The following is a 72,089-nucleotide window of genomic DNA, read 5'->3' as shown; positions in this document are numbered from 1 at the left end:
GGCGTGCGCCTCCAAGTGGCGTCGCCTCCGTGTCCGGTGGCGCGCGCACTTCCAAGAGGACGTCGCATCCGTTTCCGGGGAGGAGGGAAGGGGGAAAAACCCAGAAAAGCGGTCGTAAAAGGTGAACAGGATCGTCAGTGTTGGTGTGGTTGTTCTAAACATAGAAAAGGCGGTGGTTGTGGTGAAGGGAGGGAGGGAGGGTTCTTTGTTTTGGTTTGAGGGTCGTCAAAGCAAAGGATGAAAGCGTTCTTTCGGGAGAGATGGGTGGTCCTGAAAAGGGCCGTTGGAAAACAAACTGGAAACTGGAAACGGCAGGAAACGGTAGGAAACGGTAGGAACACTGGAACACTGGAAAAACTGGAAACGATGGGACACTGGAAAAAACAGTGGAGCAGCATGCCCCCATGCGTTAGTCACTTTGTTCAGATGATCTATCTTCTTCTTCACCCTCTACTTCCATCTCATCCTCGGACTGAAGGTGTCGTCGGCGCTTTGAAGCGTGTTTTCTTGAGAGGCTTCTGTCCCGTTTTCTTTTCTCTAGACGAGGTGTGATGCCCACACGGAGTTGTGTGATGCATTCTTTTAGGTCGAGGACATCGACATGCTTGGCTTCGATGAGATGAAGCACTTGTGTCACGGGTGTCACGGGTGTCACTGATGTCGACGTGGACGGTGTTGCTAACGTTTTCTTTCGACGGGGTTCTGGGCAATCTGCAGTGAATTGACCCATGACTTGACAGTTGTAACAGGGGCCCAGGTTCTGCTTCTCTTGACTGTTCATCTTCGGACAGACATAGTGACGGTGACCTTGAGTGTGGCACTCGAGGCATGTCACTTCAGGGCAGTACAGGTAACTGTGACTGTCGGTCTGGCACTTCATACAACTGTATCGAGCTGGCATGGTTGGTTTCATAGAATACAGTGTGTGAGTGGCTTCGCTCTTGTTTTGTTTTTATAAGAGAGCCACTGACACCCTGCTTCCTGATTGGTTCCCGAGGCAGCGCCCACGATTGGTTCGTTCCGGTGCCTGACCTGCACCTCGGTTTTCCAAAACGGACCGACCCCTGTGTTTCTTTTCCATAGGAAATGGATTTTACCATGGGAGAGAAAGCACAACCCCGGTTCGGCCAATCAGAGCCCAGCATGGTCCGAGCGCGGTCTCTGATTGGTTGACAACCCAGGCTTCTGATTGGTCCGATTTCGTGCATTTCGATCCTGTTTTGTTTTTTCTTCATCCTACAGAAAACATAACAGTGCTATGGGTTCAACCTTTTTTTTTAATCCCCCCTGATCACATGAACCAACACAACAAAACAAAAGTCACAGGATGAGGAGGGGACATCCCTGTGATTTTTGTGAACACGAGGGTGACCACGGGGGTGACAACGATGGTGACCACGAGGGTATGAACGTCTGTACACTTTGAAAAAAAAAGATACTTTGTCAGTTGGGGTGAACAAGACACTCGACTCTTACCTTCCGTGCTTCTTGGGACACCAAACGTCTGTATTTTTCGTTCACTTCTCCATCAAGACAAAACACGCACAAGTATTCGCAGGGGACTTTGGCGTGCTTCAGATGTTCTTTCCAGGGTTTGTCTGTGACTTCCCATTGGCGGAGTGCCACACCACAGCAATAACAGGTAACACAGTCACCTCGTCCTGGATAGAAATAGCCAGCCATGGCCGTGTCATAAGGGGCCTGGGTCATCTGTTTAGGCCACGTTTTAAAAGACCTCAGACGTTCTTGAAATGAATCATAGTTGGGATGAGAAGGATGACACAAGGTGTAAGAAGGAAAAGGTCTCTCCAGAATGTCACTGAGTCTCCATGTGTCGTCCATCAAGAGTGTGTCGTCCATAAAGAGTGGGCGTTTTCTCGCTTCTTGTTCTCCCGCCTTTTCAGACACCCACTCGGAATCGGGGACAACATCTCGGGAGGATGACATGACATTCATAGAACGTCTTTGCTCCATGATGACTGTGACTTCACTGAAAGAAGGTCTGAGGGTTCGCCTGCTTTTATGAAACTCTCCTCCCTAACCCCCTTCAACGGAAGGTCATGACCTTAGCCTCCACCTCATCCACCTCATCCACCTCATCCACCTCATCCACCTCACCACGTGACGTCATCCTATGTTTGGGCTGACTGACACACGGCATGACACATGACATGACACATGACACACGGTGGGTGTGGTGGTGTGTACTGGAATGACTGACACCAGGTAGCTGATCTTTCAAGCATGACCTTTCTCTTTTATCTATTTTTATTTTAATTTTACACTTTGGTGTGCACTGACATGACAGACGCACAGACAGAGAGACAACGTAGACGACATCTCAACTCAGCCTCTACCCTCGGTTCGGCACTCTATTGGAGTTGAGATCAATCAAGACACAAAGAGTCAGTTCAATCAATCACTGTTTAATAATGAAAAAAACTAATCACAACCAGATACATTGGAAATACGAAAAGACAATGGAGGCGGGAGTGCTTTGCATGTCCCTACAACAACAATAACGCCACAACGTTTTCCTCTTTCATCTTCAAGCTCTTCTATCTTCAAGCTCTTCTATCTTCAAGCCCATAAGATGTGGTCCATCAAACATGTGAGAGGTCCATCAGTTAAACAAGTACAGTCCAGGGCCTCCCTGAAACAGACATGGCACATCACTTGACCACTGTTGCAGCTTATGTGTTGTAAAGCTCTTCGAGTGAAGATCGGGTCACCATAAGATGTGGTCCTCCATCAAACAGTCCTAAACAGGTCCCAACCATGTTTGGTCCTCAGTAGAACAGGTACAGTCTATGGCCTCCCTGAAACAGACATGGCACATTACTTGACCACTGTTGCAGCTTATGTATCTCAACATGTTGTTGTGTCGGCAGGTGCTACATTCGCGTTGTAGGGGAGTGGGTTGAGCTTCTCCATAAGGATCGTCGTCAACGTTGTCATCATCATCATCGTCGCAAACCATGGGCATACCTGAGGAGAAGACATCTTCCGGTGATGCTGGTGACCAAGATGCATCAAGCAGGGTGGCCGTGTCCAGATCCATGGAAGGGAGAGTGGCCAGCTTGAGCGCTTCATGATCATCACTGTCACCGGTCGTCATCGTCACAGGTGCATTCGGTGAATAGGTGGGCTCCCGAGGGGTTTGTTCCAACCACTGTTCTAGCACGGACTGGGCTGAACTGGCATCAGGGGTCCTGTCAATCATAGGACAGAGTCAATCCTATGAATAGTCATACTCACGATCAACATCGACATCATCATCATCATCATCACATCAAGAATGACTGAGACAAAGAAGAGCATGGTACTTACAGTCGTTCTTGATGAGAGATCTTCAGAGACAATTTCTTCCGTGGTCGTCTTTTTGCAGGCGTTGCAGGTGTTGCAGGTTTCAAAAAGGATGTCCCCATCGTTTCGGTGTCTGCTGCTGCTGCTGCTGCTGTGGTGGTGGTAGTGGCTGCTGCTGCTGCTGCTGCTGGTTTTTTTCTTCTGGGTCTTCTTTATCGTCTTCTTCGGTGGTACTTTCTTGGGGTCCTTCGATTGCCTTATCCTCGAACGTATCATGTCGCACATCACTTCGTCGGCCTTCGCACGTAACTTGGCGTATACGTTGTCGGTCTTTATCGTCGCACACATCACGTCGTACACTTCACCCCACAGTTCAGCAGTCATTTCACCGCTTCCATCTCCATTCGCTTGACCACTCATGTCGCTCCGTGTCTTGGCATTCATCGGTGTGGACATGATGTTGTCGATTGTCTGTTGTTGTTTTTTCTTTCCAAGTGTTCACGGATGTGTGTCAACACTTGATGGTACTCTCTCCAAACACGTGTTTCTTCCAGATAAAACGCCAACAACCAACACAACGTGAGGAACATCAATCAGAGGGACGATGTTGTTGCTTGGTCCGTTCAGTGAAAAGTGATGACCGGAGAGCGTTGGTCGTATTAAAAGGCACGGAGGTCCTGCGTTCTGATTGGTCCGTTCCGGTGCCTGGTCTGAGCTTCAATTTTTCCAAACTGGACCGACCCTTGTGTTTCTTTTCCATAGGGTTAGGCTTGTAGCGTGAGAGAGAAAGCACAACCTCGTTTCGGCTGTCATCACTTCTACAAAGGGATCCATGCCAACCGAGTTGATGGCGTTCTGTCGGAAGTCAGTGCATCACCGTCTCATCGCTCTGGCAGTAGGCTAAAATATCTCCTTGTAAGTCAAACAAGGGTCCTTCTTGCACTTTTTGGGTATGCCACTGGAGGAAGGCTGTGCGTTCCGCGGGAGACATGCCATCGGGATCGTACATGACGGATGGTGGATAGGGACCTCTTTAGGTCTGGTTGGCTTCGGTATTGAAAAAGTGCGGAAAGTACCCTTTCTTCAGTTCTTTCAGCCCAAAGCTCTTTGGAAAGGCTTTCAGGGGGTAAGGGATAAAATTTAAGCTGTCTTCAAAACACAACCGTCCCAGGGTCATCTGCAAAATTTGTTGAACAATTCGAATCTTGGTGGGGAGTTTCACCAGGAGGGGGGACAGACCCTTCAGGATCAAGTGTAAATCATACGATCGTGCATTGTGGGCCATCACATAAATGCGATCCTCCTTCTGGACTGTCGTGGTGGTGGTGTTCTTGTTCTTCTTGTTCTTCTTTGTTTTCTCCACTTCCATGACCTCCACCAACGCTTCCTCCTCCTCCTGGTGGGATGATGCATGTCGTTGACGTTTTGAAGAGTGGTTTCTTGAGGGGGTGCCATCCCGTTTTCTTTTTCCCCAGGTGGGCTGTTGTCCCCTTGCGTGTGCTGCCCTCCTCTTCCTCTTGGTTCTGCTTCTTCTTGGGTGTTTCAGCTGGCGTGGTCAACCACACACACACATCATGTCGCGTGGTGGGGCCTCGAAACACGATCTCACGCCTGGGACCATACCCTTCTTCTCTCCATGAACAGTGTTCGCACAAGTCCTTGCTCACTTCACTGATGCACCATCCACATCCCAACTGCACCACACACAAATTTGGAATGTGTTCCCCCGTGTCTTGCATGCATTCAAAATCATAGAACACGTATTGGACGTTGTCTCGTAGGTGATGTTGTTCCTCTTCCCCCTCTTCCTCCTCTTCCTCCTTTTCCTCCCCCTCCTCAGCTTCATCTTCTTCACGGAGAGGTGTCATGTAACAGCGATGGCCTGGGGTCATGGGTTCTCGGCACACCAAGCAGGGATATTCTTCATCTGAGCACTCGTGGTGAGCCATGGGAGTCTCCAAGACGCGTACCAACTGAAAACAGGTCGGACACCTGTGAATCGATTGACAGGCACTGGGTTTTCCCTCTGACGGTGACTGGAGATGTCGGGTGTAACACTGTTGATTTGGGAACCAACGTTGACATGTCAAGCAAGGGATCCCGTGCTCTTCCTTGGGTCCGCAATAGCAAGAGTGGAGGCAGCGGTGACAGCGGTATTGCTTGGTGCAGGGATGGTTTTCGGGATGGTCGTAACGTTGGTCTCAGTGTTCGCAGTAATGGTTAGACGCATAAAAAGCTGGCATGGAAGTGATGACATCGTAGTGCTGATCATGATGGTATAAATGTAGCACGGTGGCGTGGGGTGGAGCCTCATCACACTTGTACAACAATCTCTGGTCCACCTCTTGACTGTAGACTTTCAGTTGATAATTCAGGTGGGCCAAGGCGCGTCCCACACGTGCTAGGTCGTGCAGGCCCTGACAGGGACCTTCAGGCAGACCAAGGCGTCCAAACAAGTCCCGTGCCCGTATGCCTTGAACGTCGACCCGATCCGTTCTCGTCAGTCTCATTCGCTCGGTGGTCCATTCTTAGGTCAGAGGGTCGGGCTTCTGGGCATAATGCTGTGCCACCACCAGGGCCCGTGCAAAACAGGATTGATCTTCGTTCTTGATCCGTACAATGCCCTTTTTGCGTGTTAAAAAGGCTTCAAGTCCAATCAGATGGTATACCCAGATGGCAACAAGTACCGCTTCGACGGTCCTTGTCTTGTCATAAGCTTGGACATGATGATTCTTCTTGGACAGCAGCAGAAAAGTTTTTTTCTTCCCCCAAAAGGCCCTTTTCAGGGCCATCCATCTCACCCAAAAGACAACTTTCATCCTTTGCTTTGCCAACCCAACAATCCAAAACAAAGAACCCACACCCTCCCCTAGGTCTCTTGGAGGCATACGTCTACGCGTGACACCACTATGGTACGTCTCAAAATAAAATAAATATATATATATATATATATAAATATATAAATAGAGACACGTAGTACACCACACGGAGACACGAGTCAAACAACACGTGTGCATGAAAACACGTGTCACAGTACGTCTGTAGACCTACACGAGTGTCAACACCTCGGTATCATTAAATAATAATAATAATTATAATATGGATCAACATCTGTTTGAGACACACACACACACACACATGACACTACGTTGGCATGGCAACACATAAAGTACATGACGTTCACATCGCGACACGCAGTACATCACGTGTGCAAACGTCACGTATGTGTATCGATCTTTCTCTATCCATCTCAATACTAAATCAATGGTTGTAGTCACACACACACATACACAGGACACCACGTTTTGCCTGGCAACACGAATGACAGTACACCTGTCAACCTACACGAGTGCCAGAACCTCGGCATCATTCATAATAATAATCATCCTATGGATCAACGTCAACGTCTGTTTGAAGACATACACACTCACACACACACACACACACACACACACACACACACAGACACACACACACACACACACACACACACACACACACAGTGTGTTTCCGATTGGCATGGGAGTGACACAACGTACATCACATAGGCATTCCCACATCACGTTCATGCCTACCTATGAAGGTCCACTTAAGCATTCAGACGACCGTCTACCTAAAAAAAATACCAAGACTACCCAAGAAAAAAAACGGATCAAAATCGGACCAATCAGAAGCCTGGGTTGTCGACCAATCAGAGGCCGCGCTCGGACCATGCTGGGCTCTGAATGGCCGAACCGGGGTTGTACTTGCTCTCCCATGGTAAAATCCATTTCCTATGGAAAAGAAACACAGGGGTCGGTCGGTTTTGGAAAACCGAGGTGCAGGCCAGGCACCGGAACGAACCAATCGTGGGCGCTGCCTGGGGAACCAGCCAGGAAGCAGGGTGTCAGTGCCTCTCCTATAAAACAAGAGTGGATTCGAGTGGATCAGTGTCACTTGTAAAATTTATTTAAAAAGAAATCATCATCATCATGAGCAGCAGCAGCAGCAGCAACAACAACATGAAAGAAAACTGGGATTTAGAAATCGCCACAGTGACACAGCCTTTGCCCCTGTGGAAAGAAACATCACCACCATTGTCTCCACCATGGCAATGCGGCAGCTGCCAAGGGTGCCTGCCTGTGTACGCCCTTGGTACAAGGGTAGGGATGGGACTTTCCAATGCGTTTATTGCAAGACCATCTTGAAGGATACCTACATGCGTCGTTTAACGCACACCAGTAGGTGTCCTGTAAGACGCCAAATGACAATCCACCCGTGCCTTTGTACCGTTGCGTGCACCTGCATGTAATCATCAAAACGGCCCTTTTCAGGGCCACCCATCTCTCCCGAAAGAACGCTTTCATCCTTTGCTTTGACGACCCTCAAACCCAAACAAAGAACCCGCCTCCTCCTCCCTCCCTCCCTCCCTCCATCACCACCACCGCCTTTTCTATGTTTAGAACAACCACAACAACACCAACACTGACGATCCTGTTCACCTTTTACGACCGCTTCTCTTGGTTTTTCCCCCTTCCCTCCTCCCCAGAAACGGATGCGACGTCCTCTTGGAGTCGCGCGCGCCACCGGACACGGATGCGACGTCCTCTTGGAGGCGCGCGCCACCGGAAACGGAGGCGTAGCCCTCTTAGAGGTGCGCGCGCCACCGGAAAAGGATGTGACGCCATCTTGGATGCGCGCGCAGGTCCCAGCATGCCCTGCGCGCATGCGCAGTCACGTGACCAAATTGAAACCGGAAGTGACGTCACATATCTTCTCGATCAATCAGAAGCCAGGAGCGGTTCCAAGGCGCTGCTCTCAACTACTAATATTCACTGGTAAGATATGTTGTTGATGTTCGATACAGAGAAGATGCTATTACTATTCTGTTTGATAAGAGTACGTTTGGTTTCAGTAGAGGTGCATTTACATATATCCAACCGGACAATCGACCTGGTATAATAACAAAGATAGACACAATGGGGTAGAGATGTTGTTGTATTTTTTATTAAGTACCCCGGCTGTTTCTATCATTGTACCTGGATTTGTTTTTTAACACCGCACTCAGCAATATTCCAGCTATATGACGGCGATCTGTAAATAATCGAGTATGGAAAAGACAATCCAGTGATTGACATCATGAGCATCGATCCACAACCAAGTCAGCGAGCATGACCACCCGATCCCGTTAGTTGCCTCTTACGAAAAGCATAGTCGCCTTTTACGGCACGCAAGGGTTGCTGAAGACCTATTGTACCCCGGATCTTCCGATCCATTGTACTTTGAGACATGAACAGTACTAGAACCGGTGTGGCGCGGGACTATATGGATAACGATGTTATTCACCATGTTGAAAGTAATGATTACTTAGTAAATATTTTTACACAATTTGAGATGGAAAGATATTCGTGTGATAAATTACTAAATAACTTTGGAAAAACACTTTTGGATATGTGTTAAATTCTGAACATATATATTGTGAATGGAACTGACTATCAAATCAGGGACTGAACATTTATTGGGCATTGAGGGTGTGGTGTGACATGTTCTCCGATGATGATAAATGTCTCTGTACAAAAGATGATAGGTGCCATTAATTAGTTCAGAAAAACTAAGATAATGCATACCTTATTAAGTATAACAGAGTTTGCAATGTTTACAGATAACTGTGTACAATCAAGCAGGACCAGTTTACACAATGTAAAAGGAGTTAACTAGAAAATGCAGCAGCGGGAGACTCAAAACGTTTCTGGGAGGCCTGGGGAACCCGAGGCCTGTGATGGGTACTGGGGAACCCGAGGCCTGTGATGGGTACTGGAGAACCCGAGGCCTGTGTCGGGTACTGGGAAACCCTACCCCTGATGGGTACTGGGGACCTCGAGGCCTGTGATGGGTACTTGAGAACCCGAGGCCTGTAATGTTACTGGAGAACCCGAGGCCTGTGATGGGTACTGGGGAACCCGAGGCCTGTGATGGGTACTGGAGAACCCGAGGCCTGTGATGTTACTGGAGAACCCGAGGCCTGTGTCGGGTGCTGGGGAACCCGAGGCCTGTGTCGGGTACTGGAGAACCCGAGGCCTGTGTCGGGTGCTGGGGAACCCGAGGCCTGTGTCGGGTGCTGGGGAAGCCGAGGCCTGTGTCGGGTACTGGAGAACCCGAGGCCTGTGTCGGGTGCTGGGGAACCCGAGGCCTGTGTCGGGTACTGGGGACCTCGAGGTCTGTGATGGGTACTTGAGAACCCGAGGCCTGTGATGTTACTGGAGAACCCGAGGCCTGTGATGGGTACTGGAAAACCCGAGGCCTGTGTCGGGTACTGGGGAACCCGAGGCCTGTGTCGGGTGCTGGGGAACCCGAGGCCTGTGTCGGGTACTGGAGAACCCGAGGCCTGTGTCGGGTGCTGGGGAACCCGAGGCCTGTGTCGGGTACTGGGGACCTCGAGGTCTGTGATGGGTACTTGAGAACCCGAGGCCTGTGATGTTACTGGAGAACCCGAGGCCTGTGATGGGTGCTGGAGAACCCGAGGCCTGTGATGGGTACTGGAGACCCCGAGGCCTGTGTCGGGTACTGGGGAACCCGAGGCCTGTGTCGGGTACTGGGGAACCCGAGGCCTGTGTCGGGTACTGGAGAACCCGAGGCCTGTGTCGGGTACTGGGGAACCCGAGGCCTGTGTCGGGTACTGGGGAACCCGAGGCCTGTGTCGGGTACTGGGGAACCCGAGGCCTGTGTTGGGTACTGGGGAACCCGAGGCCTGTGATGGGTACTGGAGACCCCGAGGCCTGTGTCGGGTACTGGAGAACCCGAGGCCTGTGTCGGGTACTGGGGAACCCGAGGCCTGTGATGGGTACTAGAGGACCCGAGACCTGTGTCGGGTACAAGGGAACCCGAGGCCTGTGATGGGTACTGGAGAGCCCAAGGCCTGTGATGGGTACTGGGGAACCCGAGGCCTGTGTCGGGTACTGGGGAACCCGAGGCCTGTGTCGGGTACTGGAGAACCCGAGGCCTGTGTCGGGTACTGGGGAACCCGAGGCCTGTGTTGGGTACTGGGGAACCCGAGGCCTGTGATGGGTACTGGAGACCCCGAGGCCTGTGTCGGGTACTGGAGAACCCGAGGCCTGTGTCGGGTACTGGGGAACCCGAGGCCTGTGATGGGTACTAGAGAACCCGAGGCCTGTGTCGGGTACAAGGGAACCCGAGGCCTGTGATGGGTACTGGGGATCCCGAGGCCTGTCATGGGTACTGGAGACCCCGAAACCTGTGTCGGGTACAAGGGAACCCGAGGCCTGTGTCGGGTGCTGGAGAACCCGAGGCCTGTGATGGGTGCTGGAGAACCCGAGGCCTGTGATGGGTACTAGAGAACCCGAGGCCTGTGTCGGGTACAAGGGAACCCGAGGCCTGTGATGGGTACTGGGGATCCCGAGGCCTGTCATGGGTACTGGAGACCCCGAGACCTGTGTCGGGTGCTGGAGAACCCGAGGCCTGTGTCGGGTACAAGGGAACCCGAGGCCTGTGTCGGGTGCTGGAAAACCCGAGGCCTGTGATGGGTACTGGAGACCCCGAGGCCTGTGATGGGTACTGGAGACCCCGAGGCCTGTGATGGGTACTGGAGGACCCGAGACCTGTGATGGGTACTGGAGACCCCGAGGCCTGTGATGGGTACTGGAGACCCCGAGGCCTGTCATGGGTACTGGAGACCCCGAGGCCTGTGATGGGTACTGGAGACCCCGAGGCCTGTCATGGGTACTGGAGACCCCGAGGCCTGTCATGGGTACTGGAGACCCCGAGGCCTGTCATGGGTACTGGAGGACCCGAGGCCTGTGATGGGTACTGGGGAACCCGAGGCCTGTCATGGGTACTGGAGACCCCGAGGCCTGTGATGGGTACTGGAGACCCCGAGGCCTGTGATGGGTACTAGAGAACCCGAGGCCTGTGTCGGGTACAAGGGAACCCGAGGCCTGTGATGGGTACTGGGGATCCCGAGGCCTGTCATGGGTACTGGAGACCCCGAGACCTGTGTCGGGTGCTGGAGAACCCGAGGCCTGTGTCGGGTACAAGGGAACCCGAGGCCTGTGTCGGGTGCTGGAGAACCCGAGGTCTGTGATGGGTACTGGAGACCCCGAGGCCTGTCATGGGTACTGGAGACCCCGAGGCCTGTGTCGGGTACTGGAGACCCCGAGGCCTGTCATAGGTACTGGAGACCCCGAGGCCTGTGTCGGGTACTGGAGACCCCGAGGCCTGTCATGGGTACTTGAGACCCCGAGGCCTGTGATGGGTACTGGAGACCCCGAGGCCTGTGATGGGTGCTGGAGAACCCGAGGCCTGTCATGGGTACTGGGGAACCCGAGGCCTGTGATGGGTACTGGAGAACCCGAGGCCTGTGATGGGTACTGGGGAACCCGAGGCCTGTGATGGGTGCTGGAGAACCCGAGGCCTGTGATGGGTACTTGAGAACCCGAGGCCTGTGTCGGGTACAAGGGAACCCGAGGCCTGTGATGACCTTACAAGGTGTTGACCTATGGAGAGCCTACTTGTATGACTTAGTTCTCTCAGCAGGGCACTCGCCGTCGTATATCATAAGAAGATGGCTAAAGAGTGGTACTTCAAAGTGCAACACATCGTCATAAATATAGTCAATCTTACACGCACAATTGCCAAGTATATGTATATATTGACGTGAGGAGGTCGTTGCCTGTTTCAAGGAGCATGAAACATCAAGGGAATGACCCCTATTAAACGTTCAAGCTTTGAGAGTGGACGCGACTGGAGTCTCAAACATAGGTTATTGATATGTGTGTTGCGACCCCTTGCCCCATGGGGAGACAAGGTGGCCCAGTTGTCTAAGGTATCACAGTTTACTGTGCGTCCCTTAGGCTAGACGGATACATATGACCGGGGGTTCGAATCTCGGTTAGCCCTGATTATGTTTCTATGGTTTCTCAGCACCATACCCGTGGGTATAAGACGTGCACACGTTGGGCTTTCCTTCCATGCCAACCAGGCATGTCCTGGTGTAACCGAAATACCATTCAAAGCGACGTTAAACCAAACTCACTCACTCACTCACTGATAGTGAGTCCATTGATGATCAACACAGAAGGGTCTAAAGTGCAAAAAACATGGATGATTATCACAATAAAGTCGGGCGAATATTAACAGGCTACTGTCGTGTAGCTGGAGTGTTGCGTTAAACCAAACAATGAAAACCCACAATGCAACAGCTTCATCAGTTAACGGCTTCCTCGTCACACGTGTCCACACTGAATCATTGACGCATTTGTCAATGATTCACGAATGATATTCTCATTTTCCAAACCCCGCATTCAGCAATATTCCATCTGTATTCTTCGCGCGTGCTAAAATACGCACACGCACACGCACACGCACACGCACACGCACACGCACACGCGCACACACACCCTCCCCCTCCCTCCGTCCCTCCCTCCCTCTTGACCCTTTACCCCTCCGAGTCATGGAATCCTGAAAGGGACATATTGTGCGTTGTCGCTATTTGGTTATGTTGCAATGTTTTGCTTGGTTTTGTAAGGGCGACAACGCGACAATGTCACTCCTGGGATTCCATATCATTGTTGATATCCTTGGTCTGTCCTTGACAGTTTGAAAGTATTTAAAAAATATAGACCGCGACGAGTGCAGTTGTCCTGTAATCGATATTCACTGTTAGATAAGGTTTGCTGAAAGGATAGTGCTCTTCAAGCTGTGTTCCATAATCACTAAACTGTTATTTATGGTCATAACGTGTGCGCGGTACGTTAGTAAATCAGTGCACGCGTAGTAATACAAACACCAGAACGCCAAGTTTAACCCGAGAGTTTAAATTTACGACTCTAATAGCATGGAAAGGGAGTCAAGTCTTTGAAAGGCATTTAGAGGGAGTGTTAGCTTCTGAGAGGCCGTCACGCCAGACCCATTGTTAGTCTTAACTTAATTTATAGGGCAGAAACATACTGAGTCATCGGTATAGACTGATCAGCTGGTAAAAAACATGTTTACCTCAAGGGACAGAGAATGAGTGAATAAGTGAGTGAGTTGGGTTTAATGCCACTTTGAACATTTTTTTTAACTAAATGTGTGTGTGTGTGTGTGTGTGTGCGTGCGTGCGTGCGTGCGTGCGTGCGTGCGCGCGCGCGCGCGTGCGTTTGTGTGTCTTTGTGTATGTGGGTGTATCTTTCTGTGTGTGAGAGAGTGAGAGAGCGTGTTATGTGATTGTTTGATGTTTGTGTGTGTGTGTATGTGTGTGTGTTTGTGTGCGTGCGTGCGTGCGTGCGTGCGTGCGTGCGTGCGTGCGTGCTTGTGTGTGTGTGTGTGTGTGTGCGTATGTGTGTGTGTTTGTGTTCGTGAGAGTTTGTGTGTGTTTGAAGGTGTGGGTGTTTGTGTATGATCGCTTCTGGGTATGACTTCTTTTTAAATTATTCAAAGATGGATTCGCTCGTTTCTTTCTGATAAGTCTATTCAAGATAACATTGGTCAAGACGTTTCTGGTATGCATTTGATCGATAATGGTACTCCACAAGGTAGCGTTCTTAGCCCCGGGCTTTTCAATATTATCATAAATGCCTTCTTTTACAGATTTACCATTACATATAGATGCAGCACAGTTCGCTGATAATCGTTCATTTTGGAGACGGTTTGGAAATTGTAAGTTTGTTATTGAATCGATTCAGCAATGCTGGGACATCCCTAGTGTAGGGTTCTAAGTGGGGATTTAAGGTTTCCCAGTCCACATCTGATGACGAGACGTAAAATTCCTTCAATTATAGGGCTAGCCCTTGGTGACCACAAAATAGAAACTGTACGTGAGTTTTAATTGCCTGGTGTGTATTTGGACCCGAGACTAACATGGGGTTCTCATATGTCTCATGTTGTGGTTAATGAAATCAGGTAATAAATCTGCTGAAAAACATTGCCAAAAGGAAGTGGTCTGCTGATAAACCATCTATGTTATTGCTTTATAAAACATTAATACTATCAAGGCTGCCAGGTATGTATGTCTGCCTACAAAATGTCATATTTCCAGGCTTGACCGCATTCGGTCAAAGGCTTTGCGAATCTGCACGGGTGTCTTTGCAAACACCCCAGTTTCAGTTCTCCAGGTTGAATGCTTAGAAATACTTCATGGCCGTCGTCGTGAACCTATGTCTCTCAAATACTATCTCAAACTGAAATCTAAAACCAAGTATAATTCAGCTAATGATATTGTTGATGATTGTGTTGAGTATGTGATTTGCGATTGGTCAGCTGACCAGGTCCCTGTTGGTAAGAGTATTCAGAAACTCAGTCTTGCTGCATCATGGAGTTTTACAGTGCGACCCAGTTATCCCTGTGCACCTCCAGATACTGCTCCATGGCTGTTTCTGAATCCAGGCCTTTTTAAAATTCGAAGGCCTTAATTCAACCACTGACAAAAAAATGTCCACATGTTATAAAAGCTGTATCTCAGGACTTTATAAATGAACATTATGCCAACTTCACTCACACATTTACTGATGCCTCAAAGGATTCGACCTTGGTTCCCACTTTTTGGGCATATTGGATTTCAGATTTTACATGTCAAGTGTGTTCGGGCTAAACGACCATCTCCCAGTATTTGCTGCTGAACCTACACCTATTCTTCGAGCCCTAAGGTGGTCATGATCATGAAGCAGTTATATTCACTGACTCCATGACGGCTGTTAAGGCAATTGAATCTGGTATTAATGGTTCACGTGACATTGTTTATGAAATATAAAAGCTGGATACATTTTTTAACTCAAAGTATAATGCTTGTGGTATTGTGTGGATTCCAGCTCATGTGGGCTGCATGGAAATGAGATGGTAGACCAAATTCCGGATCTGGCAGATACGCCATCAAACCCCAAACAAACGATTTCGACTCCATTTTAGTAAAATCTTTCACCTCAACAGTTGTGAGATGCTGGGACACATGGACACAGTCTGTCCTTCTGTAAAATCAAACTGGACACTTCGTCGACGAAAGCGACCTGAGAAAGTCGTAATTACTATTCTTTCTTTTTTTGTCTTTCTTGTTTAACGCCGCACTCACCAATATTCCAGCTATATGACGCAGGTCTGTAAATAATCGAGTCTGGACCAGACAATCCAAGATTGACACAATGAGCATTGATGCACGCAAATGGGATACGATGACATGCATCAAACCAAGTCAGCGAGCCTGACCACCCGATTCCGATAGTCGCCTCTTACGACATGCATGGGTTGCCGAAGACCTATTCTACCCCGGATCATCACGGGTCTATAACTACCAGACTTCGTCTTGGACACTGTGTGCAGAGGTTGAGAAAGAAAACTCTTATTCTCTAATTACACTTTTAGGCCCAAACATATCTATGGCTCAATTCAGCAGGCAATACTAGTCTTCGTGACTGCATCAGGAAAATTTGATATATATGGGTTTATACCAATGGGACGGGAGTATTTCCATCACAGTGATGATTAACCAATATTCTTCGTGATAAAGTTTATATTATAAAACCGCAAGTAATCACTATATTTAAATTCTGAAAAGTAAGAACTCATTCTATAAAAAAGCCGATCAGACAAAAAAGGAAATCCCGTCAGAATCTAATATGTACATAGATTTGTATTTACTTTTAAACATTTTTACCCATTTTGCTCTTGTTTAAAGTCATTTGCTTATAGGGCGCAAATAGACCTTTAAAGGTCCAAGTCGCTATCAAACCCAAATACCATACCATACCATACCAGTTTCCACCTTGACGTACAAGGCTGGAATACTATACCATGCCATACCAGTTTCCACCTTGCCATACAAGGCTGGAATACCATACCATACCATACCATACCAGTTTCCACCTTGCCGTACAAGGCTGGAATACTATACAATGCCATACCAGTTTCCACCTTGCCGTACAAGTCTGGAATACCATACCATACCAGTTTCCACCTTGCCGTACAAGGCTGGAATACCATACCATACCATACCATACCAGTTTCCACCTTACCGTACAAGGCTGGAATACCATACCATACCATACCAGTTTCCACCTTGCCGTACAAGGCTGGAATACTATACCATACCATACCATACCATGCCATACCATACCATACCATACCGTACCATACCATACCATACCATACCATACCAGTTTCCAACTTGCCCTACAAGGCTGGAATACCATACCATACCATACCATACCATACCATACCGTACCATACCGTACCATACCATACCATACCAGTTTCCACCTTGCCGTACAAGGCTGGAATACCATACCATACCATACCAGTTTCCACCTTGCCGTACAAGGCTGGAATATTATACCATACCAGTTTCCACCTTGCCGTACAAAGCTGGAATACTATACAATGCCATACCATACCAGTTTCCACCTTGCCGTACAAGGCTGGAATACCATACCATACCAGTTTCCACCTCGCCGTACAAGGCTGGAATACCTTACCATACCATACCATACCATACTATGCCATACCATACCAGTTTCCACCTTGCCGCACAAGGCTGGAATACCATACCATACCATACCATACCATACTATGCCATACCATACCAGTTTCCACCTTGCCGTACAAGGCTGGAATACCATACCATACCATACCATACCAGTTTCCACTTTGCCGTACAGGGCTGGAATACCATACCATACCAGTTTCCACCTTGCCGTACAAGGCTGGAATACCATACCATACCATACCAGTTTCCACCTTGCCGTACAGGGCTGGAATACCATACCATACCAGTTTCCACCTTGCCGTACAAGGCTGGAATATTATACCATACCATACCAGTTTCCACCTTGCCGTACAAGGCTGGAATACCATACCATACCATACCATACAATACCATACTATGCCATACCATACCAGTTTCCACCTTGCCGTACAAGGCTGGAATACCATACCATACCATACCATACCATACTATGCCATACCATACCAGTTGCCACCTTGCCGTACAAGGCTGGAATACCATACCATACCATACCATACCATACTATGCCATACCATACCAGTTTCCACCTTGCCGTACAAGGCTGGAATACCATACCATACCATACCATACCAGTTTCCACCTTGCCGTACAAGGCTGGAATACCATACCATACCAGTTTCCACCTTGCCATACAAGGCTGGAATATTATACCATACCATACCAGTTTCCACCTTGCCGTACAAGGCTGGAATACCATACCATACCATACCAGTTTCCACCTTGCCGTACAAGCCTGGAATACCATACCATACCAGTTTCCACCTTGCCGTACAAGGCTGGAATACTATACAATGCCATACCATACCAGTTTCCACCTTGCCGTACAAAGCTGGAATACCTTACCATACCATACCATACCAGTCTCCACCTTGCCGTACAAGGCTGGAATACCTTACCATACCATACCATACCATACCAGTTTCCACCTTGACGTACAAGGCTGGAATACTATACCATACCAGTTTCCACCTTGCCGTACAAGGCTGGCATACTATACAATGCCATACCATACCAGTTTCCACCTTGCCGTACAAGGCTGGAATACCTTACCATACCATACCATACCATACCATACCATACCATACCATACCAGTTTCAACCTTGCCGTACAAGGCTGGAATACTATACAATACCATACCATACCAGTTTCCACCTTGCCGCACAAGGTTTGAATACCATACCATACCATACCAGTTTCCACCTTGACGTACAAGGCTGGAATACCATACCATACCATACCATACCAGTTTCCACCTTGCCGTACAAGGCTGGAATACCATACAATGCCATACCAGTTTCCACCTTGCCGCACAAGGCTGGAATACCATACTATGCCATACCATACCAGTTTCTACCTTGCCGTACAAGGCTGGAATACCATACCATACCATACCATACCAGTTTCCACCTTGCCGTACAAGGCTGGAATACCATACCTTACCATACCATACCATACCATACTATGCCATACCATACCAGTTTCCACCTTGCCGTACAAGGCTGGAATACCATACTATGCCATACCAGTTTCCACCTTGCCGCACAAGGCTGGAATACCATACTATGCCATACCAGTTTCCACCTTACCGTACAAGGCTGGAATACCATACCATACCATACCAGTTTCCACCTTGCCGCACAAGGCTGGAATACCTTACCATACCATACCATACCAGTTTCCACCTTGCCGTACAAGGCTGGAATACCATACTATGCCATACCAGTTTCCACCTTACCGTACAAGGCTGGAATACCATACCATACCTGTTCCACCTTGCCGCACAAGGCTGGAATACCATACCATACCATACCATACCAGTTTCCACCTTGCCGTACAAGGCTGGAATACCATACCATACCATACCATACAATACCAGTTTCCACCTTGCCGTACAAGGCTGGAATACTATACAATACCATACCATACCAGTTTCCACCTTGCCGTACAAGGCTGGAATACCATACCATGCCATACCATACCATACTATGCCATACCATACCAGTTTCCACCTTGCCGTACAAGGCTGGAATACCATACCATACCATACCATACCAGTTTCCACCTTGCCGTACAAGGCTGGAATACCATACTATGCCATACCAGTTTCCACCTTGCCGTACAAGGCTGGAATACCATACAATGCTATACCATACCATACTATGCCATACCATACCAGTTTCCACCTTGCCGTACAAGGCTGGAATACCATACCATACCATACCATACCATACCAGTTTCCACCTTGCCGTAAAAGGCTGGAATACCATACTATGCCATACCAGTTTCCACCTTGCCGTACAAGGCTGGAATACCATACCATACAATACCATACCAGTTTCCACCTTGCCGCACAAGGCTGGAATACCATACAATGCCATACCTTACCATACTATGCCATACCATACCAGTTTCCACCTTGCCGTACAAGGCTGGAATACCATACCATACCATACCATACCAGTTTCCACCTTGCCGTACAAGGCTGGAATACCATACCATACCATACCATACCAGTTTCCACCTTGCCGCACAAGGCTGGAATACCATACCATACCATACCAGTTTCCACCTTGCCGTACAAGGCTGGAATACCATACCATACCATACCATACCATACCATACCATACCAGTTTCCACCTTGCCGTACAAGGCTGGAATACCATACCATACCATACCATACCAGTTTCCACCTTGCCGTACAAGGCTGGAATACCATACCATACCAGTTTCCACCTTGCCGTACAAGGCTGGAATACCTTACCATACCATACCATACCATACCATACTATGCCATACCATACCATACCAGTTTCCACCTTGCCGTACAAGGCTGGAATACCATACCATACCAGTTTCCACCTTGCCGCACAAGGCTGGAATACCTTACCATACCATACCATACCATACTATGCCATACCATACCATACCAGTTTCCACCTTGCCGTACAAGGCTGGAATACCATACCATACCAGTTTCCACCTTGCCGCACAAGGCTGGAATACCTTACCATACCATACCATACCATATGGTATGCCATACCATACCATACCAGTTTCCACCTTGCCGTACAAGGCTGGAATACCATACCATACCATACCAGTTTCCACCTTGCCGTACAAGGCTGGAATACCATACCATACCAGTTTCCACCTTGCCGTACAAGGCTGGAATACCATACCATACCAGTTTCCACCTTGCCGTACAAGGCTGGAATACCATACCATACCATACCATACCATACTATGCCATACCATACCATACCAGTTTCCACCTTGCCGTACAAGGCTGGAATACCATACCATACCATACCATACCATACTATGCCATACCATACCATACCAGTTTCCACCTTGCCGTACAAGGCTGGAATACTATACCATACCATACCATACCATACCATACTATGCCATACCATACCATACCAGTTTCCACCTTGCCGCACAAGGCTGGAATACCTTACCATACCATACCATACCATACTATGCCATACCATACCATACCAGTTTCCACCTTGCCGTACAAGGCTGGAATACCATACCATACCATACCATACCAGTTTCCACCTTGCCGTACAAGGCTGGAATACCATACCATACCAGTTTCCACCTTGCCGTACAAGGCTGGAATACCATACCATACCAGTTTCCACCTTGCCGTACAAGGCTGGAATACCATACCATACCAGTTTCCACCTTGCAGTACAAGGCTGGAATACCATACCATACCAGTTTCCACCTTGCAGTACAAGGCTGGAATACCATACCATACCAGTTTCCACCTTGCCGCACAAGGCCGGAATACCTTACCATACCATACCATACCATACCATACCATACCAGTTTCCACCTTGCCTCGGGATGATGACTTTAACATAGACTTACGATAGTTGTACCGCTAACATCACTTTGTGCAAGTGCGCCCTGGTCTCAGACCCACGGATACGGTTATGGTGCTGACAAAACTAGAACTGTAATCGGGGCGAACTAAGAATCGAGCCTGCCTTCATAAGTTTCTAGCACGTCTAAGTGTGTGTGTGTGTGTGTGTGTGTGTGTGTGTGTGCGTGCGTGCGTGCGTGCGTGCGTGCGTGCGTGCGTGCGTGCGTGCGTGCGTGCGTGCGTGCGTGTGTGTGTGTGTGTGTGTGAGTGTGATGGTCGCGTTATTGAAATTTGAACACAGAAAATACGTGATTTAATGCGACGTCTAGATTACATAACTTGCGTTATGTTGATGGTAGTGTTGTTACTGTTGTTGGGTGTGTTTTAAGGCTGTGATCGTTTGACACGTAATACAACATTTCGCCTTGTCATGAAGAATGGAACTGACGTCACTCAATAAACACTATCCTCCATAACACATTCGGCAACTGACGCATGTCTCCTTGTTATTTAACGCTGCACTCAGAAATATCCCAGCAACATGACGGCGGGTTTTATCAATGTGGTTAGGCTCTGTGAAGATCCGGGTTAGATTTGGTCTTCAGCAACCCATACTTGTCCCCGTGAAGATCCGGGTTAGATTTGGTCTTCAGCAACCCAAGCTTGTCCCCGTGAAGATACGGGTTAGATTTGGTCTTCAGCAACCCATACTTGTCCCCGTGAAGATCCGGGTTACATTTGGTCTTCAGCAACCCAAGCTTGTCTTTAGGGGCGACTATGCTTGACGTAAAAGACGACTAACGGGATCGGGTGGCCAAGCTCGCTGCGGTGGTTGATGCATGTCATCGAATCTCAGGATTGTCTGATCCAGCCGTGATTATTTACAGGCTGCTGTCAAATAGTTGGAATATTGTTCTGTGCAGCGTTAAACAACAAACAAACAAAAACCCAAAGGTGTTAATGTGAAAGACCTGCCACACTTTGGACATCAAGCTGACACTGTGATATAACTGGAACACTGTTCCGTGCGGCGTCACTCACTCACTCACTCACTCACTCACTCACTCACCTCATGTCATATCAATCAACTACACATATAAACTGACAAGACAATATGTATGTAGCATTTGGTTTATTTTATGAAACAAGGACGTCATAATCTCTTCTGACAGTGACGTAAGTAACAAACTAAAGTAACAACATAACGTCAATCATCAGCCAATACCGGTTTTCACAGGAAATGTACACATCTTGACAGTCTGCATATCTCCACTAGGAGATAAATAGCTCACATTAAGTCCATTTCTCAAAAAACAAACTTGGTGATATTGGATAAATATTATCTCCCCTCGTGTATTGAATACAAAATGTATACACGAACGAAGAACCTCTAAATGACGACATTTTGGATGACGTCATCGGATTGCGTCATCATGTGTCGTGTTATTCACGTCCTAACGACAGTATAATGTAACATGTGTATATATTAATATATATATATATATTATTTCATCAGTGGAGCAAGGACTGCACATCTGACACCAGATATGTTTCTCTTCGAAGTTAAGTTGACATAAATTGTTACAAGGAAGTACATAGGTGCTGTTTGCATTGGCATGAGTCACACGGGATGTAGTGCACGTGTTTCAATAGCCACACCTGTCAAGCACTCTCGAGAACGACAAAGGGTCAAAGTTCATCTCGTGTATCAGTGTCAGTTGGGCGTAACGGGTCTTCCTGTTTGGCTTCGCTGTACATATACGAGTTGTCATCTTCAATACCACACTTAATTGTCAATTAATGAGTGACTGGTTGGGTTTAACGCCGCTTTTAACAGTATTCCAGTTATATCACGGCGTGTCAGCTTAATGTGGGAGGAAAGCCGGGAGTGATGCAGGTCTCAGACGGTTACCACTTCGATGAAACCCACGAGCACGGGTATGGTTCGAACTCACAATCATAGGATTCTGGCGGGTCCAAGGGACGCAACTCTGCACAGCGCATCGCGGTGCTTTAGACGACTGGGCCACCCCGGCCCCCTAATTGTCATTTAAAGCAGTGTTGCGAACCCAAAATACTTCTCCGAGATTTATCTTTACTAATTTAAAAGTAACATATCGGTCTGGGTCTCAACAATATCAGTAAACGCGGTATCGTGTCACAAGATTGTCTGGTCCATCACTTGATTATCTGGGGGCGGTCGGGTATAATAGTGGTTAGAGCTTCGATTCCCGACATGGGCACAATGAGTGAAGCCCATTTCTGGTGTCCCCCGCGGTGATATTGCTGGAATACTGCTTAAAGCATACTTACCCACTCACTGGATTGTCTGGTCAAATCTCGATTGTGTACAGGCTGATTGTGTTGGTGGCGGGATTCATATCACTTTCACCGCTATTTTGCGGCAGATAATCGCGGCTGGTTATTGTTAGTGTTTGTTTGTTTGTTTGTTTGTTCGTTCGTTTGTTTGTTTGTTTGTTTAACCGCGCAATATTCCAGCTATATGACGGCCATCTGTAAATAATCGAGTCTGAACCAGACAATCCAGTGATGGATATCATGAGTATTGATCCACGCATTTGGCATACGATGACATGCATCAACCAAGTCAGCGAGCCTGACCACCCGATCCCGTTAGTCGCCTCTTACGACAAGCATAGTCGCCTTTTACAGCAAGCATGTGTTGCTGAAGACCTTTTCTACCCCGGATCTTAACGGGTGATCTGTGAGTTTGCATGGAGGGTTGTCTGGTTACAGTCCAAAGTATACATACAGTTGAGCAACTCTCATATCACAAACATAATATCAATTATATAACAGACATATACATACAGTTCAATAATATAATATTACACAGTGAGCTGTCCATATAAATAGTTATCTCCCTTTGGTATAGGTTGGGATTTCTCGGAAGGGTCCATATTTGACCATATTTGGTAGTCAAAATATTAAATGTTACTTTCAAGGACCAGCCCTGAATATGGATACGAGGTTGAAACACTCATAGGTTTCAAATGCACAAACAAAAGTGTCTAAGGATTTCCTTTTTTGTTCTTTTTCAATATTTTCAAAGCTTCTTTGTAAGTCGGAGGCGGGGCTTCGTCCAGGGAGGCCGCAGATGCTGACCGGAACAAAGCAAACACTGGCAAATGCATCCCTGGTATCCTTGGTGATCGGCCATTGTGTATCTCTACTTCCGGTTCATATGCGGGATTGTCATATACACTGACTTCCGGTGCTTGTTTGTGGCAAGGGCAGTCACACTGAGAGGGTTGAACTGGTTGAGTGCTGGAGGAATCGCCTGGCTCGAGGTCTGTGTTCGTTGTAGAGGCGCTACTTTCGGAAGAATTGCTTTCACTGAGAGAGTTCGATCTGGAAGATGACGGAGATCCCTCGGATAAAGACGTGGTTTCCATGGTTACCATGACATCCGCCTCGTGTTCAGATGAAGCAGAAAGAGAATCATTAGAGGTTTCAGTGTCAGGATTTGTCAAATGTCTGTCTCTAAAAATACCACATTGAGATGATTTGCACTTTCTACACAAGGAATAATGTCGGGATAACAAGAAAGGCCCTCCATTCAATCCAAATAGTTCTTGGTAGCTCGGCGGAGGTAGAAACACTTCTGGGTGAGCCGCCTCTTCGTCCGTAGCTGGGCGTCGCCGAGGACGAGTGGGGCGCCTGTTCCGGCGACGCCGTTTCTCGAATGTACATGACCAGCAAAGGCGGAACAGGAAGATGACGATCGGAATGGCTGCGAGGATGATGTAAATGCGCATGTCAAAGCGGGGGGCACTGCTTGTATCATTCCTTTCCTCTCCCTTATCCGGGGTCGTGTGTTCTTGCGCGTGGGCGCCCTTCCGTGCTGAAAGAGAGGAGAACATATACATTCTGAACACACCGTGCCAGTTAGAAAGTGGTCAAATGTAACAAATGGTATATTTGGGATAGTTCTTTTCTTAGTAAAGTATAGATTCTAGTACTTTTTGGGGGGGGTTGAGTTCCATCCGGAATGTCCACCCACACTTCCAGAGGGAGGCGCCTAATCGCCAGCATACAAAGTCAGAGATCTAACCCACTCAGCCACCGAGGCGTCCACAAAATGAAAGCCCGACAACTGTTAGTCTAGATCACGTACTTTGTGTACCCCTCTGACAAGTGTAAATTGGAACGGCTCCCATGGTCGAAAGTTATCAAAACACAATGTCATTTAGAAAGTGGTCAGATGTAACATATGTTACATAGTTTATAAAGTTACAAGTTATATAGATTTGTAAGTGGTTGTTGTTGCTATCTAAATAATCGAGACTGGACCAGACATTCCAGTGATTTGATATAATGACACTCATGCACACCGACAGGGTACGTTAACATGTTTTGTTTGTTTGTTTGTTTGTTATTTAACTCTGCACTCAGCAATATTCCAGCTATATGACGGCGGTCTATAAATAATCGAGTCTGGACCCGACAATCCAGTGATTGACATCATGAGCATCGATCCACGCATTTGGGATACGATCGTTAACATGTTGGTTGGTTTGTTTGTTGTTTAACCCCGCCCTCAGCAATATTCCAGCAATATGACGGCGGTCTGTAAATAATCGAGTCTGAACCAGACAATCCAGTGATTAATATCATGAGCATCGTTCCGCAATTTGGATCGATGACATGCACCAACCAAGTCAGCGAGCCTGACCACCCGATCCCGTTTGTCGCCTTTTACGACAAGCATAGTCGGCTTTTACGGCAGCCATGGGTTGCTGAAGACCTCTTCTACCCCTGATCTTCACGGGTCCGCTAACATGTAATCAACCAAGCCTGACCACCCTATGCAATAAGTCGCCTCTTACGACCAGCTTAGGTTGCTCGGGGCCAATTCTAACACGGACCTTTACGGGGCGAACACACAATAAATATTCCATTTAGAAACGTAGTGTTAACTCAACAAAATGCTACCTACGTTGGCAGAAGAATCGGACTCTATAGTTGTTGCATATTCCTGCAGCCTGGTCCTTATTCCGGCACGCTAGACCCGCAGTGGAGCAAGGCAATGCCAGATTATCTTCCCTTGGGGGGTCGTCGACGTCGTCGTTGTCGACAGCGCAGTCAGCTCTGGCGATGCTGTGAGTTGAAGGGCAGATGTTTCGGCTCAGAGCCTGAAAAACGTAAAATGTAAATGTAGTTAACATAGTTTTAGATAGATTTAATAAATATACACTGAATAATGCCCCGTTGCATCTACGGATACCAAGATGAGTTTTAAATATTCTTGGAAATATACAGTAAACTACGGTTATAACGAACTCAAAGGGACCACTAATTTTTGTTCGTTGTAGCCGTGGTTCGTTATATGCATATATACAGCATAACTACAGCAAATAGTCGGGACAAAAAAGTAAGTTCGTTATATCCGTCAGTTCGTTATAAGCGTGTTCGTTATAACCGGAGTTTACTGTATGCTTATATAAATGAGCAGGTCTAGCAGTTGTCTCTGAAACAAATATGCGAAAACATAAACAGTTACTATCTTAAATTGAAAACCCGGGTGAACATTTTGAATGTGTGTTTTATTATCATTGCGTCTCATGCATAAATGTTCATCGGTGTGTTGGAAACAGTTATCAGTCACAGCAGGAAGCCACACGCCAGAAGAGGTCTTCATCAATACACCTTGCCTTAAAAGGCGACTGTGCTTGTCATAAGAGGCGACTAACGGGATCGGGTGGTCAGGGTCGCTGACTTGGTTGATGCATGTCATCGTATGCCAAATGCGTGGATCAATACTCATGATATCCATCACTGGATTGTCTGGTTCAGACTCGCTAATTTACAGATCGCGGTCATATAGCTGGAATATTGCGCGGTTAAACAAACAAACAAACAAACAAACAAACAAACAATAACAATAACCAGCCGCGATTATCTGCCGCAAAATAGCGGTGAAAGTGATATGAATCCCGCCACCAACACAATCGGCCTGTACACAATCGAGATTTGACCAGACAATCCAGTGAGTGGGTGAGTATGCTTTAAGCAGTATTCCAGCAATATCACCGCGGGGGACACCAGAAATGGGCTTCACTCATTGTGCCCATGTCGGGAATCGAAGCTCTAACCACTATTATACCCGACCGCCCCCAGATAATCAAGTGATGGACCAGACAATCTTGTGACACGATACCGCGTTTACTGCCATCATATCACAATTGCGTGGATCGATGCTCGTGATATCAATCCTGGATTGTCTGGTCTAGACTCGATCATTTACAGACCGCCGTCATATAGCTGGAATATTGCTGAGTGAGGCGTTAAACAACAAACAATCAAGTAAACATCATATCACCAAGACAATGCCTACGGGTGACGACTCACGATATTCAGGCCTTAAGGGTCCCCAGGTTCTAAACACCTGAACATGTCACTCGACCAATGAAATTTGAGACCCGTGAAGATCCCGGGTAGAATAGGTCTTCAGCAACCAATGCCTGTAAGGGGTGACTAACGGGATCGGGTGGTCAGGCTCGCTGACTTGGTTGATGCATGTCATCGTATTCCAGTCGATGCTCATGGTGTCAGTCACTGAATTGTCTGGTTCAGATTTGATTGTTTACCGACTGCCGTCATATTGTTGGAATATTGCTGAGTGCGGCGTTAAACAACAAACAAACAAACAAACAAACAAACAAAACATCAATGTGGAGCCTTTTGGCAACTACATCAACCCTTACTAGGAAGCCAACAGACAAGCATTTTAACAAGGACCCACCCTCGTGATGGACTCAACCGTTTCGTAGTCGCCGTCGCCGCTCACTGGGTTGTCCACGTCGTACCACTCCGTCCAGTACTCGCGGTCGCTGCGCCTCAGTCGGGGGGCTACAACATACGCAAAATAATCACAATAATATAAATTAATAATAATAATAATAATAATAATAATGGCCCGGTCAGTGGATCAGTGTGCACTCGATTTTTCATTCTCAGCTCCCTGGGGAGTAAACAACCAAAGCTATCTCATCCTGCAGGGTACCCACTCACTGCTGGGTGAACGGGGATATTTCGAACTTGCCTCAGGAGACGCCTCATGTGCTACATGTGTTTCTGTTTGAGACAGAGCTGACACTCGCTAGATTTTAGACCTGTGCGATATTCACAGGACCACTTGCCACCAAGATAGTTTGAACCAACATTATCAGTCACAGGTGAAAAGCATAACCTGAAGCGCAATGAGTCATCAGCATTCACAATTGAGAATGAAAAATTAGGTCCAATGTTCACCAATGTTGGATTCTGCGGTTCTCAGTTTGACGCGTGTACCGGTCACGTGACAGCCCTGGTGGTTTACTGTGAGTGAGAGAGGGTCTCTTATCGCTGTGATGGGAAACGAAGGTATACTAGTAAAACCTATCGTATAAGGGACCGACCGCTTGATATTATTATATTATCAAAACGACCCAGAATATTTTGAAAAAATATGATTATTCTTCAGACAGTGAAAAGATTTGTCTGCCTTAAAAGTTACATTGTTATGACGAGATTCTCTTAAAAAATATTTCAAAGATTAATGGTTTGCAGCTGTAAATGAAAATAATATCGAATCTCAAGACATATATCCTAACCCTTTTCCCCTGGTTGGATTTGTCCGAAATATGTTTGAATTGTTACCTTGTTTGGTTTTGTCGCTGTGTGTACATCTGACTGCACTTCTTAACATTATGACAGGACAGACCGACTGTCAACAACGTCTGACCGTGGCCGTGACGTCTCATAGACAAGGGTTAGAGTAGCTTACCTTTGACAAAGGGCAGTTACTCTAGCAGACAGACCGATCGATTGCCGCGAAAGGCAATTAAAAACAATTGTTGTTTTGCGTATATGTTGCTTCGCCACTGTTTAAGAAAGAGATTTCAGTTGGAACTATATTGGCTACTGTCACTGTCCGACTGACACATCACTAACCCCGTGACGTAATAAATATTAATGCGCGCATTCCAGGAAAACTCGCAATGTTTCGGTAATGTTTTTGAGAGAGGGAAAGCGATTTTGAAGCACACAATTGAAGAATGACATTATATGATAAAGAGGTTATCACGCGAGTGTGTTTTGGGGGATGGTAAATATCCTGTATTAGGAATAAACACTAATAATGTTTATTCCTAATGCAGGATATTTACCATCCCAAAAAACACTCGCGTGATAACCTCTATGTATCTTTACACAGAGTATACCGAGAAAGATGAAAGTGGCCACGGAGTAACTGGTAGAGGGTTGAACTTCAAGGAGGCGATTCCCCATCCCCGACTATCCAGTGTATTAAATCTCCAGTCAATAATATGGATAATAGAGGACAACATTCGCCAGAGGAAAGCCTTTTTGCGCACATTCAAAGCAAAAGGTGCGGAAAGCGTTAGAATAAAGATACAACATGTATATTCAGTATTGTGAATAGACGAATATTTCACGACATAAGGGGGTACTAGATAGGACAACAGAAGATAAGCTCTGCTTCACATGTATTATAACCTCAAGTGGACACGCTCAGCTCTGAAACACGAATACCGGTTAAAACACATTGGAGAGCAAGATAGAGGGAAATATCAAGATAAACATAGAACGCCAGTCGCCTCCTATTCTATCAGGGATCATCACGGGTCTCGTGGCATTTAAGAAAGAGCCCATTAAAACATTTTACAAACTCAGACAAAACTTTAAGTGCTTCACGGAGTTCAAGACGATGGTAGGAAGGGATCCGTATAAAAAGACATGTATCCTCGAGTCGAGAACCGACGGTAACGTAAAAGAGTTATTTCCCCTAGATCCTCCCGGATGCGCAGGTTCCAGAAAATAATCCTTTGCCATGGAAGGCCTGGGGACTTATTTCCTCTGCTAATGTTTGACTGTTTGGTATGTTCCTTATGGCGGAGTCACGGGTGTCCCTTGCAGCAGCTTGTGCTCGGCTTAAGAGCCGACATGGCGTATTGTCATACGTTGTAAGACCCGTGAAGATCCGGGGTAGAATAGGTCTTCAGCAATCCATGCTTGTCGCCCCCCGTTAAGATCCGGGGTAGAATAGATCTTCAGCAATCCATGCTTGTCGCCCCCCGTTAAGATCCGGGGTAGAATAGATCTTCAGCAATCCATGCTTGTCGCCCCCCGTTAAGATCCGGGGTAGAATATCTCTTCAGCAACCCATGCATCGCTGTAAGAGGCGACTTACGGGATCGGGTTGTCAGGCGCATGTCATCGCATCCCAATTGCGTGGATGTTGCTCATGATGTCAATCACTGGATTGTCTGGTCCAGACTCGATTATTTAAAGATAGCGGGAATATTGCTGAGTGCGGCGTTAAACAAACAAACATACGTTGTGAATAACTCAAACAAGAGTAAAAGAACAACCACAAATGTGTGTGTGTTCCAATACTCACCAGCCATAACAGATTAACTATAGTCATATTAAAAAATCGGGAATTCATTTACTTCTTTTGAGTAATATACACTGTTATCCCGGGCGTGCATTGTGCATGTCATACTGCACGTGCCTCCCATGCTCCGTTATATAAGTAACATAGAGACCTATATCCGAACATAAACAAACATCTTCGAGCCGTGCCATTTGCATGAAGTTGCGTAAACACGTTATTTTCATACACTTGAATACATACCTGTTTACAGTATACTACATGTTGTGCATCTAGTGACATGTTTTGTTTACCTTGTGACACGTTTTGTTTACCTTGTGACATGCTATGTTGATAAAGATCGGAGATAAGACGGCGTTGTCAACGAGCCGCCCGGGCCGGCTGATATGCAGGGAATATTAGCCGAGTTTGTATCGATACCGTGAATATTATAAATTAGGAATATACATTGATACATATTTTTTATTCCTAACATATGATATTTACGATACGTAAACACCCGATGGTAACAATATCTTTATCAAGTTATCAAGTATTAATATTCGGGAGAGGTATTACTATTCATCCTACATGTATGTGATGAAATCAAATATGTTTGGACCATGTTTTGGCGAGACCTTGTGAGGCCCCTTAACATATTGAAAAACGTCTTTAAACAGTTTATATTTTAGAAAGAAGGCATTATAACATGTGGATACATTGTATATGACATGTCAGTGTACAGTGAACCAGGATATACTGTTTATAACATGACAGTGTACAGTGAACCAGGATATACTGTATATAACATGTCAGTGTACAGTGAACCAGGATATACTGTATATAACATGTCAGTGTACAATGAACCAGGATATACTGTATATAACATGTCAGTGTACAGTGAACCAGGATATACTGTATATAACATGTCAGTGTACAGTGAACCAGGATATACTGTATATAACATGTCAGTGTACAGTGAACCAGGATATACTGTATATAACATGTCAGTGTACAGTGAACCAGGATATACTGCATATAACATGTCAGTGTACAGTGGCACTGAACCAGGATATACTGTATATAACATGTCAGTGTACAGTGGCACTGAACCAGGATATACTGTATATAACATGTCAGTGTACAGTGGCACTGAACCAGGATATACTGTATATAACATGTCAGTGTACAGTGGCAATGAACCAGGATATACTGTATTAAACATGTCACTGTACAGTGGCACTGAACCAGGATATACTGTATTTAACATGTCAGTGTACAGTGGCAATGAACCAGGATATACTGTATATAACATTTCAGTGTACAGTGGCACTTAACCAGGATATACTGTATATAACATGTCAGTGTACAGTGGCACTGAACCAGGATATACTGTATATAACATGTCAGTGTACAGTGGCACTGAACCAGGATATACTGTATATAACATGTCAGTGTACAGTGGCACTGAACCAGGATATACTGTATTTAACATGTCAGTGTACAGTGGCAATGAACCAGGATATACTGTATATAACATGTCAGTGTACAGTGGCACTGAACCAGGATATACTGTATATAACATGTCAGTGTACAGTGGCACTGAACCAGGATATACTGTATATAACATGTCAGTGTACAGTGGCACTGAACCAGGATATACTGTATATAACATGTCAGTGTACAGTGGCACTGAACCAGGATATACTGTATATAACATGACACTGTACAGTGACACTGAACCAGGATATACTGTATATAACATGTCAGTGTACAGTGGCACTGAACCAGGATATACTGTATATAACATGTCAGTGTACAGTGGCACTGAACCAGGATATACTGTATTTAACATGTCAGTGTACAGTGGCACTGAACCAGGATATACTGTATTAAACATGTCACTGTACAGTGGCACTGAACCAGGATATACTGTATTTAACATGTCAGTGTACAGTGGCACTGAACCAGGATATACTCCTTAAAAACAATGTATAGTGTCAACACTAGCGCGAAGTCACCGATGTGTTTAACATAGACGTATGCTCGTGTTTTGTGGACTAATTCTTCACATTCGTGTGCAGCAGTCCCGCGCGTTGTATGAAGTGCCATTCTGACACTGTACTTAGACACTGTACTTGGACACTGTACTTAGACACTGTACTTAGACACTGTATGGCTGAAGACACACTGGGTAGACACCGATATAATTGTTATTTAATGTTGACGAAAACGGTCAAGAGATATCCTGACTTGTCAACACTTGTCAAGGCTGGCGGTTTTTGGTTTTGGAGCGGTGTGGATATCTCAGGGGCACCATAAATGTTTATCGATATATTTAAGAATATAAATCCTGTCAAGATTGACGTTCAATGGCTATTCTCTGAGGTTTAATGCGTCGTTAAAATCTTTATAAGATTGTAAATGTTACTTGGCACATGCCTTACACACTATTAAAAGCCTCTTGTTAAATCGCGTTTATCTCATTTGGCAGAGTTTCAATTCGGTTTATTGTCTGGGACATTGATTGTCATTCAAAACAGTCTATTTTTGTGTGTAAACATTTCCTCATGTCAGCCGACTCGCTAAATATTACTGTTTTGTTTAGTATTCAGAAAATCAACGAAGGTTTACGCACTGGTTAAGATATTTTTAAGAGGGTAGTTTGTCTAGAAATATGACCATACGGAATAGCTTGGCAGTGGTGAAAAAATGGATAGCGCTAATAGTGTTGTCATAGTGAAAGTGATAGATTGTTTCACGGTGCTCAGTAAATAACTAGTTTGTTGGAATTGCGGGCGAAAAAATGATAGTTCCAAAAAAAGCCCCTATATTTTTTATAGTATACATAAAGCAGGGCCTGTTAACCTCAGATACAAATCAGTAATTGGACGTCCCCGAACTCTTTATCCTACACCGTATACAACAGCCAAGATCTAGCAAAACAGACATAATTATCACTAAAATCATATTAAGAACCGTCTGATGTCTGGACAATTACTACAAGTTAGTTAAAATGAATACGCACTCACTATAACGAATATGAATCCTCCGGTCAAGGGATGCTACCTTGACGCTCCTGGGTCTACTCAGCAACCGCTGTATCCTGATGCAGATGCTTTACTTTGACCGTTATCACTAACTGGTCTCAATGACCTCAGTATGAACATATGTCGTAACTCGGTTATCGCATAGGTGTGTCACGTGACCAGGAAACAATAGGATTTGATTGGTTGCTGTGTGGTATTCAATATATAGTCAAACGGGGTTTACCTCAAGTAATCCCATAATATGCAAAATTTGAAACGTATGTGTCCTTGATTGTCACCGCCAATATGATCTTATTGCAGTGACTGATTAAGACAAGAATACCGATTTGTCAATACATTATTCTATCCTGAAGACCCACCCTATGAAATTACTTCCCAACGGACAAAGATCAAGGCTACAATGACCGAACAAGCCGTTAATATAACGTCAACCATCTATTGAGAGTGACATACTGCAAATGACGACCTGGCTCCAGCGCGTACCCCCTCCCTCCAGCATATGGATTAATTATGCTTATATTGTCACAAAAATATTTTCCCGTTTCAATGTTAGCAAGACGGATTCGTACCTCGTTTGACGCGATAATAGATGGGTTGTGTAACACACACTGTGTGTGAAATAACCACTGTGTCTCCCACCTGCCCGGATCATATAGGTGATTATGAAGATGCATTGTTAGAGGAACAGCTAACGAGGGACTGTTTCAAAAGTTCTAACGTTAATATGAATGTATGATACATACTAAATCATATGAGTGTCTGATTACGTCAGTGAGTATTACCGCTGTTTAACGGGGACGGCAAGAAGTCGAGGCATTAGGATACACTAAGATACATTCGACAAGGTCACACATTGTGACCAAAAGATTCTCAGTTTGGTCGGTTCTAACGAAACGCGCGAGGTACACCGCTCAAGTCAGGCCGGTATTCCTAAAGGGAAAACAACAGAAACTATTTTAATCATCTATATTCTTTAAACGGCTGACTGACTGACTGAGTATGGTTTTACGCCGCTTTTAGCAATATTCCAGCAATATCACGGCAGGGGACACCAGAAATGGGCTTCACACATTGTACCCATGTCGGGAATCGAACCCGGGTCTTCGGCGTGACGAGCGAACGCTTTAACCACTAGGCTACCCACCCGCCCCAAATTAGTGCATATGCTTAAGGGACATTCATGGTAGACTGTTGATTGTGAACAAAATATGTATGGATTTCATCTTCCACATTTATTGAAGTGCCATTTCGATTTGATGCCAATACCATATCAAGCAAATATGAATCATATATAACACCTTTTTCAAGCATTTATGCTCCACACGCCTGAGGGAAGGTAAGAACATCAAGACCGACACGACGCTACACTAACAGGAAGGTGTACCTACCCATACCTTGTTCATAATATCTACACATCAATAATATATGTAAATGAGTTAACATGTAGGTCATGCAGACTTGCAAAGATTTGTTTGCTTTTTGTTGTTGTTTTTTTAACGCCCCGCACTCAGCAGTATTCCAGGTATATGACGGGGGTCTGTAAATAGTCGAGTCTGGACCAGACAATCCAGTGATAGATATCATGAGCACCGATCTTGTTTGTTTGTTTGTTGTTTAACGCCGCACTCAGCAGTATTCCAGGTATATGACGGGGGTCTGTAAATAGTCGAGTCTGGACCAGACAATCCAGTGATAGATGTCATGAGCACCGATCTTGTTTGTTTGTTTGTTGTTTAACGCCATACTCAGCAATATTGCAGCTATATGACGGCGGTCTGTAAATAATAGAGTCTGGGCCAGACAATCCAGTGATAGATGTCATGCAATCTACGCAATGGGGTCAATGACATACATCAACCAAGTCAGCGAGCCTGACCACCCGATCCCGTTCGTCGCCTCTTACGACAAGCATAGTCGCCTTTACGGCAAGCATGGTTTGCTGCAGATCCATTCTAACCCGGATCTTCACGGGACTTGTAAAGAAATACAGATGCTAGTTGGACAAGCTGCACAGGGTTCTATGCTGCGATCCTATCGGATTTGGTCACAGATTGCATGCGCGATGTATTCTGCACTTATATTTTATGAATTGCTGATCTAATGGATACAAAAATAATTGAATTTTTTTAATGGTTAATTGTTTTCTAGTTTTTTCTCATCGTCACGCAGGTCAATATTGGAATACCACTCAGTGTGATTATAAATCCAAACTGCAACTTGATAATTATTGCATAATTTGCTTTAGGTTTGTGACAGTATTGTCCTATATGACGTCATGTGTATTTAAGACCGTGGTGGCTTGACATGTAAACCATCATTTATTGCTATGACACTGACGTCACTCAGTGGCCCACAGTCTCACACATTAAGGGGCGGTCGGGTAGCCCAGTGGTTAAAGCGTTCGCCCGTCACGCCGAAGACCCGGGTTCGATTCCCGACATGGGTACAATGTGTGAAGCCCATTTCTGGTGTCCCCCGCCGTGATATTGCTGGAATATTGCTCAAAGCGGCGTATTCAGCAAAACTCCAGCTATGTGAAGGCGGCCTGTATAACAGTCTGGACCAGACAATCCGGTGATACTGTGAGCAATGACCCACGCTGTCGGGGTACGATGACATGCAATGAACCACGTCACTGAGCCTGCCCACGCCATCCTCTTAGTCGCCTCTTACGACTAGCAAAGGTTGCTAGGGATCTATCTAAACCCGGAATTCCCCCGGGTAGGAGCCGGAGTAACCAATATACGTTATCAGTATACTCGTACACTTCCCTCCCGTGGGGATTCCGGGGCAACATATTGGTTCGAAGTAACATACGCTTGTTGTAAGGTCGACTGAAACATTGTCTGATTGTGGGTCAACCTGCCCTAATGCCATTGTCCGTTGTCTGACTGCGAGTCATCGTGCCCTTATGCCATTGTCCGTTGTCTGAGTGCAAGTCATCGTGCCCTAATGCCATTGTCCGTTGTCTGACTGCGAGTCATCGTGCCCTAATGCCATTGTCCGTTGTCTGAGTGCGAGTCATCGTGCCCTAATGCCATTGTCCGTTGTCTGAGTGCGAGTCATCGTGCCCTAATGCCATCGTCCGTTGTCTGACTGCGAGTGTTCCTACCGCCATGTCATCATTCCTTGTTCACTGGGACACAGTTAGAGTAGTGCGGAATGCGGCGTGAAACAACATTATCGCCCACTTGGTGCAAAAAGAATAATTGCTTACATCAAAACCCAGAGTTTCAGATCTGTTCATTGTCTGAGGCATAGGCTGATTGTCATCAAAAATGTGCTTAAGATTCTTTTCGATTTGGTAATGATATCAAAATAAAAGTAGTAAATCACACTTTGCTAATATGAAAACGTCGAATTGATATTACTGAAATGATAACATATGAATTCATTACTATCAGAGAGAGGGGAAAATAGAACCATAGACGCATACTGCTTGTGGTTGCAAGTCAAAACACCCCTTTCTATATGCATCTATGTATCTAGCTATGATTTGTTTAAATTCCTGTAATATTTCAGGGGTAGAATAGGTCTTCAGCAACCCATAAAAGACGACTATGCTTGTCGTAAGAGGCGACTAACGGGATCGGGTGGTCAGGCTCGCTGACTTGGTTGATGCATGTCATCGTATCTCAATTGCGTGGATCGATGCTCATGATGTCAATCAGTGGATTGTCTGGTCAAGACTCGATTATTTACAGACCGCCGTCATAAAGCTGGAATATTGCTGAGTGCAGCTTTAAACAACAAACAAACAAACAAATATTATATATTAACACTGGGCTTGACCTCACTAGGGTTGTCTCCCCTTACTGGTGCTCGAATAATCTACAATCGACTGATAATAATTGACTTCGCATGGGGCATACGAGTGTAGAACCCAGTTCTTAAAATGGTATCGTTGATTTTCAATTACAACAGGACCTCAGTCGGTATGTATTGTGTTGTACGAGTTTTGAGATGGCCCCAGGCAGGTGAGCTGGCCACCTGTGATTGCTGCGTGGATGTCACGGAGTTGTGTAACATGTCAGCGGAAGCGACCACACGTTGCTGTAATCTCAGTAGGAAGTCGATGACTTGACGCGACCAGTGTCAAAGTAATTCTGATGCACAGTACCCCAAACGAGTGCATGTGTACTCCCTGTACGAGGTCTGTCACGTGATGAATAACCTATATTTGTGCACTGTATATCATAACCCGCATCGCCATATTTGGAGGTCGAATGCGCGCACGACGTTGACAGTCAGACTCATTTGAATTTGGATACTGTGGGCCTTGTTCAATTTATAAAGCGACCCCAGAGCTTCTACTATCGCAGGCCTATGTTAGAGTATCGTATGAAGATGAAGCGAGTCAGTCTTGCAGCCATTGCTTTCAAAATGGGTGAAAAACAAACTATTTTTAAATCATGTCTTGTGACCTTGACCTTTATTTACGACAATATATTATTTTTCAGGAACTTTAAAATTTGTTGGTAAACTTGAGGACAGATTAATTATTTATTTTTAAAAAAAACCTCTGTTAATCTTCACAATACTGAAAGTTTCGTCTATCTCGACTATTTAGTATTTACAGTTATGGATACCATAAGCTGGTACTAATGTTGGTTCGTCCCCAAACATAAGGTGTATACTAACACTAATACCCCGGTTAATGGATCAGTGTGTACGCGATATTAATTCTCAACTCCCTGGGGAGTATACAACCCGAGCTACCCGTTCTTGTTTGTTTGTTGTTTAACGTCGCACTCAGCAGTATTCCAGCTATATGACAGCGGTCTCAAAATAATCGAGTCTGGACTAGACAAGCCAGTGATTGATATCATGAGCATCGATCCACGCAATTGGGATACGATGACATGCATCAACCAAGTCAGCGAGCCTGACCGCCCGATCCCGTTAGTCGCCTCTCACGACAAGCATAGTCACCTTTTACGGCAAGCATGGGTTGCTGAAGATCTGTTCTACCCCGGATCTTCACGGGTTTCCATCATACCAAGATCGTGTGAATAGTATTAATTCTTTCAACCTGGTTGGCCTGTCAGTGAGCCTGACCACCTGATCCCGTTAGTCGCCTGTTACGACAAGCATGGTCACCTTTTAACACAAGCAGCGGTTGCTGAAGACCTATTCTACCCCAAGTCTTCACGCGATTGATACTTTCTATTCTCACATTGAAAGTGTATACTGTCATACGTTTATGCTACGAAATATTTACCTTTTCAGGTCGGTTTACTCGTTTAAAAATCAAGACTGCCCACGATATCGGGATTGGGGAGGAGAAAGGCCGAACCTAGGATTCGAACCCACGATAACAGGATTCTGGCACGTCTAAGGCAAGCACTCAGCGAAATGTGACCGGGCGCCCAAATATTCAGACATTGTAGCATGGTTGGTGGAGGCAAGTGTCACCTTCAGCAATGAACGTATTGTCTGGTGGCCTTGAACTTAAAAATATAGTTTGGGAACTCGAAACAAACACCAACCCTGGCCCTCGCGAGAATAACCTACTGTGAATGTCTTATTAACCGCGACAATCACTGACCCTCAACATGAGTCAGTGAATGCGTGTCTCTTCTCGAGAAGGATGATATTACATCCGGGTATGCGGTGATGACGTCAAGGAAGGTGCACATCTAGTACGAGAAAATAAATCTTGTCGGCTCAAACCAGCCTGGATCTTATCGCTGCTTTTGAAATGAAATCACTGAATCCTACACGAGCCCTTATTTTACCTCCCCTGCAATCGCGTGATCATACCTCTGGCGCCAATGGCTCTGCGTGACAGACATACAGACTGACATACATACATACATACAACCAGACAGACAGACAGACATTCGGACAGACATACGGACGGACGGCCAGCCAGCCAGACATACAGACATACATAATAGTCAGTCAGACAGCCAGCCAGCCAGGCATACATACATAGTCAGTCAGACAGCCAGCCAGCCAGGCAGCCATACATACAGGCAGATATACATACATACAGACTGACATACATACATACATACAACCAGACAGACAGACAGACATACGGACGGACGGCCAGCCAGACATACATAATAGTCAGTCAGACAGCCAGCCAGCCAGGCATACATACAGGCAGATATACATACATACAGACATACATACAGTCAGACAGACATACAGTCAGACAGACATACAGTCATACATACAGACAGACAGACATACAGGCAGATATACAGACAGACATACATACAGGCAGATATACATACAGGCAGATATACATACATACAGACAGACATACAGTCAGACAGACATACATACATACAGACATACATACAGGCAGATATACATACAGGCAGATATACAGTCAGACAGACATACATACATACATACAGACATACATACAGGCAGATATACATACAGGCAGATATACATACATACAGACATACATACATACAGACATACATACAGTCAGACAGACATACATACAGACATACATACAGTCAGACAGACATACATACAGACAGACATACATACAGGCAGATATACATACATACAGACATACATACAGGCAGACAGACATACTGTCAGACAGACATACAGTCATACATACAGACAGACAGACATACAGGCAGATATACAGACAGACATACATACAGGCAGATATACATACAGGCAGATATACATACAAACAGACATACATACAGGCAGATATACATACATACAGGCAGATATACATACAGGCAGATATACATACATACAGACATACATACAGGCAGATAGACATACAGGCAGATATACATACATACAGACATACATACAGTCAGACAGACATACATACATACATACAGACATACATACAGGCAGATATACATACAGGCAGATATACATACATACAGACATACATACAGGCAGATATACATACAGGCAGATATACATACATACAGACATATATACAGTCAGACAGACATACATACATACAGACATACATACAGGCAGATATACATACAGGCAGATATACATACATACAGACATACATACAGTCAGACAGACATACATACATACAGACAGGCAGATATACATACAGGCAGATATACATACATACAGACATACATACAGTCAGAAAGACATACATACATACAGACATACATACAGGCAGATATACATACATACAGACATACATACAGTCAGACAGACAGGCAGACATACATACAGACAGTCAGACAGACAGGCAGACATACATACATACAGACAGTCAGACAGACATACATACAGACAGTCAGACAGCCAGCCAACCAGTCATACATACAGACAGACATGCAGTCAGACAGACAGGCAGACATACATACAGACAGTCAGCCAGTCAGCCAGCCAGCCAGCCATACAGACAGACATACATACAGTCAGACAGCCATACATACAGAAAGACATACATACACAGTCAGACAGTCAGACATACAGACAGACATATATTTTTTGAAGTCTCACCTTATGTACAGCAATATCATGAACATGTTAAACCATGTACACAAGCCATTCTTGTAGAAATAGGTATATACATTTTAATGCAATACCTTTCGTCAAATGCAAGTAAAAATATAAATGTGTTTATAATATGCACGTGTTTCACCAAACATGAGGCTCTAGCTCTGGCTCTCCGCTCGAGACCACCCCACATGTGCTTTATTTGGGGGCATGTCAGGGGACTTAGCGGGCCAGTCCAAGAACCGGATGCTTCTCGTCCGGAGATTTATAATCGGTGACGACCTGGACACGATGCAGTCCGGCAGTCACCTTGAATGATTTGTACCCATGTGGAAATCGAACCCCATCGAACGCTTTAACCACAAGACTACCCCACCGCAGCCTTTTAATAGAAACATGAATGTAAACAGACCATATATATATATATACATATATATAAAGCACAGAAAAGTTCTAACTCTCAAGCACAATATAGTAATAATTAAATAAGTGGAGTAAGATTGAACACAGTTTTAAAAGGCTAGCGCTTTCAACTCGTATCACGTTATAACTGAATAACGGACATGTCTTCAATTAATGTCAATAACCGAAGTTACTTTATAGAAGCACTGTACATATACTGCTATACTACATCGTCATGCCAAGTCAGTGCTAAGTTTAGCCTCGTGTGGTTACCCAGTCTATTCTTACATCAACCAACACACCAGGAACAGTAAACAACTTCGTCACGGCCTTCAGTTTCATGTATGGGTAACCGAGTCTCAATTCTGCGCAGTTCGTAGATCACAAAAAACATGTTTGCGCCAATAGCACTCGATTCCTCCATGACGTGTAAGCAGACAAACAAGGTATCGGCTATACTGTCTGTGGGTTTGTCATCTGGCTCCCTTGTACCAACACCCGGTCTACCTGTCACAAACACGGCTAACTACAGGGTGCCTTTATACAGTTGAAATATTTCTGAGCGACCCAAATTAACATTTACACACCTTCCATTTGCCTACACTAACACAAAACGCTGAAATTGTATTAATTTCTTGAAACGGGTATATATCCTAAGCTGCTTTTTGATCGCGTGTTCTTCTCCTACCTGATGCCTAGCACACTGTCGTTTTAGACTTAATGCCTTCAGAAGATCCTTAAACAGGCAAAGATGTTCTTCTCAGCAGGCGAGATAAAGGTGCCTTCGTGACGTCACTGTGGGAGGATTTCTGTCGCAGAATTACAATTCGATCTTTTTTCATAACATAATTTGAAAAATGTCCATATATACTGCCTTGAATTAAATAAAGTATGCGATATAATTGACTTGCGTTCATCCACATCTCTTAATCATACTTTCAGGACCTTCAAAGTTTGTTGTTTAACGCCTCACAAAGCAATATTCCAGCTATATGACGGTCTTGTAAATAATCGGACCAGACATCATGAGCATCAATCCACGCAATTGGGATACGATGATATACACTAACCGAGTCAGCGAGCCTGACCACCCGATCCCTAGAGTCGCACTCTTACGACAAGTTTGAACTTTATCCGTTGTTTATCTGGTTGGATTGTTTGTTGTTTAACGCTGCACTCAGCAATATTCCAGCTATATGACGGCGGTCTGTAAATAATCGAGTCTGGACCAGACAATCCAGTAATTGATATCATGAGCATCGATCCACGCAATTGGGGTCGATGACATGCAACAACCAAGTCAGCGAGCCTGACCACCCGATCCCGTTAGTCGCCTTTTACGGCAAGCATGGGATGCTGAAGACCTATTCTACCCCGGAATCTTCACGGGTCTGGCAACCTGTCAAGACTCGGTGATGTGTTCTGTGGATTGAGTTCTGGTTGCGCCGTGTAACAAAGCGTTACAATAGTCTAGCCTAGACAGAACATAGCTTTGGACAAGTGTGGTTCCTGCATCAAGATATGGACGGAATTGTCCCATGCTCCCAAGGCGAATAGAGGTGGATCTGGCGACTGTGGGAGCCTGTTTATCTGACGCCATGTTCGAGGGACACAGGAATGGCCATCACCCGATATACTCATGTGAGGAATCGATCAACATAAATATGTAAGGAATCAAACCCGGATCATTGGCGTGACGAGCAAGCGCGTTACCCACTAGGCCTCCATACCACGACCTGTGACAACTGTCCAAAAAAATCCATACACATTCTGTTGTTTACAAAGAGCAGTGCTACTTGAACCAACCTACTAAACCCCACTGCCGTTGCCTGTCAGTGCATACGGGTACGTGATCACAACACATTGCTCCATGTTGATCGCACGTAAACAGTTGAAGCACATACACTACTTCTCAAGAAAACATCTTTAAAAAATTCATGAGTCATGGTTCTAAAATACATCCAAATACACACGAGAACTGAAGTTACGCTCTGCTGAACCGACAAGGCCAAATCAGACCTATTCCGTCAATTTCAGTGTTTCAATAAGAACAAGTAGGTCGTATGTTCCGGGTCACAGGTATAGCCGTGGTACGATGTAGCATTGTGTCAACACATCTACATTGCGGCCTCGTGTTGTAGCAGGGAATTACTTACCACGGGTTAAATCTCAATACGCCATAGAAACGTGGAGGTACACATATCGTAATGGAGCCTGTCGAAAGTCATATAACACTTTGGTCAATTGAAATCTTGTTTTTAATTCGGTCTAGTATAATCGTAAAACCGGGAAAAAATGGAAACAAACAACCGCAAAGATATGGAGTCTTTGATGAGCATTTAGAGTGAGTGAGTGTGGTTTTACGTCGCTTTTAGCAATATTCCAGCAATATCACGGCGGGGGACACAGAAATGGGCTTCACACATTGTACCCATGTCGGGAATCGAACCCGGGTCTTCGGCGTGACCAGCGAACGCTTTAACCACTGGGCTACCCGACCGCCCCAATGGGCATTTAGACGCTGGAAGAACATGAACACATGACATAATTCATGGAACATTATTTAGCAACTTCTTTTATTCTATGCTTGAACATGCACGAGATACTGAGTTCAGCGCCACCTTGTGGCCTTATGTGACATGACAATGAACTGTTTTCAATGCCTTTGTACAACGACAACATGTGACTATCGAGCTTCAAAATTTCATATTTGTATCTATGATATTAAATCAAATATATTGACTTTGTTAGGTACAATAATATTTCTAAAAAATCTACCTGTGCGTTTCTTTTTTTTGAAGAGTGTATTTTCAAATTTTCCGAAACCCATGTCAGTCTTGTGTTTGTTTGTTCGAGATCGCCTAGAGGTCATGGAAAGGTCACGACATAACGGGAGGTATTAAGTTTGTACCACGCATGACTTAGATTCACTTACCTTCAACAAAGTTGTTGTCCACCTAGAGGAACCTACTGCTGACAGATTACACTGATAAGCGAGCAGGTCCAGCATTGGAGGTCGGGCATGTTTACAGCGGTATTTGAACATGGCTATCAGACATATAACCAAGGGGGAAATACTTTGAACATTTTTTGAAAGCAACTATTATTTCCTAATGAAAAACGTGTCTCTTAAGCTACGGGTACTACGAATGTCTGAGTTAAAATGGTAACTTCTACCAAATTATCTTTTTTTGTAACAGCCGTCATCAGGGCAATCTCGCTACCATGGTTTGATAGTTAATGTCCATTCGTTGATTCGAATTCAATATACGTTGTTATTGTGGTCGGAAAGTTCAAAGAACTGAATAAATTATCAGTGAGTGAGTGAGTGAGTGAGTGAGTGAGTGAGCGGCAATATTTCAGCCATATCGTTACGAATAAATTATCAGGGAGAAGTCACAACTGCAGTAGCTATATTTGTTCAGTCAGGGAAAACAGGTTTGTCACCCATGCCCTGTTTTTATGAGTCATCATAAATACCTTGACAGTCCTCTCGGGATCATTCCCGACACGAATGTGAAATAGACAGCAAAACCCGGTGCTTGTCAAATTGATAACAATTTGAGACCCGGGCCCTGTTCCACGAAACTATCGTAGCGCTAACGTGATCGTAAGTCGCACACTTTAACATAGACTTACGAGTGGCGTAGCGCTAACGCGATCGTAAGTCGCATTCTTTAACATAGACTTACGAGTGTCGTAGTGCTAACGTGATCGTAAGTCGCACACTTTAACATAGATTTACGAGTGTCGTAGTGCTAACGTGATCGTAAGTCGCACACTTTAACATAGACTTACCAGTGTCGTAGTGCTAACGGGATCGTAAGTCGCACACTTTAACATAGACTTACGAGTGTCGTAGTGCTAACGTGATCGTAAGTCGCACACTTTCACATAGATTTACGAGTGTCGTAGTGCTAACGTGATCGTAAGTCGCAGACTTCAACATAGACTTACGACTTTCGTAGCGCTTACGTGATCGTAATTCTCATATTTAAACATAGACTTACGAGTGTCGTTGTGCTAACGTGATCGTAAGTCGCACACTTTAACATAGACTTACGAGTGTCGTAGTGCTAACGTGATCGTAAGTCGCACACTTTAACATAGACTTACGAGTGGCGTAGTGCTAACATGATCGTAAGTCGCACACTTTAACATAGACTTACGAGTGGCGTAGTGCTAACGTGATCGTAAGTCGCACACTTTCACATAGATTTACGAGTGTCGTAGTGCTAACGTGATCGTAAGTCGCAGACTTCAACATAGACTTACGAGTGTCGTAGTGCTAACGTGACGTAACTCCCATACTTCAACATAGACTTACGACTTTCGTAGCGCTTACGTGATCGTAATTCTCATACTTCAACATAGACTTACGAGTGGCGTAGTGCTAACGTGATCGTAAGTCGCACACTTTAACATAGACTTACGAGTGGCGTAGTGCTAACGTGATCGTAAGTCGCACACTTTAACATAGACTTACGAGTGGCGTAGTGCTAACGTGATCGTAAGTCGCACACTTTAACATAGACTTACGAGTGGCGTAGTGCTAACGTGATCGTAAGTCGCTGACTTCAACATAGACTTACGAGTGGCGTAGTGCTAACGTGACGTAACTCCCATACTTCAACATAGACTTACGACTTTCGTAGCGCTTACGTGATCGTAATTCTCATACTTCAACATAGACTTACGAGTGTAGTAGTGCTAACGTGATCGTAAGTCGCACACTTTAACATAGACTTACGAGTGTCGTAGTGCTAACGGGATCGTAAGTCGCACACTTTAACATAGACTTACGAGTGTCGTAGTGCTAACGTGCTCGTAAGTCGCAGACGTCAACATAGACTTACGACTTTCGTAGCGCTAGGATCGCTTTGTGGAAAAGGGACCCTCGTTTACTGTTTCACCATACCCTTATTTGTCTGTCTGTTGTTTTACCCCGCACTGAGCAATATTCCAGCTATATGACGGTGGTCTGTAAATAATCGAGTCTGGACCAGACAGTCCAGAAATTGACATCATAAGCATCGTTCTATGCATTTTGGGATGCGATGACATGCATTAACCAAGCCAGCGAGCTGACCACCCGATCCCGTTAGTTGCCATGGTCGCCTTTTACTGCAAGCATGGGTTGCTGAAGACCTATTCTACCCCGGATCTTAACGGGTTTTCATCCTGTGTGAATCGAAGTGGCCAGGTGCTAACAATAACGGAAGGAAAGAGGTCAAATACCGTTGCCCTAAGCAATAGGGCAGCTTTTGTTCCATTTGAAAAGACGACTGTTACGCAAATTACTTTTATTTGACCAGTTAACTCACTGACGTCCCGTGAAGTAGGGTCACGTCTTGCCTGTGGGACCCTATCGCGGTCCTAGGCTATACGTTATATTACAGGGTAATACATTGCACACATACACGCACGCACATCACACACAGAATTTGTATTGACCGTGTATCCTTCGGGGCCTCGTAGGACATAAGGGTGAACAGAAAAGAGGTTTGTGTGTACAGCTGCGCTTTTATGTGGGTAGTCTTGCCCAGATATATGAGGCGGAATAAACATGTAAACATTCGTACCAGCGTTAGAAATTGAAACTAGTCCTGTCGCCCTTGCCAAACTGCCCAGACCCGTGAAGATCCGGGGTAGAATAGGTCTTCAGCAACCCATATGCTTGCCGTAAAAGGCGACTATATATGCTTGTCGTAGGAGGCAACTAACGGGATCGGGTGGTCAGGCTCGCTGACTTGGTTGAAGCATGTCTTCGATCCCAATTGCGTGGATCGATGCTTATGTTATTAATAACTGGGTTGTCTGGTCCAGACTCGATTATTTACAGGCCGACGTCATATAGATCTAGCTGGAATAATTGCTGAGTGCGGCGTAAAACAACAGACAAACCAAAGCCAAACTGCCCAATAGTTAAGGTATCATAAGGACAAGGAGCCATTTGTTACTTTTAAGGGTTTTGCTATATATGTAATCATCAGAAGGACTAGTGGACGGAAACTGATAGTTTCTACCGCTGCTTGGTTAATCAAAACCGTTCATGTCAAACTGTACTTAATGATTATGACACCGACAGTATATTCATTATTCACGGCCATGCAGTTACCGTGAATTACGTAACAATACGACAATACGATCACAGAATAGGCAAGAACTACTCACAGGATGGGCTGTCCGTTCCTTGTGTGGTGTTCACGGACGCAGTGTGAACACACGCGAACAGCAGCGAACACAGGACACAGATGATCACAGATCCGTTCGCCATTGTTCTTCACACTTCTACTCGTCTGTTCTTTGACCGTCTGTCGCCAATTCGAAGTGATCTCCACTCCTGATCAGTTAAAGAATCTTCTGGAAACTTTTTTGCTTGAATGAGTCAAGTTGTGGCTGACGCTGTCGTCTGCTTTTATAAACTTCACCAACAGACGTCTGTTAAAGTCAAACCACGCATTAACAGCCGCGTCATCAACATCCAAGTATCAAATTATCAAATAATTGTCAATAAGATATCACCACAGTCAACTTTTCAGTCAGAACGAATCTCTTTTCATTAAGCGTTGAGCAGAAACTTTAAAACCAGTTGTCACCCGGTCGTCGGTCGCTCTCGGAATGCTGTATTGTCGTCTGCCTGTTTCTATAAATAGCTACAACCCGGCCAGATCTACCCGACCTGCCATTGGCTCTGGCAAAGGATGCGTGACGTGCCTGGGGTATATTTTGACCGTGTTCACTCGGACAAACAAGAACTTGTTACAAAACACTACCTGACGTGTTCACGTGGTGGTCTATAAAGTATAGGCAAACGGGTCACGTGACTCGGCAGGGGTCTCCCGTGTCAGTGGGCTCGCGCTCCGGGCCTGCAGTTGTTTGACAGTTGGGAAAAGTATGTTGTCATAGATGTGATGAATACCGTAATTAACTCAAAATATGTGCATTAGAATGATCACCGTGCATGGCGTGTAAGGTATAGAAGCATGCTACCTTAGTGTTGCTTGTGAGTGACCAAGCAAATTGCCATTGTTTTATGAAATAAGTGAGAGGGTGATCGCTTTGGGTTTATTGTCGCTTTGAACAGTTTTCCAGTTATATCATAGCGTGTCAGCTTAATGTGGGAGAAAAGCCCGAAGTGAAAGCCACGAGCACGGGTATGGTGCTGACAAACCTAGAAACATAATCGGAGCGGACCGGGATTCGAACCCACGATTATAGGTTTCTGGCGTCCTTTGGGGATGCGACTGGGCCACCTGCGACCCCCCAGAGCCCCAGCAACCTATGTTGGTCGTAAGAGACGACTAAATGGATCGGGTAATGGTCACTTTGTTGTTTGTGTGAATCGACCCGTGAAGATCCGGGGTAGAAAAGGCCTTCAGCAACCCATACTTACCGCAAGAGGCGACTATGCCTGTCGTAAGAAGGGACTACAACGGGATTGGGTGGTCAGACTCGCTGACTTGGTTGATGCATGTCATCGTATCCCAATTGCGTAGATCCAGGCTTGTGATGTCAATCACTGGATTGTCTGGTCCAGACTCGATTATTTACAGATCGCAGTCATATAGCTGGAATATTGCTGTGTGCGGCGTTAAACAACAAACAAACAAACAAGCAAATTATTTGGTGTACCGGATAGTGGAACACACACGAATAGTACAGCGGTCGGTGCGTCCGCTCGCCCTGGTCCAGGTCTGGGTTCGACACACCCTTTGAACCTCTTCTTGGTATCTAGGGTGATGTGGCGGATGTTCCTTTCCTTACATGCAGGTGGTCATTTTCGGTGACATGGTTCATTTCGTGTCATCGTGATCCACACAGTGAGTAATGTTTTACGCCGCTTTTAGCAATATTCCAGCAATTTCACGGCGGGGGACACCAGAAATCGGCACATATTGTACCCACATGGGGAATCGAACCCGGGTCTTCGGCGTGACGAGCGAACGCTTTAACCACTAGGCCACCCCGGGATCCACATAAGTGGACCTAATGCCCACCAGTGGGGTGTCCGGGGTGTCCCTATGAGGTGAAGATGCATCCTAAAGGCCTTAGAAATATCTAACAAATTAAACATTCAAAATGGCGGCTACCGTCGCGATAACTTAGATGTTGTGTTTGTCTATTTTGGTGAAGAGGTACCGCCGACAGAAACAATAGAGATAGAAGGTAGTGGACTCGGTGACCGCTTAGTAGTTTTATCAGTACAAGTTGCGTACCTTGACAGAAACCGGTTCGAATCCCGGTTCACTCTGATTATATTTAAAGGTTTGTCAGCATCAGACCCGTTCTCATGGGTTTCCCCGGATTGATAAAAGTCTGAGAAATGGATCACTTCGGGGTTTCGTCCTACATAAAGCTGACGCCCTGTGACATAGGTCGAATGCTGTTAAAAGCGGCGTTAAACCCAACTCACTCACTCACTCACTCACTCACCCCGGTACTAATTTTTTGTGTCTAGTCATCGCCATTACATAAACGCGTTTTTTGAAAGTTGTGTACGCCAATGCTCAGTCTTATTCCGTCGCTGTAATCCGATCCGTATACATAACATACCATCGCCGACATTCAAACACATGAACACATCCTGTAAGTGAATCAACAGTTTGTTTGTTGTTTAACGCCGCAGTCAGCAATATTCGACAAGTATGGTCGCTTTTTACGGCAAGCATGGGTTGCTGAAGACCAGTTCTAACCCGGATCCTCACGGGTCGGTGGGTGAGAGTAAGGCGACGTTGACCTGTGGGTTGGTGAGCGTATGGCGACGTTGACCTGTGGGTTGGTGAGCGTACGGCGACGTTGACCTGTGGGTTGGTGAGCGTACGGCGACGTTGACCTGTTAGTTGGTGAGCGTACGGCGACGTTGACCTGTGGGTTGGTGAGCGTACGGCGACGTTGACCTGTGGGTTGGTGAGAGTACGGCGACGTTGACCTGTGGGTTAGTGAGAGTATAGCGACGTTGACCTGTGGGTTGGTGAGCGTACGGCGACGTTGACCTGTGGGTTGGTGAGAGTACGGCAACGTTGACCTGTCGGTTGGTGAGAGTACGGCAACGTTGACCTGTCGGTTGGTGAGAGTTCGGCGACGTTGACCTGTGGGTTGGTGAGCGTACGGCGACGTTGACCTGTGGGTTGGTGAGAATACGGCGACGTTGACCTGTGGGTTGGTGAGAGTACGGCGACGTTGACCTGTGGGTTGGTGAGAGTACGGCAACGTTGACCTGTCGGTTGGTGAGAGTACGGCAACGTTGACCTGTCGGTTGGTGAGAGTTCGGCGACGTTGACCTGTGGGTTGGTGAGCGTACGGCGACGTTGACCTGTGGGTTGGTGAGAATACGGCGACGTTGACCTGTGGGTTGGTGAGAGTACGGCGACGTTGACCTGTGGGTTGGTGAGCGTACGGCGACGTTGACCTGTGGGTTGGTGAGAATACGGCAACGTTGACAAGTCGGATATAACATGTGGTTGTTGTTTTACGCCGCACTCAGCAATATTCCAGCGGCCTGTAAATAACCCGGCTATAAGATTACGGCGATGTGTACCATTTTATTGGAGAGAGTACAGCGATTGATGGGAGCACGGCGACGTTGACCTCTCGATTGATGGGAGTACGGCGACGTTGACCTCTCGATTGATGGGAGTACGGCGACGTTGACCTCTCGATTGATGGGAACACGGCGACGTTGACCTCTCGATTAGTGGGAGCACGGCGACGTTGACCTCTCGATTGGTGGGAGTACGGCGCGGTACATGACAACGCCGGTCGTAGTTGTTTCATATGTGGGGTCCCCGCAAATGTACCGCTAAATCCAAAGATTAACCATTATCCTTAAAACAATCAAGGAAGGACTTCATTCACACTGTCGCCGACTCGGGAAATTGGATTCATGCATGAAAGATAAATTATTTTTAAAATATGGCATCATGGCGTCAAATGTGAGTCGTGGTGTTGTGACTATGAAACATTTAATTTTGAATACTTTTCTTACCGGTTTCTTTGTATTCTTGTTTGTTTTTTGTTTAATGCCGCACCTATATGACAGCGGTCTGTAAATAATCGAGTCTGGACCAGACAGTCCAGTGACTGACATCACAAGCATCGATCTACGCATTTGCTATACGATGATATGCATCCACCAAGTCCGCGAGTCTGACCACCCGATCCCGTTTGACGCCTTTTAGGACAAGCATGGGTTGCTGAAGATTTATTCTAACCCAGATCTTCACGGGTCACCAATATCAACGCCGCAGATGCTGATGGTCGACATTAGGAAATACTTCCTGTTTCTATGACAGTGTCTACTATTATCTACTTTCTATTCAGAGAGTGCGTGAGTAAGGTTTTCACAGTATTTCAGCCGTATAATGACTACAACATGCACGTCATACCCTTATAATACATTTGGACTGTACAAAACCTGTCGACAAACCTATTCAGAACTAAGCTTATTTTCTAGCCATCTCACGGCGGGAAACACCAAGAATGGGCTTCACACATTGAATGTGACCATGTGGAGAATCGAACCCGGGGTTCGGCTTGGCGAACGAACGCTTTAACCACTGGGCTACCCAATCGCCCTTAATTCACCTCGACTGAAGGTGTGTGTGAGTGAGTGAGTTGGTACGGCGGGGACGCCAGAAATGGGCTTCACGCATTGTACCTGGATCGAACCCGGGCTTCGGCGTGATGAGCCAACGCTTTAACCAGTAGGCTACCCCACCGCCCCTACTTCTCATTGAGGGGCGGTCGGCTAGCCTAGTGGTTAAAGCGTTCGCTCGTCACGCCGAAGACCCGGGTTCAATTCCCGACATGGGTACAATGTGTGAAGCCCATTTCTGGTGTCCCCCGCCGTGATATTGCCGGAATATTGCTAAAAGCGGCGTAAAACCATACTCACTCACTCACTACTTCACCTTGAGGTGATAACATGCGTTATGGAGGGTTTACTTTAATTGGTATATGTACGGTTTCTAGTTACGACATGATTGTGTTTGTAAAGTGATAGTATTGATGACAGTACAAATTTGCTGACAAAAATATTGGTGTCGGAGTGTTGTGAGATTATCGCCAGGATGACTGTGAGCCCAGCCACGAAACCACGGGAGATCTCCAGGGAAGCCGAGATTTCACGTGAGTCAGCGGTACTCCGAAATGCTGAATAATGAAATTCAGCGCAGTGATGTCGGGATCCACCAATAGATGTGCATGTCGCAGATTTAGTCGTAGTCGTAGTCGCAGATGTGGTCGTAGTGGTATTAGAAGAGTGAAATCAAAAGTGACCGTCTTGCAGTCTCGTGGAACAGTTAGAGGGTGTGTTTAGGAGGTTACCACTATTCTAGATTTATAACATCCTAATCACGTGGTTTGAGTTGTGGAGGTAGCAGCAGCAGTAGTAGCAGTAGTAGTAGCAGTAGTAGTAGCAGTAGTAGTAGTAGCAGTAATAGGAGTAGCAACAATAGCAGTAGCAGCAGCAGTAGCGGTAGTCGTAGTAGCGATAAAAGTAGTAGTAGTAGTAGTAGTAGTAGTAGTAGTAGTAGTAGTAGTAGTAGCGGTAGTGGTTTTGTTTGTTTGTTGTTTAACGCCGCATTCAGCAATACTACAGCTATATGGCGGTGGTCTGTAAATAAACAAGCCTGGGCCAGACAATCCAGTGATTGATATCATGAGCATCGATCCACGCAATTGGGATACGATGACAGCGAGCCTGACCACCCGATCCCTATAATCGCCTCTTACGACAAGCATGGGTTGCTGAGAAGCGGTAGTAGTAGTGGTTACAGCAGCAGCAGCAGCAGTAGTAGTAGTAGAAGTTGTGGTGGTTACAGCAGTAGCAACAGGAGCGTGTGGAGGGGTGAGTGAGTGACATTGACTTGAGTAATCGATTACCTCTGATCACGTGAAGTCATGTGGAATGTTTCGAGTTCATGTGTACTCACGAATAGCGATCTAATATAGAAGGTGGTTTGGCACTACAGTATCTGGAAATCGTCGGGGATTACTCAAGTAATTGCTATTTTTGTTGGAAATGTGTTCCCGAATTATACAATTATGTATTTTTTTTAATATGTTAACATGATTAGTATACTTCAAAAAGATATAAAAATATATAAGACGTGTGTGGCTGTAAGCTGATAAAATAAAGGGGCACAATCATGAGGATGGCTAAGTTGTCCGGTTTTCGATCATTCAAAATGCACTTAGTATACCGTTTAAGTTCAGTCCTAATGGCAGGATTATCCCACATTTTATACATGTCGCGTGTGCCCACCACGGTCATCAGTACACTCGACCCTGAGAGGATTACGTCAGACCTCGAATGACTTGAGATGGAATGCGACGCCATTCCTCCACTCGTGCTTGCAATGAACTTTGTCCAGTAATCACAGGAACCCGTCTTGCTCTAAGTTGACGTCCCAAATGATCCCACCCATCGGGCTGGCCACGGCGAAACGTTCACATTGTTGGCATTGAGAAAGTTCATGGTGGTTCGCGCTGTGTGTGGTCGGATGTTTTCCTGCTGGAATCTGATCCAAGGGTTTTGTTGCAGGTACGGGAGAGCAACTGGGCGAATTCCCTAATCCACGTAGCGTTGTGCCGTAAGATTGGCGTTGAAAACTACGAGATCCGTCTTCTGTTGTCCACTGATACTGCCCAAACCATGACGCTACCACCGCTAAAAAGCACGACTTCCCGAACGGCGTCTCCGCTCTCCCCGCCGACGGCGAATACGCACTCTCAGGACTGAAAAGCTGGAGTCGACATTCCTCAGAAAAGAGGACCCGTTCCCAGTTTCTAATCTGCCGCTGGCTAACGGTGGTGACCACCTCAATCGTTGACGTCGATGTTGAGGCATCAAGGCTATTCCGTGGTACAGTCTGAAGGCACGGATACCACGTTGTCGTCGTCTCCTCGATACAGTTCTTCGACTGACAGGATGCCAGAGGGCTGTTGCGACCATCTGTTCTTCGGGTGTAGGACGGGTCTTGTGGGTCGTGACGGATGGTCTACCAGTCCTGGGCCTGTCCACAGTATGCCCAGTGTGCCTGTTTGTTGTTTGTTTGTTTGTTGTTTAACGCCGCACTCAGCAATATTCCAGCTATATGACGGCGGTCTGTACATAATCGAGTCTGGACCAGACAAGCCAGTGTTGACATCATGACATCGATCCACGCAATTGGGATACGATGACATGTGCATCAGCCAAGTCAGACAGCCTGACCACCCCAGTGTGCCTGTAACGTGATTGCAGTGCGGGAACAAATGAAAACTCTTGACCCTTGGTCATATGTGGTTCCCATCTGTATCATATACCTATTGCCATTCTGCTCTTTTCTTTCGTGAAGATCCGGGGTAGAATAGGTCTTCAGCAACCCATGCTTGCCGTAAAAGGCGACTAACGGGATCGGGTGGTCAGGCTCGCTGACTTGGTTGAAGCTTGTCATCGATCCCAATTGCGTGGATCGATTCTCATGATATTTTTCACTGGATTGTCAGGTCCAGACTCGATTATTTACAGACCGCCGTCATATAGCTGGAATATTGCTGGGTGCGGCGTAAAACAACAAACCAACCAACCAACTTTCGATAGCCTTGGCGTGGCCGTTGAGTTTTGATGCTGATCTGGGTGTCACAGAAGACAGCTGCACTGCTTGTTTTCCCTAACTGCCCAGTACACCCTGCTGCACGTGCGTCAAACTTTCAAGGTTAACCTAATTTTGCACGAGATCCCGTGACCAGAAGTGTGGCTTTCAGTAACACTCGCGTTGGTTGCGTTTAGGGTAATTGATTCATAGCAATTTGCAAACATGTTTACGAAAAATTATGATTTAAATTGTGATATAGTTTCTTTTGCCAGTGAGTGTATATTTACATCCTTGGCGCCAGTCTTAAGGGAATTTAAAACCAATTAGTAAACATTTAACAAATAATTCTGCTTAAAATGATTTTTGATGAGACTTCTAATTTCCGTCTGTTCATGTCCTGTCGCAAATGTGTCAGATTTCGCGTAAATAACTCATAAATCGGTCTCGTTAATCCGACACAGTGATCAGCGTGCTCCGCGGTCATCTGCCCGCGAGTACACAGCCCGTGTTTTGATGCGAGACGAGTCGGCTTGTAGCTACTTAATTTCGTTTATCCGCCATACTCGTTAATCCGACATAATCATATGCAACCAACCTTGTCGGATTAACGGGACTTGGCTGTAGTTCGTCTTAAAACCCTTCACGAAAAGCATAGTGGCAAAGGGGAGGTAACTCTATATATGGTATTGTTCAACACCAGGGGTCTCTGGCGCTTGTAAATGGACGACGCCTAGAAATACACTTGTCAGGATTTACCCGACGAGAATAATTGACAATTGATTGTTGTTTAGAGGTATTTCTGTGTTCTGTATTCTTATATATAACTGTCTTGTACCCATATGTGTTCGTTGTGACCAATATATTCAACATGTTTCTCTATTGCTGAATATTATGAATCGTACAACCACTTGTGAAGTGACTTTCCTAGACTTTCGACCAGGAGTGTTTGATCTCTGATTCATCTTGTCAGTGTTAGGCCTAGTGTCAGTAAATCAATGACAGAGCGTTCTAAAGCAGTGTATGGTGCTACCATCGTGCGTCTTATGTCATCAGTTTGGTTGTGGTCATAATTAACACTGATTACATATCACTATTATCAGGGATTTTCAGATTTTCTGATCGGTTGATATTTTAGGTCATTGGCTGATATATTTTCTTCAAAATTGGAAAAGATATAGAAAATGACCCAGTCTAAAGTTGTCAAAATCAGTTATGAATATATCTTTATGTCACTTGTCTTCAATCACTGGTGAGTTACCTTGGCGGTTTATTGTTGCGGTGAAATCATACCTACCGGTATATATATATCCAGTTTCGCCTTCACTATGAGACATCTACTGGCCACTGATAGTATTCATTACTATAGGAAGGACTGACGAGCTGGGAGGATTTACGGTTTGTCTTTCCCGCAGGTATTAATGTCATCTATGATATTAATTCCTAAGGGAAAGACAAACAGTAATTCCTAGATTCAAGTTTGTTTTTCTCTTTCTTACCCATAATCAAATTTACTGCAAACGTTTCATGACTGCCATACTATTTTGGCTATCTATTACAAAGTTTTTTTGTTCAGTTTTCAAATACTGAATCGAGTTCTCAATATAACATTGTATAAGTTTCAAAGGGTAGTTGGAATAGCAGTCTTCGGTTGAAACGAGTGCCATATAGCTCGAGAAAGCTGCTCTCTGGTTGGCTTAGGTCGATTTCTTGTTAGTCATTTCATTGGTCGGTCAAAGTTTGTGAAAGATCATTCTATCATGACCTGTAATGGGATGTCAGTGATCTTTGTTTAGCAGTAGCGAGAACTAAGATCCGATTTTCGTGAGATTAAAATTCGTCCCCAGGTCGGCAGTAAATAATTTATACCCAAATTGAAATAACTTCCCAATTCATGTTATTTAGTTTAAAGTAGTAACTAATGTTATAGCTTTGTACAGATGACTATATCTCACTGACCAATTTGAGTAAAATAACAATTTTGTCCCCCAAAGTCCATGCTGAGGGCATTTTAGTTTGGAATCCTGGATAAATCCCTGATGTTTGAATACTAGCCATGCTCACTGCGTTGTTTCAGAGACGGAGCAGAACATCATCGATCCATCATGGGGGACAACCATAAGTCTCTCTATGCCAAACTCACAGTTGACGTTGTCATTGGACCTGTTCTAGAAAGGGTACAGTTCCTCAGTATTGCTAATACTGTTTATTGCTGTATTATCATGATTATAGTCTTGGTTCTCAGGCACCACCCGCATCATCATAAAGTCTGCCGCATGTTTTGTTTTTATTTCTATTTTCAAAAAAAATATAAACATCCTAAGCCTTTAACATGTTTAACACAATGCACACAAAAAATTGAAAATGGATACAAAAACAAAACGTGCAGTGAACTTTATGATGACGTGGGCAGTGCCTGAGAATCAAGACTATTATTTTTTTTAGCCTTATATCATTGCAAATGTTATGAATAGTAGACACAGAGCTCCAGATGAGCGGCATAATGGATAACATATGAATCTGCATTCACTCAGGGTTAGAAATTGGCACTTGTCCTGTAGTCCTTGCCAAACTGCCCAATAGTTAAGGTATCATAAGGACTAGTAGAAATTTGCCATTTTTAAGGGTTTTGCTATATATTATCATTATAAGGACTAGTGGACCAAAAATGTTAGTTTCTACAGCTGATTAACCATGTTAACTATAATCCAATTCATTTCAACTGGAGTTGAAAATATAAGACTACTATGCATGAAATGTTTTAAAAAACTTTATAATATGAATAGTTTAACAACACTGTGTTTGAGGTGAAACATATCGTTTGGAGACCTATGTATCGTGACCTTGTGACACTGGATATAGTTACTGAATGTTGCCTTGTGGGGTTGTGTAATTATATTTCCTAATATCTTTATTTGTTGTTTGAATGCAGGCATCACACACACCATCTTCCCGAGGCAGGGGCATCGATCCCAATTGCCTGGATCGATGCTCATGATATTAATCACTGGATTGTCTGGTCCAGACTTGATTATTTACAGACCGCCGTCATATAGCTGGAATATTGCTGAGTGCGGCGTAAAACAACAAACCAACCAACCAACGAACCCTAGGCAGGGGAGTTCACTGACTCTAAATGTCCACTGAACTAGGCTGGAATTTCTGGCCTCGATCGCAGCGCCACCAATGGCTATTAGGAATTGTGTTCCTTTTATGCATATACTTGTTAGTCCTGCCAAAATATAACTCCACATTTGCAGCCTAGATCGGTAAGGGTGGAAACTGGACTTTTACAGTCAGCTAACTCCCTTGCCTCAGGAAGATGCACACATACAGTCTGTGCCAGAACTTCAGGTCTACCAGCCCAAGATCTTCGCAACATTTAATAGATTTTGGTGCTATCTGTGGTTAATATGTGGACTAAGATTAACTGAGTTTACTTGACCAAACAGAATTTTACTAGACTTACGCTGAAGTAACACTGCTTACATGAATTCTACAATTTCTAGTGCAGAGAATAATGCACAGATCACTTCATCTTGCTTATAAATGTTTTGACAGAAAATGAACTGATGCCATTTATATTAAGAGCTATGTCTAGCATTGTCTGCTCTTTGCTTGAACATAAACCTTCCGTCCATGCTGACATTTTTGTCTCTCTGTGCAGTTGGAGGGGAAGGATATATCAGCTGCTCAAACTCTCAGGGCTGCAATAGGAAAGGTATGTGACTGCCCATGCTAACTCTGTTTTCAAATTTAGCCTCTTAGTAACCATGGTAACATGGTAAACATTGACAGTTTTCTGTGTTATGACATGATTGTCAATGCTTAGTTAATCCAGCAAGGGTAAATTGTTTGATAGGCATTACCTAGAAGTTGACGGATGACAAGTTAGATACAATTTTATGGATAACAACTTCTTAAAACTGTAAAAAGCGACGTTTCAGTATAGATCCTTATACCGTTGTCAAGCAAGGATCTATACCAAAACGTCGCTTTTTACAGTATTAAGAGGTTATCCATAAAATTGTGTCTACCTTGTTATCCGTCAACTTCTAAGTACCGGGTTACCGGTGAGGGGTTGTGGTGTAGCCTTTGGGGCATGGTGGGTAAAGTGTTCGCTCGTTATGCTGAAGACCCAGATTCGATTCCCCACATGGGTACAATGTTTGAAGCCCATTTGTGGTGTCCCTGGCATGATATTGCTGGAATATTGCTAAACAGCATAAAAACCAACTCACTCGGTTATGATGTGTTAATGGCTGTTGTATTACAGGGTTTACAGAAAGATGAATGGGTAAGCTTATTGTGCTAACGCTGCTAATGTGACAGCTTTACGTTTGTTCCGTTTGGACCGTGTCAGTCATAACACAGGGTTTAGTAAACAACCTCTTCAGGGCCAGGGTTTAGTAAACAACCTCTTCAGGGCCAGGGTTTAGTAAACAACCTCTTCAGGGCCAGGGTTTAGTAAACAACCTCTTCAGGGCCAGGGTTTAGTAAACAACCTCTTCAGGGCGGTTATGGCAGACCAGGTAACTGCAAGTACATGTTTAACAACTGACTTCAGTGTTTTTTGTGTTTATCGATGTTTATGGAGATAAAAAAAAATTAAAAACCATGATGTACACTCTGCGTAAATCCGCATAGCAGATTTGCTCAAAGTGTGCACACCAGTTGTTGTGTTTAACACATCATAGACGAAAAAACGTATTGAAGTCAATTCTTATAAATTGATATGTCAACACAAATAACTTTACAGACTGCTTAATTAATCATTGACAAAAGACAACTGTAGACAACATCATCAGCAATATCGTTCAGCACCACGATGCAACACAAGACCCTCACATTCAATTGTCAGCCAATCAGGAAACAGTACTCGATTAGTGGGCGGGACTTTTTTGGAGGGCATGATGGAAACGACACACAGAGAACTGCTTGGCGAGTGAATCTCTTGCCATGTATGTAGTGTGGCCTGGTCACGATGAAGGTCATCACACTGTGCGTTCCTCTTGTTGCCAGGCCGACACATCTCTGCCAGGGCTGGCGTTCGACTTCCTGCGGGTGTTGTTGCGGAAGGCGGAGATCAGCGAGAAGGTGGATCTGTGTGAAACACTCCTCCGACTCGGGGGAGCTACAGAAACAGACGGTAGGGTTTTCAGCGTTGTACATGTTCTATTGCAGTGTCAGAGCTCCACATAACGTTTTGGGCAAATGAGGTTTTTATGGGTTATTACATTTTTCATCGGGTGACCATGCAATATTCTTTCACTTCATCTATTGGGTTTTTCCCCAAAAGAGTAAACATTTTGAGATTTAAAAAAAAATGAAATAATGTTCTAGATGTATATAACGGTACTAAATATTGGCTTGACTTGGAAAGTAAATTAGCTCATAATCGTGATTCGAAAATTAGCTCCATTGTACACATGCTGAAAAAGTTGCATTTGGGTATTTATGCATGCTGTTTTAACATGTTTAATACATTTGAGTTTTTCAATTACTGTTTCTGTACGCAAGTTAATTAAAAGTAATTAGGTTTTGAATAGTTTTGGGGGTATTTTTCGTAAATAAGCAACTAATAATATCAGTAGCTCCGAATGAATTTCATGTCTAAGGGACAAGAGTATTGTTATAATGACACCATGTTTTTTATTGTTTAAGCCATTTAATGTATGTTTTATCAGTGTTATGTTTGGAGACCTTTGCTGTCTATAAATAGAATGGTTCAGTGGAGCCCATGGGACTCCTCAGATTGAATGCAGGATACGCTTCACCCATGCTCCAGGTTTTCCACAAATGTGGTATATTTCTAACACCAGTCATAGAAATGTCTATATTTCAAGAGATCACCTCCGTGGTCTAGAGGTAGAGCGTCTGCCCGGAGAGCGGAAGGTCTGGGGTTCGATCCCCGGCCGCGTCATACCAAAAGACGTTAAAAGATGGTATTTGTTGTTACCCTGCCTGGCGCTTGGCATTAAGGGGATAAAACAAGGACTGGTCGGCTCGGAGTCAGTATACTGTGTCCGAGTGGGGTATTCATGTTAAACTGCGACATGGTATCTCAATGAGCTAGCACTATAAATCGGCATCAGTCCGGACTAGTACAAGCAGCCACACACACACCGTACATGCACGTCGCTATATAAGTGCAATAATCTTGGACACAACGTTAAACCCAATTTCACCTCCCCTATATTTCATGGGAGTCATATACGATTTCTGTGCTCCAACAAGAATACGTTTGATCCTTCTTCCAACTCACTCTTTACTTAGAGAATGTCATTTCACCATGATCCGGATGATAAGCAGTTGTAATTTTAGAGAGTTTGCCCTCTTCCTTGTCACTGTGATTGATCATACCCTTCTCAGTTTGCCAATCCCCAGAATGTTTCCCCAGAATCACCTGTGCATTGAGCAGACCGCAAATAGGTCCTTAGCAACTTGGCTTCTTGTAAGAGGCGACTAAATTGATCAGGTGGTCAGACGCGGTGACCACGCGATAGCATGTCATCGTATCCAACTGAGGCAATTGATGCTCATGATGTCAATCACTGGATTATCTGGTCCGGACTTGATTTTGTACAGACCATCGCCACATAGATGGAATAGTGTTGACTGACGTTAAACAACAAAAAAGCAACCATTAAATTGGAACTGCTTACAACTTAATTATTAAAGTAGCTACAGGTATGGGACTGTCTCATAAATGTACTGGGGGCATGGGGGGCACAGTCGTCTAAGCCGGGACGATTCGCTGTGCAGAATTGCATTCCTTGGGCCTGCCAGAAACCTATTGTTGTGGATTCGAATCCCGGTTAGTCCAGATTATGTTTCTCGGTTTGTCAGCAGTGCTCGTGGGTTTCACTGAAGTGGTAAATGTCTGAGACCTGCATCACTTCGGGCTTTCCTCCCACATTAAGCTGACAGGCCGTGATGTAACTGGAATACTGTAAAAAAGCGGCGTTAAACCCAACTCAGTCATAGCTGTACTGCATTAGGCACATGTTATCCCAAACTGGAAGTGACGTTGTCAACCTGGAAATGCTTGTCACTTTGTTATTGAGGTAGCTAGAGGCACAGGCTTCTCTGTTGCGTTGGACATGTGTGAGGTGAACTGTAACCTAATGTCACTGTCCAAATGGTTCCTGATACATATTTCTGCTGGGGAGGTTTAGGACATTCAGGAAAAGATGGGATGAGGGAAACACCTGCCTAGTATTGTCTCTGACTGAGGTGGGAACAGTTTTTCACCTGATCATTATGCTTGGACATTTCGAGGATGTAGTGTGTATTCTAAACTGAAGAATGGAGGATGGAATAGACAGTAATATGGTCATGGCATTTGTTTCAGAGCTTCGAATTCCACGCTCCGAGCCGATCTACCAGGAGTTGAACCACTGTGCCGGGGACCTGAAGCGGATACTCAGTCGCATTCCAGAACAGATCTACGACAGGAAACAGTTTTTGGAGACAATCAAGTAAATACACATCCAGCAGCATTAGATTTGAAATGAAGCATGCAATTCTAGTAGTCTCCTAGGGGTGGTCAGGTAGCCTAGTGCTTAAAGCGTTCGATCGTCTTGCTGAAGACCCGGTTTTGTTCACGACATGGGTACAATTTGTGAAGCAGTCGTCTAAGGAGTTGGGTCCCTTGGGCATGCCAGAAACCTATGATTGTGAGTTCGAATCCAGGCTTGCCCCGATAATGTTTCTAGGTTTGTCAGCACCATACCCGTGCTTGTGGGTTTCACCAAAGTGGTAAACGTCTGAGACCTGCATCACTTCGGGCTTTCCTTCCACATTAAGCTGACACGCCGTGATGTAACTGGAATAATGTTAAAAGCAGCGTTAAACCCAACTTAATCACTCACTCACTCACTCATGTTTCATCCAAGTGTATGACCTTTGTGACACAGGGCCTGACATGTTAAACCCAGCCTCAGACATGTTTGGAAGCATTTCACATTTCAAGGATGATCATTGCTTTGAACAGTGCTGAAAATTCATGAATGAGAAGAGACAATCGCCGATTTGGAACATTCTTTCTCTGCGTCCCTTACTGATTACAAACTTAGTTAGTTGGAAGAATGATTTAGGAATCTGAAAATCGCCAGGGCTAGCATTTCGCTAAACCTACACTAACCATGCTAATCCCTGGACCCATCCCCATGCTTCTCGCAATCTAAAATTACCCGCCCTTGATTTCCTTTTGCCAATTTGATTGGCTACTCTACTATGTCTAAAGTACCAATGAGAATAGGAGTTACAAACCATCCTCAATGTTGGGTTTGCGATATCAACAACACAGCGGCCAGTCCCACTGGTTACGATAGTGTTTGCGAGAAATTCAACATTGAAAAACTGACTGACTCACAAACAAAAGCCCACAAAAATCTTTTTCATGGAAAGGATGTCTTCGTGTCTATCAGAACTGCCAGTGGCTTTTGTTTCTAGGCAATCCGAGTTACCTCCCTTACCCATTTTCTTTTTCCTTATCTCGACGTTTGATTGGTCGGTAAAATTTGAATGACAATCAAGGGATGGTAACTTGAGATTGCAAGAACCATGGAGATGGTCCTGGGGATCGTGTCGGTTTACCGAAAGCTGGCCCAGGGGATATAGATGAAGTGATTTTGGATGATAAATAGAATCTCACCCTCCTGTCTTGATATCATCAGTACATCTAAAGCCCTGGGGTATTACGCTTTTGTAGAATTGCGTTGATATATTTGATATCAAAAGACCCTCGGGTGAGACTGTCTATTCTTCTATTACACAAATACATCCAGAAAGTACTCCCCAAGAACTTCATTTATATTATGAATTGAAGTATTTGTGGATGCAGTAATTCATTAAGACAGGTATTATCTTAATGTTCCTTTGTTCTTAAGAATAGGAATAAAATATCTGCCTGCACTTACACCATGTACACTGGCTGTTTCAGGGAGATTGCTAACTCCATCAAGACCCTCCTCGATGCAGTGAATCGGGTGATAGGAGAGATGGCTCCCTCCGAGAATGGCAGCAAACAGGTATGTGGAAACTCCGTTAGTACACACAGTGTTGTGTGGAAACTCCATTAGTACACACGGTGTTGTGTGGAAACTCCATTAGTACACACGGTGTTGTGTGGAAACTCCATCAGTACACATGGTGTTGTGTGGAAACTCCATTAGTACACACGGTGTTGTGTGGAAACTCCATCAGTACACATGGTGTTGTGTGGAAACTCCGTTATAACACACGGTGTTGTGTGGAAACTCCATTAGTACACATGGTGTTGTGTGGAAACTCCATTAGTACACACCGTGATGTGTGGAAACTCCATTAGTACACACGGTGATGTGTGGAAACTCCATTAGTACACACGGTGATGTGTGGAAACTCCATTAGTACACACGGTGATGTGTGGAAACTCCATCAGTACACATGGTGTTGTGTGGAAACTCCATTAGTACACACGGTGTTGTGTGGAAACTCCATTAGTACACATGGTGTTGTGTGGAAACTCCATTAGTACACATGGTGATGTGTGGAAACTCCATTAGTACACACGGTGTTGTGTGGAAACTCCATTAGTACACATGGTGATGTGTGGAAACTCAATCAGTACACAAGGTGATGTGTGGAAACTCCATTAGTACACATGGTGTTGTGTGGAAACTCCATTAGTACACATGGTGTTGTGTGGAAACTCCATTAGTACACATGGTGATGTGTGGAAACTCCGTTAGTACACATGGTGTTGTGTGGAAACTCCATTAGTACACATGGTGTTGTGTGAAAACTCCATTAGTACACATGGTGTTGTGTGGAAACTCCGTTAGTACACATGGTGATGTGTGGAAACTCCATTAGTACACATGGTGTTGTGTGGAAACTCCGTTAGTACACACGGTGTTGTGTGGAAACTCCATTAGTACACACGGTGTTGTGTGGAAACTCCATCAGTACACATGGTGTTGTGTGGAAACTCCATTAGTACACACGGTGTTGTGTGGAAACTCCATTAGTACACATGGTGTTGTGTGGAAACTCCATAAGTACACATGGTGTTGTGTGGAAACTCCATCAGTACACATGGTGTTGTGTGGAAACTCCATCAGTACACATGGTGTTGTGTGGAAACTCCATTAGTACACATGGTGTTGTGTGGAAACTCCATTAGTACACATGGTGTTGTGTGGAAACTCCATTAGTACACACGGTGTTGTGTGGAAACTCCATTAGTACACACGGTGTTGTGTGGAAACTCCATCAGTACACATGGTGTTGTGTGGAAACTCCATTAGTACACACGGTGTTGTGTGGAAACTCCATTAGTACACATGGTGATGTGTGGAAACTCCATTAGTACACATGGTGCTGTGTGGAAACTCCATCAGTACACATGGTGTTGTGTGGAAACTCCATTAGTACACATGGTGATGTGTGGAAACTCCATCAGTACACATGGTGTTGTGTGGAAACTCCATTAGTACACATGGTGATATGTGGAAACTCCATTAGTACACACGGTGTTGTGTGGAAACTCCATTAGTACACATGGTGATGTGTGGAAACTCCATTAGTACACACGGTGTTGTGTGGAAACTCCATTAGTACACATGGTGATGTGTGGAAACTCCATCAGTACACATGGTGTTGTGTGGAAACTCCATCAGTACACATGGTGTTGTGTGGAAACTCCATTAGTACACATGGTGTTGTGTGGAAACTCCATTAGTACACATGGTGTTGTGTGGAAACTCCATTAGTACACACGGTGTTTTGTGGAAACTCCATTAGTACACACGGTGTTGTGTGGAAACTCCATCAGTACACATGGTGTTGTGTGGAAACTCCATTAGTACACACGGTGTTGTGTGGAAACTCCATTAGTACACATGGTGATGTGTGGAAACTCCATTAGTACACATGGTGATGTGTGGAAACTCCATCAGTACACATGGTGTTGTGTGGAAACTCCATTAGTACACATGGTGATGTGTGGAAACTCCATCAGTACACATGGTGTTGTGTGGAAACTCCATTAGTACACATGGTGATGTGTGGAAACTCCATCAGTACACATGGTGTTGTGTTGGAACTCCATTAGGACACATGGTGTTGTGTGGGAACTCCATTAGGACACATGGTGTTGTGTGGAAACTCCATTAGTACACATGGTGTTGTGTGGAAATGGCTATCCATCGATACAACCAGTACTCTATGGTTGACGATGACCCTGTGGTATGAGGTGGTACAGCTGGTCTATGGTTGACGATGACCCAGTGGTGTGAGGTGGTACAGCTAGTTGATGGTTGACGATGACCCTGTGGTGTGAGGTGGTACAGCTAGTCTATGGTTGACAGTGACCCAGTGGTGTGAGGTGGTACAGCTAGTCTATGGTTGACAGTGACCCAGTGGTGTCAGGTGTTACAGGTAGTTGATGGTTGACAGTGACCCAGTGGTGTGAGGTGGTACAGCTAGTCTATGGTTGACAGTGACCCAGTGGTGTGAGGTGGTACAGCTAGTCTATGGTTGACAGTGACCCAGTGGTGTGAGGTGGTACAGCTAGTTGATGGTTGACGATGACCCAGTGGTGTCAGGTGTTACAGGTAGTTGATGGTTGACGATGACCCAGTGGTGTGAGGTGGTACAGATGGTCTATGGTTGACGATGACCCAGTGAGGTGAGGTGGTACAGCTAGTCTATGGTTGACGATGACCCTGTGGTGTGAGGTGGTACAGGTAGTTGATGGTTGACAATGACCCTGTGGTGTGAGGTGGTACAGGTAGTTGATGGTTGACAATGACCCGGTGGTGTGAGGTGGTACAGCTAGTTGATGGTTGACGATGACCCAGTGGTGTCAGGTGTTACAGGTAGTTGATAGTTGACGATGACCCAGTGGTGTCAGGTGGTACAGCTGGTCTATGGTTGACGATGACCCAGTGAGGTGAGGTGGTACAGCTAGTCTATGGTTGACGATGACCCTGTGGTGTGAGGTGGTACAGGTAGTTGATGGTTGACGATGACCCTGTGGTGTGAGGTGGTACAGGTAGTTGATGGTTGACGATGACCCAGTGGTGTGAGGTGGTACAGGTAGTTGATGGTTGACGATGACCCAGTGGTGTGAGGTGGTACAGCTGGTCTATGGTTGACGATGACCCAGTGGTGTGAGGTGGTACAGCTAGTTGATGGTTGACGATGACCCAGTGGTATGAGGTGGTACAGCTAGTTGATGGTTGACGATGACCCAGTGGTATGAGGTGGTACAGGTAGTTGATGGTTGACGATGACCCAGTGGTGTGAGGTGGTACAGCTAGTTGATGGTTGATGATGACCCAGTGGTGTGAGGTGGTACAGATGGTCTATGGTTGATGATGACCCAGTGATGTGAGGTGGTACAGCTAGTTGATGGTTGATGATGACCCAGTGGTGTGAGGTGGTACAGCTGGTTGATTTTTGTGCTTCATCAACGTTTTTCATTTATGAACATTGGCCAGATTTCACTATACCTGAAGAGGTAACCATGGTAACAAGTAATAGAAAAACAGCCTCACGTTTCATATTTCTCCTAATTCAGCTACCACTCTTAGAAAGGCAGTTTTAACATTGGATGGCCAGCTCCTTCTGTAGCCATGACAATTGTTGTACCTACAGTTAAGTGACTGTTTATCAGGTCAAGGTCAGATGGAGCTTTGTGTGGTGCCATTGTGACAGTCATGGTGTAGTGTGGTACAGGATTCCCTTGTTGTTCTTATTGATTGAAACTGATGTAGTTCTGCCATTCTCAGGCAGAATGGTAATTACTGGTTCTCTGACACATTGGTGCCCTAAATTGTTCTCTTGTTTGTTTCAGATTCTTGAAGACAGAAAGAAGGACTTTGTTCGATATTCCAAGAAGTTCAGCAACACACTGAAAGACTATTTTAGGGATACCAACCAGTATGTGTTGCCACGGTTACAGCCATCATTTCTGATTTCCCAACAATTATTATGATGTCTGGCTATTATCCTTGCTGTTGAGACCCGTGAAGATCCGGGGTAGAATAGGTCTTCAGCAACCCATGCTTGCCGTAAAAGACGACTATGCTGGTCGTAAGAGGCGACTAACGGGATCGGGTGGTCAGGCTCACTGACTTGGTTCATGCATGTCATAGATCCCAATTGTGTGGATCGATGCTCATGATATCAATCACTGGATTGTCTGGTCCAGACTCGATTATTTACAGACCACCGTCATATAGCTGGAATATTGCTGAGTGCGGCATTAAACAACCAACCAACCAACCAACCTTGCTGTTGATTCTAAACATGCATTTTTAACCTGACACAACTCTACATCATTATACAAAGTTATGGAGAAAATTGTTTTTAACCATAACATGGTTTATGTCAGAGAAGTCACTCAAAGTATTGATTCCAGAAGTAGAATCAAGTTGATTCTCCTGAGGGCTGGGTATCGCTATTCATTATGGAGATTGATAATCACTATCTAAATATCAATCAATTATCAATAAATATCGGAGAAGTAACTTTAAGCAAATATGCAAGAAAGTCCCGAAAGATATCAACATCACTGGTGAGTGGTGACAGATCTATACATGGGTTACTTTGTGGACATTTGAGATATAACCAAAACAGTTGCTTTCCGTCTTCAATGATTAATACTATGACAATAACAAGTCTGTTTCGGTAAATCTAATCTTCATTTCATCACAATAGTTTATTAAAGATAATATCGGTGGCAACAATTTCACATGGATTGTAGCTAATATTTCTTCCCATCGACGAGAATTCTGATAATTGATCTTTTTAGCCCGCCCTGATTGTCATGATTTCTCCATGACATGCACTGATTTCTCCATGACATGCACTATGATTTCTCCATGACATGCACTGATTTCTCCATGACATGCACTGATTTCTCCATGACATACACTGTGATTTCTCCATGACATGCACTGTGATTTCTCCATGACAGGCACTGATTTCTCCATGACATACACTGTGATTTCTCCATGACATGCACTGTGATTTCTCCATGACATGCACTGATTTCTCCATGACATACACTGTGATTTCTCCATGACATACACTGTGATTTCTCCATGACATGCACTGTGATTTCTCCATGACATGCACTGATTTCTCCATGACATACACTGTGATTTCTCCATGACATACACTGTGATTTCTCCATGACATGCACTGATTTCTCCATGATATGCACTGTGATTTCTCCATGACATACACTGTGATTTCTCCATGACATGCACTGTGATTTCTCCATGACATGCACTGATTTCTCCATGACATGCACTGTGATTTCTCCATGACATGCACTGATTTCTCCATGACATGCACTGATTTCTCCATGACATGCACTATGATTTCTCCATGACATGCACTGATTTCTCCATGACATGCACTGATTTCTCCATGACATACACTGTGATTTCTCCATGACATGCACTGTGATTTCTCCATGACAGGCACTGATTTCTCCATGACATACACTGTGATTTCTCCATGACATGCACTGTGATTTCTCCATGACATGCACTGTGATTTCTCCATGACATGCACTGATTTCTCCATGACATGCACTGTGATTTCTCCATGACATACACTGTGATTTCTCCATGACATGCACTGTGATTTCTCCATGACATGCACTGATTTCTCCATGACATGCACTGTGATTTCTCCATGACATGTACTGATTTCTCCATGACATGCACTGATTTCTCCATGACATGCACTGTGATTTCTCCATGACATGCACTGATTTCTCCATGACATGCACTATGATTTCTCCATGACATGCACTGATTTCTCCATGACATGCACTGTGATTTCTCCATGACATACACTGTGATTTCTCCATGACATGCACTGTGATTTCTCCATGACATACACTGTGATTTCTCCATGACATGCACTGTGATTTCTCCATGACATGCACTGATTTCTCCATGACATGCACTGTGATTTCTCCATGACATGTACTGATTTCTCCATGACATGCACTGATTTCTCCATGACATGCACTGTGATTTCTCCATGACATGCACTGATTTCTCCATGACATGCACTGTGATTTCTCCATGACATGCACTGATTTCTCCATGACATGCACTGTGATTTCTCCATGACATACACTGTGATTTCTCCATGACATGCACTGTGATTTCTCCATGACATACACTGTGATTTCTCCATGACATGCACTGTGATTTCTCCATGACATGCACTGATTTCTCCATGACATGCACTGTGATTTCTCCATGACATGCACTGATTTCTCCATGACATGCACTGATTTCTCCATGACATACACTGTGATTTCTCCATGACATGCACTGTGATTTCTCCATGACAGGCACTGATTTCTCCATGACATACACTGTGATTTCTCCATGACATGCACTGTGATTTCTCCATGACATACACTGTGATTTCTCCATGACATGCACTGTGATTTCTCCATGACATGCACTGATTTCTCCATGACATGCACTGTGATTTCTCCATGACATACACTGTGATTTCTCCATGACATGCACTGTGATTTCTCCATGACATACACTGTGATTTCTCCATGACATGCACTGTGATTTCTCCATGACATGCACTGATTTCTCCATGACATGCACTGTGATTTCTCCATGACATGCACTGATTTCTCCATGACATGCACTGTGATTTCTCCATGACATGCACTGATTTCTCCATGACATGCACTATGATTTCTCCATGACATGCACTGATTTCTCCATGACAGGCACTGATTTCTCCATGACATACACTGTGATTTCTCCATGACAGGCACTGATTTCTCCATGACATGCACTATGATTTCTCCATGACAGGCACTGATTTCTCCATGACATACACTGTGATTTCTCCATGACATGCACTGTGATTTCTCCATGACATACACTGTGATTTCTCCATGACATACACTGTGATTTCTCCATGACATACACTGTGATTTCTCCATGACATGCACTGTGATTTCTCCATGACATGCACTGATTTCTCCATGACATGCACTGTGATTTCTCCATGACATGCACTGATTTCTCCATGACATGCACTGATTTCTCCATGACATGCACTGTGATTTCTCCATGACATGCACTGATTTCTCCATGACATGCACTATGATTTCTCCATGACATGCACTGATTTCTCCATGACATACACTGTGATTTCTCCATGACATGCACTGTGATTTCTCCATGACAGGCACTGATTTCTCCATGACATACACTGTGATTTCTCCATGACATGCACTGTGATTTCTCCATGACATACACTGTGATTTCTCCATGACATGCACTGTGATTTCTCCATGACATGCACTGATTTCTCCATGACATGCACTGTGATTTCTCCATGACATACACTGTGATTTCTCCATGACATGCACTGTGATTTCTCCATGACATACACTGTGATTTCTCCATGACATGCACTGTGATTTCTCCATGACATGCACTGATTTCTCCATGACATGCACTGATTTCTCCATGACATGCACTGTGATTTCTCCATGACATGCACTGCTATCTCCATCCATGTTGTCATCCACCCTTTCATGTAAAAATCTCATGAATAATTCTGTATTATTAATCATTATATTTTCAGGAATCAAAATGTCTTCATCAGTGCGAACTACCTGATATACCAAACCAACGTGATCATGAAGACGGTACGACAGGAGTGCTACTAGAACCTGTCAAGATACATCATCCTCATTCCTGGCCCAGCCTCCAGACTCTCTGTCCCTGATGGAGGATCTGCAACTACAGCCATCCTTCTGTAACAAAGATCCAAGCACCTTTTATCATTTGTGTTAAATTGACTGTTTATGTGATCACATATTGAAATGCTCTGCAGTGCATTGCAACAGACTGAGATAGTCACGAAGACAGAACTGACATGGATTTCAATGTCTTTACTTCTATCAATGTGATGATTTGGTACAGATGCTGGTTAGCTCTGTGTTTATTGATGCTACATATTCTAAGATGACAGTATTGAGATAATCCTGCTTGCTAGATCTGATTTATTTTTATCCAACGTGGGCAATATGTAGGCTGGTTTGCTCGTGAACATCCACAGTTTCTGGTGGCTTCAAAACTGTTCAGATGACATCCAATGTTTGATTTGAACTCACTGTTTCCATGGTTACAGAAATAGTCGCACGTGATGTTTCGGTCTCCTTGTAAAAAGCCATACTCGTTTCCACTTTTATTGTTTATGTAAAATATGAAGTGTTTCCATGGCAACTGTTTTTTAGGAAATTATTGACAATGATTAATCATGACTACCATGGTTATGTACAGGATACATGCTGTGATTTCCAGCATCAGCAGACACAACGTATGTAATTCTGTCCTTAGGGTGGGGGGTGGGGGGGGTCTGAACTGTAGAAGTAGTACAGATCCTCAAAGCCATTAATTGTGGGTTCCAGGATAACAAATGGGGGTCCAAAGCCACAAAATAGGGGTCCCAGAGAAATGTGAACAA

At 44.9% G+C, this 72,089-nt stretch overlaps 2 protein-coding genes across 2 annotated transcripts; one reads left to right on the top strand and one right to left on the bottom strand.

Annotated features, from left to right (window-relative positions):
• Nucleotides 1-23,267: 23,267 nt before the first annotated feature.
• Nucleotides 23,268-47,736, bottom strand: LOC124117439 (mucin-5AC-like). The gene is made up of 4 exons (XM_046479341.2): nucleotides 47,155-47,736; nucleotides 27,437-27,543; nucleotides 25,631-25,826; nucleotides 23,268-24,535 (listed from the first exon to the last, which is right to left on the bottom strand). The coding sequence occupies exons 1-4, from the start codon at nucleotides 47,255-47,257 to the stop codon at nucleotides 23,703-23,705; spliced, it is 1,239 nt and encodes a 412-aa protein (XP_046335297.2). The 5' UTR covers nucleotides 47,258-47,736; the 3' UTR covers nucleotides 23,268-23,702.
• A 7,516-nt stretch (nucleotides 47,737-55,252) lies between these two features.
• Nucleotides 55,253-71,605, top strand: LOC124117438 (programmed cell death protein 10-like). Its single transcript, XM_046479340.2, has 8 exons — nucleotides 55,253-55,356; nucleotides 56,638-56,737; nucleotides 58,228-58,281; nucleotides 59,583-59,709; nucleotides 61,915-62,041; nucleotides 63,508-63,595; nucleotides 67,408-67,493; nucleotides 71,205-71,605. The coding sequence occupies exons 2-8, from the start codon at nucleotides 56,666-56,668 to the stop codon at nucleotides 71,287-71,289; spliced, it is 639 nt and encodes a 212-aa protein (XP_046335296.1). The 5' UTR covers nucleotides 55,253-55,356; nucleotides 56,638-56,665; the 3' UTR covers nucleotides 71,290-71,605.
• Nucleotides 71,606-72,089: the final 484 nt, after the last annotated feature.

Source organism: Haliotis rufescens, unplaced genomic scaffold, assembly GCF_023055435.1.
Source record: "Haliotis rufescens isolate VD_foot unplaced genomic scaffold, xgHalRufe1.0.p SCAF_123, whole genome shotgun sequence".
NCBI lineage: Eukaryota > Metazoa > Mollusca > Gastropoda > Lepetellida > Haliotidae > Haliotis > Haliotis rufescens.
Note: the sequence above shows the minus strand (reverse complement) of the source record. Positions and strands in the feature narration are given on the sequence as shown.

What these genes read in the sequence shown, in the direction of transcription:
- LOC124117439 (XM_046479341.2), bottom strand. Translation starts at nt 47,257, where the DNA reads ATGGCGAACGGATCTGTGATCATCTGTGTCCTGTGTTCGCTGCTGTTC. An exon ending in CGGTTGAGTCCATCACGAGG is followed by an intron (nt 25,827 to 27,436) that starts GTGGGTCCTTGT and finishes TACGTTTTTCAG; the next exon opens with GCTCTGAGCCGAAACATCTG. An exon ending in AGTCCGATTCTTCTGCCAAC is followed by an intron (nt 24,536 to 25,630) that starts GTAGGTAGCATT and finishes CCTCTCTTTCAG; the next exon opens with CACGGAAGGGCGCCCACGCG.
- LOC124117438 (XM_046479340.2), top strand. Translation starts at nt 56,666, where the DNA reads ATGGGGGACAACCATAAGTCTCTCTATGCCAAACTCACAGTTGACGTT. An exon ending in GGGAGCTACAGAAACAGACG is followed by an intron (nt 59,710 to 61,914) that starts GTAGGGTTTTCA and finishes CATTTGTTTCAG; the next exon opens with AGCTTCGAATTCCACGCTCC. An exon ending in CAGTTTTTGGAGACAATCAA is followed by an intron (nt 62,042 to 63,507) that starts GTAAATACACAT and finishes TGGCTGTTTCAG; the next exon opens with GGAGATTGCTAACTCCATCA.